This window comes from Castor canadensis, chromosome 2 (genome assembly GCF_047511655.1).
Source record: "Castor canadensis chromosome 2, mCasCan1.hap1v2, whole genome shotgun sequence".
Taxonomy (NCBI): domain Eukaryota; kingdom Metazoa; phylum Chordata; class Mammalia; order Rodentia; family Castoridae; genus Castor; species Castor canadensis.
In genome coordinates, this window is record NC_133387.1 from 20,320,820 (window position 1) to 20,392,908 (window position 72,089).

General features: G+C 40.8%; 1 protein-coding gene across 1 annotated transcript; it reads right to left on the reverse strand.

Moving 5' to 3' along the window:
• Positions 1 to 15,743: 15,743 nt before the first annotated feature.
• LOC109691828 (aldose reductase-related protein 2) lies at positions 15,744 to 27,253 on the reverse strand. Its single transcript, XM_020172043.2, has 10 exons — positions 27,115 to 27,253; positions 24,747 to 24,914; positions 22,938 to 23,054; positions 21,914 to 21,991; positions 20,281 to 20,403; positions 19,864 to 19,970; positions 19,385 to 19,466; positions 18,811 to 18,894; positions 18,112 to 18,194; positions 15,744 to 16,207 (listed from the first exon to the last, which is right to left on the reverse strand). Exons 1-10 carry the CDS (start codon positions 27,178 to 27,180, stop codon positions 16,165 to 16,167), a joined length of 951 nt encoding a protein of 316 aa, XP_020027632.2. The 5' UTR covers positions 27,181 to 27,253; the 3' UTR covers positions 15,744 to 16,164.
• Between the last annotated feature and the right edge of the window lie 44,836 nt (positions 27,254 to 72,089).

Genomic DNA, 72,089 nt, shown 5'->3' on the forward strand with positions numbered 1-72,089 from the left:
CTATCATTGGATGTGACACATGCCCATGACCTACAGAAGGAGTATTGTATCCCCCCACATTCCTGGTTCTTTTTGTGGCCGGGGCAGGCATAAAACCCATAACGTCGGGCTGACTCCGGGGCAGTAGACTTGTAGGCAGGATTGATGTCTCTGAAGCAGAACTGAAGCTCCGGCCACCAAGTTCCTATGGGGGCAGTGCGAGTAGTCTCGTTGAGGGTGGTATGAGTCTCCCCATCGGTGAGTATCCAGGTTTGCTTATAGGGCTGGTGAGGGTTGGTTTCTGCGAGGCTCCCGCTCTGGGCATTGAGCAAGATCAGAGCGATCAGCCACCCCATCCGTGGCTGCTCCTGAAGGCTCTGCATGTTCCCGGGGCCACAAAAGCTTTAGCTTTAATGGGTTGTCTGGGTGCCGCCGTACAGTCCACTCCTTGACCCCTTCTTGTTTTTGATGATTGGCTCGACGCACGTGGGAGTGGTGGATCCAAGGTCCGATGCCATCAACCTTGAGGGCGGTAGGGGTAGTAAACAGTACAACATAAGGTCCTTTCCATCTAGGCTCTAGGGTTTTGGACTGATGCCTTTTAACCCATACCATGTCACCCGGGACTATGCCATGTTCCGGAGCCAGGTCCCTCTTAACAGCGTGGTATGCTTGAATTAAGGGCCAAATCCGTTGTTGCACTTTAGCTAAAGCCTGCAACATGGTCAGGTAATTTGGGGCCAGATCACCTAGTTCTGGGCTTAAGGTCCTCTGAATGATGGGGGGTGGAGCCCCATACAGGATCTCAAAGGGAGTTAGCCCATGGACATAGGGGGAGTTCCGGATTCGGAAGATGGCCAAGGGAAGGAGCGTCACCCAATCACCGCCAGTCTCCAGGGCCAATTTGGCTAAAGTCTCCTTTAGTGTCCTATTCATCCTTTCTACTTGCCCTGAGCTCTGGGGGTTATATTCACAATGTAGCTTCCAATTGGCCCCCATAGTCTGGGCTAGTCCCTGCAGGACCTTACTAACAAAAGCCGGACCGTTATCTGACCCAATTGCCTCGGGCACCCCATATCTGGGTATGATTTCCTCTAGCAAAGCCTTTGCCACTACCTGACTCGTCTCCTTCTTTGTAGGAAAAGCCTCCACCCAGCCTGAAAAGGTATCTATGAATACCAGCAAATATTTGTACCCAAACTTTCCCGGTTTTACCTCAGTAAAATCCACTTCCCAACTTCTTCCCGGAGCCCTCCCCCGTTCCCGAGTACCTGTATGGTGCCCCTCCCTTCGTCCTGGTTTCATGATTGTGCAGCTGGCACAATCTTCCACAATTTGGCGGACTGCTATGGTCTGGTTCGGAAATCGGAGCTGCGCAGATGTCAACAAGTCTAGTAATTTTCTCCGCCCCAAATGGGTGGACTTATGTAAGTTAGCCAACAGGAATCGTCCGAGTTTTTCAGGCAGAATTAACTTGCCTTCCAAGTCGCTTTTCCATCCGTCTTCCCCTTCTCTAAAGGGGGAGTGGGCTCTCATCCAAGTGAAATCCTCTGTGGAGTATTCTGGTCGGGGGGGTAGCGGAGGGAGCTCTGGGACCGGCACGTCTATCGCCGCAACCGTGGAAGGTTGCCCTGTCTCCATGGGAGGACTCACCATTGCTACTCTCTTTGCTTCTTGATCTGCTCTGTTGTTACCGACAGCTTCTGGCGTCTTGGCAGACTGGTGGCCTGGGACATACATCACTGCCACTGCCTTCGGTTTTTCCACTGCCATTAATAGACGCTGGACTTCGGCTAGGTTCTTTAGATGTTTTCCTTCTGCTGTGCGGAATCCTCTTTCGTGATAGATGGCCCCGTGGACATGGATGGTACCGAAAGCATAGTGGCTATCGGTGTAGATATTGACTCGCTTTCCTTTTGCCCTCTCCAGGGCCTCTGCCAAGGCAATTAATTCCGCTTTTTGGGCTGATGTTCCGGGTGGGAGGGCGCTGCTCCATACCGTATTTCCTTCTTGGTCGACTACAGCTGCCCCTGCCCTTCGGGCTCCATCTTGGAAAAAACTGCTTCCATCCGTGTACCAGTTTAATTTGCAGCCGGACAGGGGGGTATCCTTTAGGTCAGCCCGTACTTGTGTAACTTCGGAGAGGAATTCTTTGCAGTTATGGACAGGTGTCTGCAGTTCCGGGTTAGGCAACAAGGTGGCAGGGTTCAGGATTACGGGATCTGTGAATGTGATCCGAGGGGAATCCAACAAGAGCCCCTGGTAATGGGTGAGCCTGGCATTCGTCATCCATTTCCCAGGGGGTTGTTTAAGGATTCCCTCCACCGGGTGAGGGGCCGTTACCCAGAGGGCCTGTCCAAAGGTTAGTTTATCGGCTTCTCTCACCAGCACAGCAATGGCCGCTATGATGCGGAGGCAGGGGGGCCATCCTGCCGCTACTGCGTCTAATTTCTTGGAAAAGTATGCCACTGGTCTCTTCCAGGGACCTAGCTGTTGGGTCAAGACTCCTTTGGCTACCCCCTTTTTCTCATCTACAAACAGAGTGAATGGTCTTGTAGGATCTGGCAAGGCTAAGGCAGGGGCCTGCAAAAGAGCGTCTTTTAGCTGATCAAAGGCCTGTTGTTCTCTCTCTCTCCCCAACTCCAATCTGGAGCTTCTTTGGTGGCCTCATATAGGGGTCTGGCTATTTCCGCAAATCCTGGAATCCAGAGTCTACAGAACCCCGCGGAGCCCAGGAATTCTCTCACCCCCCTAGTGGATGTCGGGGATGGGATAGCCAGAATAGTCTGTTTCATGGCATCAGTCAGCCACCTTGCCCCATCTGCAATCCGATAACCCAAATACGTCACTGACCTTTTACAGATGTGAGTTTTCTTGGCACTTGCCCGATACCCCAGCTCACCTAATTCCGTTAGCAGGTGTTCAGTAGCCTTGATGCACTCCTCTCGGGTTTCTGCCGCTAACAGTAAGTCATCAACATACTGTAATAGAGTGACTCGTGGGTGGCTCCGACGAAAAGGTTCCAGGTCCTGGCTCAGGGCCTCATTAAACAGGGTGGGAGAGTTTTTAAATCCTTGCGGCAGTCTGGTCCAAGTGAGCTGTCCGGATTGGCCCCCATCTTCTTGCCATTCGAAAGCAAATAGCGGCTGACTAATTTCTGACAATGGAATGCTGAAGAAAGCATCTTTCAAATCAAGGGTTGTATACCATACTTGCGAGGGGGGTAGGTGGCTGAGCAAGGTATAGGGATTCGGAACGGTGGGATGAATGTCCTCCGTCCGCTCGTTTACCTTTCGTAGGTCTTGCACAGGCCTATAGTCCCCGCTTCCCGGCTTTCGGAAGGGGAACAGAGGAGTATTCCAGGCAGACTGACAAGGTCGCAGTACTCCTTCCTTTATTAGCCTGTGGATATGAGGGGCTATGCCTCTTCGGGCCTCCTCAGGCATAGGATACTGTTTCACCCGAATGGGGAGAGCAGAAGCCTTCAATTGTATAACTACGGGCGGGAGGTGTTTGGCGAGGCCGGTTCCCGCAGTCTCCGCCCAGGCCATGGGAAATCTTTTTACCCAATGAGTCATGTCCCCTCCTGGTTCCTGTTGACTCTCAAACAGACGATGCTCGTCAGCCAATGATAGGGACAAGACATGAATCGGGCTCCCTTCTCGATCAGTCACAATTATTCCATCTGGTTCAAAATGGATATGGGCCCCTATTTTGGTGAGTAGGTCCCGTCCGAGCAGGGGAGCGGGGCTCTCAGGGATGACCAAGAAGGAGTGTGTGACCTGGTGTTTTCCTAAGTTCACCTTTCTTTTGGTAGTCCATGTACATAACTGCGTACCGGTGGCCCCCTGAACAACACTTGTTCGTGCCTTGTTCAAAGGTCCATGTGCCTTGTTTAAAACCGAATATTGGGCGCCGGTATCCACCATGAACCCCATCGGCTTCCCCTCCACATGCATTGTTACCCAGGACTCGGGGAGGGGGTCTGAGCCCCGTCTCCTTCAGTCCTCTTCTCCGGCTAGTAGGACTCTGGCCTGCTCTACTGCTCGTTCCCTTTCCCTGTTTTCCCCCGGTCTCCTTCCAAACCCTCTTCTTCCCTTTAACTTAGGACATTCTCTCTTCCAATGCCCCGTTTCCTTACAGTAAAAACAGTGTTCCTTATCCGGGGTCCTGGCGTGGCCCCCTCCTCTGGGTTGGTCCCGGACACCCGCTAGGAAAATACGAGCCATTTCTCTCTGTTGCTTTCAGTTTTCCTTAGCCTGGAACTCCCGGTCCTCCTTTCTCAATTTCTCCTGGGCTTCCCTGTCTTCCTTTCTCTGTCTTTCCTCCCTTTCTTCTGGAGTTTCCCTAGCGGTAAAGACCTTTTCTGCTACCTGTAGCATTTCCCTTATAGTCATCTCCCCTAAGTTTTCCTGTTTATTGAGTTTTCTCCTAATGTCTGGGGCTGCCTGATTAATGAATGAGAGTACCACAGCAGACCGGTGGAGGTCCGCCTCAGGGTCAATCGGGGTGTACTGACGGTATGCCTCATGGAGGCGCTCTAAGAAACCGGCTGGGCTTTCGTTTTCCCCTTGAATGACTGCTTTTACTTTTGCAAAATTGGTGGGCCTTCTAGCGGCCGCTCAGAGACCGGCCATAAGAGTCTGGCGGTAGATCCGAAGACGCTCCCTACCTTCTGCGGTCCCGAAATCCCAATCAGGGCGGCGTAGGGGAAAAGCCTCGTCTATGGCCAGTTGGAGAGTTGTGGGTCTCCCATTATCCCCCAAGACGTTCTTCCTCGCTTCGTTGAGGATGCGCTCTCGTTCCTCCGTCGTAAAAAGAGTATTGAGCAGCTGATGACAGTCATCCCAAGTGGGGCGGTGTGTATGCATGATGGACTCCAGGAGATCTATGAGACACTTGGGGTCTTCAGAAAAGGGCGGGTTCTGCGTCCTCCAGTTATATAGATCACTGGAGGAGAAGGGCCAGTACTGAAACTGTTGCCCTCCTCCCGGTCCCCCTTGGCCCACCATCTGGACTGGAAGTGTAGGGACAGTTTCCTCCCCCTGTGTTGATGAGGGGGGCCCGTCTTCCCCCTCCCTTTCCCGGATCCCTCGGGGGCGAAGTCTTCGACCCATTCCTCCTCCTGCTGCCAGTCCTGTTGAGGAGGATGAGGAAATTTCCTCCTCCGGGGCACTGGCTTGGCCAGGGGGAGTCACGTATGGAGGCGGCCGATCTTCCTCTGCCCCTGCGAGGGATGGGTAAAGGGGGGAACTCTCTGGTAAGACCGGAGATGGTGAAGGAGATGCCCTAATTTGAGGACCGGTCAAGGTGGGAAGAGGAAGTTTTTCCTCCTCCTTTATGACCAAGGCGGGCGTGACTGGGGTTTTAGCCCCGGGGGCCGAACTGGAGGGGTGGGTCAGAAAAACTGTTAACCAAGGGGGAGGGTTCCTCACCAGATCCTCCCAAACCAAAATGTAAGGAACTTGGTCTGGATGGCCTCGATTGTCTGGCTGAAAAATGACTGCTTTAACCTTAGTAATCAGGTCTAGGGAGAGGGAACCTTGAATGGGCCACCCGACTCCAAAGGTGGGCCACTCTGCAGAACAAAAGGTGTCGAACTTACCTTTCTTGATGACCAGACCCGCATTTAAGGCCCTTTCTTTAACTTCTGGAAAGTGAGAAAGGATCAGAGACTTTGGGGTTGTTTGTCCCTGTCCCATTGTGGAAGGAGACTCAAACACCAAGAGAGATAGAACAAAAAGGGTAAAGGCAACAATAATTCCACACACACACAACACTCTCCAGCACTCGCTCGGACCGGTCCTTCTCTCACACTGGTGCGCACCCCATTCAACCTCCTCACCGTCCAACTGGGATATCGGGCCGAAAGGCGTCCACTTGACGGGTGGTCGGTCGACTAGCTCAATTAGTTCTTCACCTGGCGCCAGGGTTCCTAAAATGCTCGAGCCCAAATGAGAGGAAAGCCTCTCCCAATAGGACCCTGTGGTCCTCCTTGCAAGATTCCCAGAATGAATCTCCCTGGGGATTGGCCGAATCCCCGCCGCGGCCCAAATGGAACACTCAAGTTCCTCCAAATGAGGGTCTGGGATCCCCTCCCAACGCCTAGGACTTGGGATCGCCCCTGCTTTCTCGCAGGCAGGTTCTGTCTCTCGAGAAAATGAAATCTCGGTGGAACCTCCAAATGTTAGGACCCGGAATCCTATTCCCCCGAGAGACAGAGAGCCAGGCGTGAATGCAATCAACAAAGCAGAGTTTATTGGACTGGCTAGCCAGGGTCGAGCTCCCACACGGACACGCAGGACCGGTTAGGAAAGCAAGACCCTGAGCCTCTTAGGGGGAAATCTTATATAGACTGCAGTGGCGTGCATATTTTTGTTATCAACATTAGACAAGCAGGCAGAGCACATCCTGCACGTACTTCACATCTTGCTCGTACCTCACATCTTGCTCGTATCTCACATCTTGCTCGTATCTCACATCTTGCATTCCTCACATTCTATATGCCCTAACTGAGCCCTGCCGCATTGCTTATCTTATCTACATGGGATGTTTGGTACTGGTTTCTCCAACAAGGGGGTTGGGGCCCGCTGAGACCTCATATTCCTTTCAATACCACTCTACCCATTCTGTAGTCCCTTATCCTGTCACAGGAATCTTCAAGCAACCAGCATCCTAATGACATTTTAAGGGCCAACCTGTGCTTGTTCTTTGTGGCAGCTTGGTTTACATCTCAGAAAAGTGAGATTTGAGAGGAGGCTTGAAATGGAAACTTCAGTGCCAAATTAGCAAAACAAAACAGCTGAGAATGAGCTTTCCAGATACTCAAAAGGGCAGTCACCTGGGCTGTCAGGTCCTTAAACATGTTCTGCTACCATGGCCTAAGGGATGTCACCAAAGACAAATGGTATGTTCTTGCTCTTGTCAAAGAAAGCATTCAGGTGCAGACGCACAGGGACTTTTAACAGAGTCAGGTATACTTGAAGCAGAGCAAATGCAGAGCAGAAGTGTATCCCACGAAGAGACTGGGAGCAAGCAGCTTAATCAGACAGTGGAGTTCACTGAGCTCTGGCACATTCATGACCTGCAGATTAGACACGGTAACTCTATGTATGTAATTGTGGAAAAGTCTAAGAAATGGAAAGGCTTTTTCAAGAATTGGTGAATGGGAAGTGATTTACATAATAATAACTGATTTGATGAGATGCGCATGAAGCCTCTGGCTAACCACCAAGTTTGGGCAAGTCCCTGTGGTGGTCTGTTGCTGGGGACCATTGGCTACTGTACCAAGAAATTGCCTTAGCTATGGTCAACCATTACACCAGGGAAATGGTAGGATGAGATTTTTGACAAAAACGTACCTGGATACAGTGCCACACCTCCTCTCTGGCTCATGTTATCGTTTCCTATCTGCCTGCTGTCCTGTGTCAATTGGGGTTTATTTTAGAAATCTGCCTAAATTTCCACACCACCATTAGGACAAAGGAGAGCTAGGCACCCTAGGAAATCTGTATGGCCACAACTGGGCCTGGCTCTGAAAAGCCAAATGGCTGTACCAGATGGATAAAGACCAGTAAACTTCTCCAGTAATACAATGCAATTAGGGCTCTGTCATAGGGGCAGGAAATGTCAACTGAAGTAATAAATTTTAAAAGGCACTGATTCAACTATAGTACAGAAGGAACAAATGCAAAGTCATGGTGCCTAACGCTATAAAAACATGCAGACAGCTGGGCACCGAAGTCTCACGTCTGTAATCCTAGCTACTCAGGAGGCAGCGATCAGGAGGATCACAGTTCAAAGCCAACCCAGGCACATAGTTTGAGAGACCCTATCCCCCAAAAAAATCCCATCACAAAAAATGGAAGTGGCTCAAGGTGTAGACCCTGAGTTCAAGCCCCAGTACAAAAAAAAAAAAATAGACACAACTAAACATATGTCACCTTGGATATAACACTATAGAGTCCAGGGAGCCGGAAGAATGAACACATACATAAACTGGCTACTGAGGAAAATGGGGCCTAAATATGGTTTTCAGGTGATGTCAAAGATATACTACTTTATCCACTTGGATAAGAAATGAATGCAAAAGTAAGTTTTGATTAAAAACATCCATAAAAATATTCTCACAAATACTGAGCATTCAACCCTGGGAGTAGTAATGTATCAGATACTACTTGAATAGTGTCCCCCAAAAGTCTATATCTGGGGCTGGAGGAGTGGCTCAAGTGGTAAAGCACCTGCCTGGAAAGTGTAAGACCCTGAGTTCAAGCCCTAGTACCATAAAAAAAGTCTATATTTGCCCAGAACCATAAAATATGACTGCATTTGAAAAGGTCTTTGAGAATATAGTTGGTTATATTAAAATAAGGGCATGCTGGGTTAGGGTGGGTCATGAATTACAGCTTCAAGGCAAGGAACCTCAAGGATTTTTAGCAACCCCCAGAAGTTAGGAAGAAGCAAGGAAGAACTCCTCTACAGAGCCATAAAAGAGAGCATGGAGGCTTATAGAGAGCATAAAGTCTTACTTAACAAACTGCAAAGTTTGTCTGTACTTTGGATGTATTGCAGTTTAGAATCAATGAGCTACCAGACTTCTGGACTATAGATAAACAGCTGTCCCCAACACCAGGACACCATCTATATGGACAGGACTGATAAGGCATGCAGCCTAATATGGCGTCCAATATGGCTACACTCATGCTAAGACATGATGATGTCTAGAACATCTTGCCAAGGACACCCACCTTAACCAATCAGCAGAGGACTAAATGACATTAGAGGGGAACACCTGAAGGAGAAAAACATGTAACAAGGGTACCTGCTGAGCACCCAGCAGAGTACCCTCTCCAACATCCTCTGACGCTCACGAGCAAGGGGATCCTCGCTCCTGCATGTGCCTCTCCTTGGCAGAGGATCTCTCTCTCTCAAGTAAGAGAGGTATTGCCATGTAGGAGCTCTTCCTCCAGAAGAGACTTAGCTCCTGGCATTCTCAGCCCAAACAAACTGACTGCTTGGTGGGGTTCCCCTGTGGAGCACAAAGCTGTACCTGCCACAGTGCCTGAGGCAACCGACCATGTGCCATAACTCCCTTCTGGACCTTGAAAGTGTGCGTTTGAAGGATGAATAAATGTTGTTGCATTGACCCAAGTGTCTGAGTGATCTCTGAGGGACTTTATCGTGGTTTCATTGCCTGTACCCAAGTCTGCCTTGGGTGCCCAATCCCACTGTTGGGATACTCACCCAGGTTCAGGACATAGCTAACTCCCCCTTGCAGGAAGAACGAAGGAGTCCTGTTCAAGACAGAAGCCAGGCATGGTGACTCACACCTATAATCCCACCTACTTGGGAGGCAGAGATTGGGAGGGTTGTGGTTTGAGGCCAGACCTGGCAAAAAGTTAGCTAGACCCCATCCCAACAAAAATCTGCATGTGGTGGTTCACACTTGTCATCCCAGCTATGTAGAAGGTACAAGTAGTCAGGTTGTGGACCAGGTCAGCTAGAGCAAAAATGTAAGACCCTACCTGAAAAATAACCAAAGCAAAAAGGGCTAGGCAGCTAACCCAATTGATAGAGCACCTGTCTAGCAAATGAAAGACCCTGAATTCAAATCCCAGTACCACTGAAAAAGTAAATAGATACAATGGAGCCTGGCTCTGCTGACACCTTGATTTTGAACTTTTGGCTTCCAGAACTGTGAAGAATAAATTTCTAATGTTTTAAGCCACCCAGCTTATGATAATTTATCACAGAAGCTTGAGGAAAACCAACAGAGGCACTAAGGAATAAAAACCAGAAGAATCAGAATATTTCTGTTCATAGGAAGACAGTTTGAGAATTCTCAATAATACTAATAAACAGGCATTATCTTTAATTTTCAATATTATCCCAAGGTTGAAGCATCGGTATTGTTTTTCCTAATTAAGATTGCTAATGGACCCTAGAGGCTGACTCTAGGTCATCTTTTCGCTCAATAGCTCAGTCACCTGAGCTGTTAACATCTCTGAGTCATAGACAATAAGTAGCACTGTGACCTTTCTGCTCACTGACTTTCTGACTTTCTGGAAGCTTTGCCATGCCCAGGAAGAAAGAAGATCATGAGGCTATGACCTAAAATGAAGTTCTGTTCTACTCACAGTTAGGAAGAAATTGCTAATAACGGAAAGCACCTACTTCTAGTATAGAGCAGAATAGGCAGAATTGAAGAATGAATATTAATGGTCTCTCAGATCCTATCTTAGCTCTCTAGTCTCTAGTGAGGACAGAAGTAAAAATTTGATCATCAAGACTGGTATTTTCAACATCATCCCTTACTCCAAAATGATTATCTTACATCCAGTTTAAGAACATGGTGCAGTTTTTGAAATTCATGATTAGTTGTAGAGTCCTTCATGGAATGACTTTAGATTCATGTGAGTATGCATCACGGGTTGCAACAATTAAGAGACCCAGCTTCAGTTTTCTCATCTGTAAGCTTGCAGTAGAAACTTTCCACCCATGTTCCATCCATCCCTCCAGCTATCCAGCAGATATTATTGGGACAAAGGGAAAACAGCAATTAATGAAACAGACAAAAATTCTTTTCCCTTGGAGGAAGCTCCAAGAGAAAACACACTTCTCCCATGAAGCTTACAGTCTAGTGAATAGAAACAGAATGATCCAGGAAGAAACAAATGTGTGCGTGTGTATATATGTATATATATATGTGTGTGTGTGTGTATATGTGTGTATGTATATATACGGTTAAAAAATTATGTTAAAAAATACTGTAGAGATAAAGAAAGCAGATGGAAGCAAATAGAGTGTCAAAAGACATGACTGACTTTGCATAGTATGTTAAAGTAAGTCCTCACTGAGAGGATGATAAGTAAGCAAAGGAATGAAGCTATAAGGCAGAGCATCCCAGACTGGGAGAGTAGCAAGGGCAAAAGCCTAGCTTGTGTAATTTTTAAGTAATGGATAATGTTTTATTGTGCTCTAACTACTCTCCCTAACTTCACTAGAGGCTGACCTTATGGACCAATTAAAAAATGCTGCCAGGAAACCTATAGAGTTTGACGTTACCCTATTGACAACAAATGAAGAAAAACAAATGAACTGGCTAGAATTGAAAATAAAATTAATCAATTAATCAAACTTGATTGTACCTTTAGGGTATTTGTCTTCTAAGGCTGAAAGGCCAACTGAACAAGACTAATTTCAAATAAAAGTGTTTATTTAGCTTTCCCAGTGGATACATGGGATAATTAATTGGGTTGAACCCTCATTTGATAATTTTAAAATGTTTAATGGTTCTCTGATTATAAAATGTGCTTGTTAGGGTGAAAATCTTGTAAAAGAATAACAAAAATGAATTTAAATTGTTACCCTATAAGATAGAAAGAAAACTTATTATCACCTACATCTTTCTAAATAGACTTTCCTTTTATTTCTAAATTCTATTGACTTGGTAGTGAAAATAGCTTGATTTAAATTACAGTTTTGGTTACTGTCATTTTTCATATCATTTATTGGTCCATTTTCAAATAACCACTTTTGGTTTTGGCATCTGAGATATTTCTTACTGATTTGAGTAAGTTCTTTTATCAGAAGGAAATTACCAATTCATTTTCTGTCACATCAACAGCAAATAGTTTTTTCCAAATGGTATGTTTACCACCTATTATTTTTGCACAACTTTTTTATTTTCAGAGTTTATATTTTATAGTTATGCATACTCATTACTAAAGCCAAAAATGTTTATTTCTAAAAATTTTACTGTTGAGATCCTTTTGAATTTTACTAAAAATTATTTTTGACAAGAGACACTCTAATCTGTATGCCTTTTTATTCCCTAAAATGAAGTGAAATCTCTTGATTACACAATAAGTAGCACCCAAGTGTTTAGTGATGAGAGATGCTGAATTATCAGGAGGCTATTGATGTGACTGAAGGGGGCTGGGCAGTTGGGCGTCATGGGATCTGAGTGAGACACGCATCCCTTTAGGTTCCAATTGTAGTTTGGCATTATCTGCCCAGCATTTGCTTCTTTTCACCAATGGGATAAGTCCTGTCCTTCTATTTTCTGGGACTTGCAGGACAGCCACAATGACTCCAGGATCTCCACAGTAGTTTGTGTCCATTTCTCCAGCCCATTCCCAGATGACGGGTAGTGCTTGGGACATGAGGACACACTCCTTTCCTCTCTGCTTCCCATCACCAGCTCTCTTATTTTCCATGCCCAGTTCACTTTCTCCTCTCCCCAGTTACTCTCTATATAGTGTGACTTGTCCTCAGACTTCTAGCCAGAGTAACTCCATCCTTTAGTTCTTCGTGCCAGACTACAGCACTCCTTCCCATGGTCAGATAGCGTCTTCTGGGGTCAGCAAGATGCCTGATAAGAGCAAAAACAGAGGGGCACCAGTGGCTCATGCCTGTGAGCCTAGCTACTCAGGAGGCAGAGAGCAGGAGGATTGTGGTCCAAAGCCAGCCTAGGCAAATGGTTCGCGAGACCCTATCTCGAAGACACAAAGGGCTGGTGGAGTGGCTCAAAGTGTAGGCCCTGAGTTCAAGCCCCAGTATAGCAAAACAAGAACAAAAACAGAGTTCACATAAACATGTAACTTTCCCAGGGTCCGTGTCCTGTATTTGGGCCCATAGGTGCTTCCACTGTTTTGACCTTGGCTGGCACAGCCCCAGATTTCTGGTATGACTTAGAGTCATATAAGTAAGAATTTGGTGTTGGGGGTGCTGAGGTTGTTGGACGCTTTGGGGGTTCCCAGGTGATAGCTCTTTGGGAGATATCCCTCCTTATTGTTGTCTACTGCTTTGTAATAAATGCTATTAAAACTCATCTTACTCATTCTTTGAACTGTTGCACTATCCCAGTTTGGAGATATACGACTCTTTAGATGTCCTGAGAAAATACAGACCACACTCCCTTTTCCTCCCTCCTCAGAAAACAAGTTCCCTACTTAACCACAGAGCAGAGTAGATCTAATGCACAACTGTAGTATATACCCTCAGATTTTCTCCCCATCATGGTGGCTTTTGAGTCCAAAAACAGTGAACACATTTTGGGATGAATTCACTGTATTTGTTAGAATTTTTAAACTGAAGAAGATACTGAAGACTGCAAAGTTCTCATTATTCAAGATGCAAATGCTGAAAATAAAATCAGGAATAAAAAGGAAATTATTTTTATTAGCACATTTCTCCTTTTATCTGTCTGTGGTTTTGTTGTTGCTTGTTTGGTTGGTTTTTGGCAGTACTGGGGTTTGAACTTGGGACCTAGTGCTTGCTAGGCAGCGGCTCTGTCATTTGAACCTTACCCCTAGCCCTTTTTGCTTTGGCTTTTGCTTTGAGATAGGGGCTAACCTTATACCTGGGCTGGCCTGGCCACGGTCCTCCTATTTATACTTCCTGTGTAGCTGGGATGACAGGTGCTCACCTCTGTGGCCAGCTTTCATTGTTTGAGATGGGGGCTCAGTAATTTTTTTTGCCTGGGCTGTATGGAACTGTGATTCTCCCAATTTCCACCTTCCCCATTGATTGAATTATAGGTGTGAGCTACTGTACCTAACCTGCTTTTTTTTCCTTTAAACCTCTGGTTAAATTCAAGTGAAATTAAAAGGGCATATTGTTAATTAAAGAAAGCCAAACTTTTAATCTTATAACCTAAATTTTGGGCTTTTTTGTTTGCTTGTTTGTTGTTTCTTCAGGACTAAGCCTCACTATGTAGCCCAGATTGTCCTGGAACATGCTATTTTTCCCAGACTGGCTTCAAGTTCCCTAACCTCCTGTGTTGGTCCTACAAGTGCTGGAAGTATAGGTGTGCATCAAAAACCTAAGTTTTTATCAAGAAAATCATACAATCACAGGAGAGAAAAACTATTCACAGAAATGTGCACTAAAGAAATATCACTGGGCTCTAGCTTAAAATTGCTTCCTTTATAAAATTTTTATACATTTTGTATACATCCAAACAATCCCATTGATAATTTGTGGCTGTGAACGTAAATAGTAAAGATGTGGATAGAATGTGTATGAATCAAGGGTCCACTCACAAGAACAGAAACCATGCTATGATTTTTGAACATTGGATATTTAACTGAAACACTTGGTTACACACTTGCAGAAGAGCTGGGATAACAAATGGAGGAGTGAGGCAACCAAAAAGGTAGCAGTAGCAGGAAGAGACTACAGTCCCTACAGATGGAGGACAGGGGAGGAAGTGGTGTTTCCTAATCACAGAAACTGTTTTCTGGTGTCCTCTGGCAGGAGACAGATCAACGCGGAGGCTGCCAGGCAAGAGTTAGGAACACAGATGGAATGCGACTTCTTTTGGAGACATCACTCAAGGGAGAGAGAGAGAGAGAGAGAGAAGAGTTGAAAGAAAGAGAAATAAAATATATGGTTTTTCCTTTCTCCAGCCCTCCAACCCCGCACTGAGCAAACTCAGAAGAGGCCATCTGACTCCTCCACCATCATGCAAAATGGAGGAGGGCAAGGGTGGAGAATTGGTCTGAAAGCCAATAGACCATGACCAGCAGAGGATGAGGTGATTTGGTAACTGAGGATGGAGTTTGACTCTGGGATAGAGTCAGGAGCATAGAGATGGGGGAGGTACAAAGTGGTCCTTAATGCTCTTCAATAATATTTTAGAAAAAGTGCTTGTAACAAATGTGGCAAAATGTTAGCATTTGTTAAATTTGAGTGGCTATAAGGCCAGATGCTCATTCTTTTAGTTTCTGTATATTTCTAGATAATTGCAATATTTCATAACAAGAAATACAACAGAAAAAAAGAAATTGCCATATTAATGGTAACTTTCTTGTTCAGACTCACCCTTATTTCCCACCCCATTCTCAGGGATGCCATCTATTTCTTAATAAGCACTGGTAATTTGTGGGTTTCATTGACTCTGCCATCTCTGGTGTGACTCTTTAGCATGATGGCACATTAAAGCAAGGCAGGAGCGAGGCAGACTAGAATTGGGACAGGTGACATGTGCCCAAAGCAAGAAAAAATCTACAGCTAGGACTGCAAAACTGCTAGGACAACAAAATTATTTGTTATACTAAATACTCTTTTAAGAAAGCACGCACTTGCATTTCTCCTAGGCATATCCCTCCTCATTGGTTACAATATTAGTAGAGAAACAACCTTTCTACAATTTCTCTGACCTTGATCCATACAAGTAATGCATCTAGGATCTAAGAATGCCTAGCTGAACATTTCTTTTGATCATAACAATGTGTTCACCAGTGGCTCACACCTATAATCCTAGCTACTCAGGAGGCAGAGATCAGGAGGATCACAGTTCAAAGTCAGCTCAGCCAAATAGTTCATGAGACCCTATCTCAAAAAAACCCATCACAAAAGTAGGGCTGGTGGAGTGGCTTAAGGTGTAGGCCCTGAGTTCAAACCCCAGTACCACAAAAAAAAAAAAAAAGCCCTACATTAATGGCAATAGTATTTTGCTTGTCCAGACTTGCTCTTATCTCCCATTCAATCTCCAAGGATGTCACAATAAACACTGGCACCTTCCTGAACGTCAAAGATTATTCCATCATCTGTGTTGATTTCTTTGCTCTGGTGGCATATTAAAAGCAAGGTGTGAGCAAGAAGGGTAAAGAGAAGAGGAAGGCAAGAGGGAGGGGGCCAGAAAACTTGGGAGGAACAACAAATACCTTAAGCTTTCCCGAAGCCTGCCTTTCTTTAACTTGGCTTGGACATTTACCACTTTGGTGGCCTTGAACAAGTCCTTTGGCCTCCCCATGCTTCCATTTCCTCTTCTGTAAAATGTGAGATAAGAGTTGGATTCAATGAGGTCACACATTCAAAGAGCTCTTCACACTGTGTTGGTGCACAATGAACTGTCAATACATGATCCTTGATATTGTCATATTTTATTCTTTTTATCTTTGTATTACCAGTGTTAGCAAAGTTTCTGGTTTGTTAACAAACATTTAGTCAGACAAGTAGCGAAAAAATCATTGGCTTATCTGCGTTGTACTTTCCTGTGACAATCAGCTTCTTGTTGAACACACAGGTCTAAATCCATCATTGCCTAGTTTGTGGCCTACAAAGCTGGCACACAGTATGACCTCAGATAGGCTTGGCTAAAAAATAGGACTCAGGAAGTGAGTTCCATTTCAGCGAAGGGAGGGAAGCCATGAAGTAATCTCTTTGGCACATTCAGCTTCAGTATTCAGCGTGGAAAGGATAATCCTCCAAATGAATTGTGCTGTGCCAATAAGCATGAAGAATAAAAAGTTTCAGAAAAAACAACTCTGGTATAAGAGGCGTGCCCTCCACCCCACCCCCCAAGACTTTGTGACAACACAAGAAGGGGTCTCGTGCCTTGACCTTCCCGCAAATAGATGGGAGAAAGAAGGGCAATTAAGTATTGACCAGGTTACCAGAATGAAGTTAATTCCGGTGGCTCTTAAGAAGGCTGGCGCCAAGTCATCTGCCTTCAAACATTGTCTCAATTCATTCTCACAACATTGGAATTGCTGTGAGCACTAAATGAGATAGTAATACAGCCAAAGGGCGTCAGATCCTTGACACATGCTAAGCTAACATTGAGAGGATAGCCGCTGTAATTACTATTATCTCCCCTACTTTGGAGATAAAGAAACCATCATGGTGAAGTTAAGAAGTTTACTAAAAGCCAAATACCACAAGTAAGTGGTAGAGCTGGGATTAGAAGCCAGATAGGTTTACTCCTGAGCCCACAACCCACTACTTTCTCTGATACATCCAAATCTCTATCTGACCTTCCTTCTTCTGTATCCAAAGGCATCACAAACATATCTCAAACCAAACAGCTGATTTCTTCCCCTAAATGGCAACTCCATTCTTGTGTTACTCAGGCAAAAAGAAGAGCAAACGAACAATAACTAAGCACCATCTTTGACTGCCAATTTGTTGGCAAATTCAATGGGATCTTCCTCATCACCTTTATCACCATGACCCAGTGACTCTCAGTCTCCCTGATCTCTCACGGCATAAGCCTATGAACTTCTTTTAAAACATGTCAGCTCATGCCACACCTCGCTTAGAACCTTCTGATGGCTTCACAGTTCACTCAGAGTCAAAATCAAAGTCCTCCCATGGTCTATACCACCTGCATTCTTTAAGCCCCATACCTGTCTCTGATTCCATTTCCTCTTACCTTCTCACTCACTGCTCCAACCTCTCTGAATATCTTACTCAAATGCTCTAAACACCACACCTCAGGGTCTTCACACCTGCTGCTGTCACTGCAAAAAATGTTCTAGCCCCAAATTTTCACAAGACTTGTCCCTCACTTCCTTCAGGTTTCAGCTCAACTGTCACCTTGTCAACAAAACTGCCCCATCCACCCCATATAAGCTATCATTTCCTCCAGGACCCATTACTTTCTATCACTCCACTTTGTTTTTCAAGGTCAGATGGCCTTTCCATCTGACATGTGTATTTTAAATTACATCTGTTCCCCCTCACTAGCATGTTAGCCTATGGAAGTAGGAATTTTGTGATATTGCAAGCAATTATTGAGTAATAAATGAATACTTCTGCCTCCTACGTGTTACAGGCTAATGACCACCAATCCTATCCTAAAATTCTAGCTCTACATCAAGAAGTTCAGAGAATGAGATGGTACAGTGGCTCATGCTTGTAATTCCAGCTACTTGGAAGGGGGAGATAAGAGGATCACAGCTTGAGGTCAGCCTGTGCAAAAAGCTCAGAAGACCCCATCTCAACACAACAAGTATGGCACGGTGGTGCATGCCTGTGTTGGGGGGTAGGTAGGAAGATCATGGTCAGGTGCCAGCCCCAGGCAAAAAATGTGAGCCAATATCTGAAAAGTTACTAAAGCAATAAAGGCTGAAGGAGTGGCTCAGGTGGTAGCCTGGCTAGCAAGTGCCTGGGCTGAGTTCAAACCCCAAGTACCACCCAAAAAACCAGAGAATGAGCAATAATTAAGAATGTGTCTTTCTCCATAATGATTCCCAGAGACTCCAGTTTTAATAGTTCAAAACTACCAGAAAATAGCATTTGAAAACAAAAGTCATTCCAGCTGCTTTGTAACCCTTCCAACTAATTCTCTACAACTTTATAAAACCTCTTGATGATCCTCTTAGTTAACCCCATGCTACTTACTCAGCCACGACACAGGCCCTCCAGTTTCTGTTGAAGCTGAGGATGGCAGCCATCTCCTCATCACTCAAGGTGAAGTCAAAGACCTAGGAAGGCAAGAGTTTCAAAGCATTCTTGATAAGGTGACTCGGATCTAAGACCTCCTGGGAGTGAGCTCATATTCACAGCACATGAGGGCCACAGCAGTTTTTCCATTATTTCCATGGATACAAATTATATTTGAATTAGGTTCTACACACAAAGACTGCACTATTTCGGTTCAGTGTTCAAAAAGGCAGGAGACTGGGCTTGTAGACACGAAACCTCAGGGTGAGCAAAGTCAGTGTTGCCTAAGGACACTGGTTCTTCCAGAAGGACACTTCTCAAGTCCAGTCCATAGCTTCTAGGCTGCTAGAAGGTGGGCAGGTTGGCCAAAACAGTCTGCATTTGTGTGTAGCCTATAACTTAACTATTAAAGGGTAAGCAAAGGCCTTCTTGATGATATAAACCATTACTGTGCTCCTGTCCCTCCTCCAGTCCATCCCTGGCACATGGGTCATTCGTCTCAGCACTACTGAGGCCAGCTCCCTGGCCTAAGAGTTGACAAGGTAATAAGAAAGATGGACACACAAACAAAGCAGGGATGGGATGAAAAGCCCAGTGTGAGGGCCACCCCATCCCCTGCCCCACTGAGGAATACTAGATGACCAGCCAATGTCTTACCTGAAAGTTCTCAACTATGTGTGCCGGGGTTACAGACTTGGGGATCACTACCACAGTTCTCTGGACATGAAACCGGATCAGAATCTGCACAGGAAGAAAGGACAGCATGTTTTCACTTATCTACAAGGAACCCTCCTTCTACTGAAAGGAAAAATACAGTAGCTCTGTGGCTTTAGCTACAAAGCTAATCTTGACTGAGCATTTAATAGTTGGAGACATTCTCTAGTACTCCTCTTTTCTATCTTAATCCTAGTAGCAATCCTTTGACTCCCCTGTTTAGGAATGAAGAGGGTGGTTTGGGCATCCCAAGGCTGGGACATGGTACAGTGGCATCTGAATCCAAAGCCATGCTCTTGTGGATCAGCTTGAGGGCTTGGCAGGAAACCAATGGACAGAGGCCACCTTTGATTCAGTAATACCTGGTGTGTTTCTGGACCCCAATAGACTTACAGGCAAGCACAGATGGACTTTGTTTGCCATTTCCTTCCCCTCAAAGGGATTCAGTGAAGACAGTAATAATAAAATGCAAGACTACAAGAATGGTATGCTGGATTTAAAAAAAACTATATTGTACCTGGGCTGAGGTTTTATTGTGCTTTGCAGCAATCTCCTTAATCCTGGGATCCTCCAGTAGTGAAGGGTCCTTTGGTTTGGCCCTAGAAGCAGAAAGATGGATGGTATGAATAATCACTATTGCTTCTATATGCAGATATCGTTACTCCAATGATGGTCTCAAAGGTGAACATCACAGTTTTACCTAAGAGATAAGTTTGAGACCTGAAAATTTTGTGTCTTTCCCATATACCCATTCATGGGCTCTGAAGCCTCATCAAATTGCAAAGGTTGGTCCTGCACTGGGTGTCAGACCTGGAGTATTCCCATAGAGTCAAGCATGCTGCATTTTTTAAAAACACCTTTTTCCACTGTAATTCCATTGGGATGTGTAAAACAAATTACCTTAGACACATTTTTCTATCTGGTAATACCTACTTAACCAATTGTAAAATAATATTTCTAAGAGTATCAAGAAAACTCATCCCTCAGAAACCTCACCAAGGTCTCTCTGGGGAGCCTAGAGGGCAGTAGGCTGTGACAGTGATGCCCTTAGAGTGGCAGTACTGGATCAGTTTGTCCTGGGTGAGGTATGGGTGACATTCAACCTGCAAGAGTGAAGAAGCTGTATCACTGGGGAAGTTGGCCTGTTTTTGAGCAGGTCATAGGAGTTCTACACTCATAAACACACACACACACACACACACACACACACACACACACACAAAACCCACAAAGGAAAGGCCAAACAATGCCCATTAATAGACTTGCTATACCAGACACAGAGATCTGTCTCCCACCTCCTCAAAAGCATTCTTGTCACTTACCTGTGAGATGAGACTCAATATACAGCTTTAAACTTGCTTCCAAATGTTTAAGAAGTCATAGGGCAAGACCCTTTTACTCAACAGAATTTACCTGATTGGTCACTGGTTTATATTTGAGTCCAGGCTTGTTCAAGAGCCTCTCAATCTGGAAGTGGTTAAAGTTGGAAACACCAAGAGCTTTCACCAATCCCTCATCCACCAGCTCCTCCATGACCTGTCATTGAAAGGAATACCTTTTGTGCAGTCCAGAAAGGACTACAGGAACCCCAGCTTGGCTTAGTCTTCTCTAAGATAGGAGAAATGGATAAGAAATCTACTATGCAGGTTAAGCGAAAGCATTAAAAAGAAATTTCAATCCAGGAAGTAGATGCCCATCAAGGATTGGTTTCTGCCACATTGCTTCTCCTCAGCCCAAATGCAGCTAGGAATAAAAGGGGAATATTTTCCACACTTGTTGCTCTTGCCTCACCCAAACATGTGAGTCTGGTTAGCCCGGAAAAGAGCTGAAGCCTGTGAAGAGGCATCACTTGTCTGGAATCTGGATCATTCTCTTCCACACAAACCTCAGTTTGGTTTGCAGTGGGGGAAGTTCATACAGTTAGACTGTTCACTGGCAGAGGCACCCAGCCACAGGTGGAATGGGGATGAAATGTGGCCCACTGTACACTTGTCCATCCCTAGGAATGGTATCTTTTTTTATAATTTTTAGCCTATAATGGGCATTCTCCAAACTAGCCCAAAGATACCATACCTGTGAGCAGCAGCCTCAAGTTCAAGAAGCTTCTATACTTTATTTAGTGCATGTTCTGTTCCTGCCCAGGAGTTGTCAGAATATATAAAAGTATATATAATACCTTTCCTGCTTCTGAGAGTCCTACAATTGAATTAAATTGATAGCGTTCTCCTCTGTGGACCAATTAATTGGCTGCCATGCTGAAGAAATGGCACAGCACTGAGAATCAGGGAGGGGAAAGAGGGAAGGAATTAATGTGGATCCCAGGTGAGGCTTTACAAATGGGGTTAGACTAACCTTTGAAAAATAACATGGAGAAAGAGGGAGAAATATGAGAAGGTTGGAGGTGAAGGCAAGATGCAAGGGCTTAGAGAGCGTTACAAACAGAAAGAATTCTCAACCTCAGCTGCAACTTGGAACCCATTGAAAGTTTTAAAACAGTTTGATGTTCAGGTTCCACTCTTAGAGGGCTTCCTGATTTCCTCTCTGATCTAGAATAGGAATTGTGATTTTTAAAAACCCCTCTGGTGATTTTTATTACAAAGTTGAGAACCACTAGAGTTGATAAGGAAAGACTTCAAACTAATTAATGACTTCAGAACTGATGAGACCAGAGGTCCCTGGAACTCCTGAGTGGGCAATGAGATAATATAAAGGTTCTTCTGTGTCCTGCTACAAGTTTAGTTTGGATGTATGATCCATCTTGACTTCTTTACATGTTTCCCCTCCATTCTTCTCTGGGGTGGTTCATGAGATTTTTATTGAATTGTTTGAGGGTCCACAGTTTCATTTATAAAACTTTAAAAATGTAAATAGGGTCAGATGGACCCCAAATCCATGAGTTCATGAGGAAGGAGTTAGAAGAACTGGACAAAAATAGAGATGAAATTAGACACTGGGCACATTAGCTTTTTCATAGCATAGTGGAGACTCAATTGTGATTAAAGGAAAGTTCTCTCTTCCAGCATACCCAAAAGAAGCTGGAACCTACCTCCCAGGCATCCAAGTATGTTAATTTACTGGTGAGCAAATTGCCTGCATCGTCTTTGGGGAATAAGTCCTTCCCAGGCTGTAAATGCAGAACAAAAAGTATATTAGAATCTTTACCTGGATATCTGATCCTATTAAACAAGGAGGATATTGATTTATGATAAATGCTCAAACCAGCATACCATTCTTTCAAGCTCTGGAGAATACACTTCAAGAAAATAAGTTTCAGTAAAATCTCTATGTCAGTCTGTCACAATATGTAAATCCCTATATTTCAGGAAGTACTGGAATGATTTTAAAAATCCATTGTCATTATACTCTAGAGGATACAGTTATCACCATGGACATTAACCTTGCATAGCTAAACCCCCACCCCGTAAACTTGGGAGTAAACTTTAGTTTCAAGGTCACTAAACAAGATAAGGTTGCAAAGGTTTCTAGAGAAGATATTACCCAGGTTCCATCCTGGCAACCTCTAGATGGCTGAAGTCAAGGATGGCATGCTATCATCACCTAGCTGGTAATGAGAGGAGAAGCCTAGAAATTCATGTCTCTCTGACCTTGGAATAGCCAAATACTGGGCAAAACAAAAAACTGTTTCTGCAGGGAGTACCAGCATCTTCAAGCATCACCATTCTTGGGCTTTCTCCAAGATGTCACTCTCTGGGTATGCTTTGGTTCACAGGGTGGTAGGGCCCTGAAATATGTTTTGCAGGAGTATCTCAAGAGATACTGTGGGGTAGGATCTCCTGGGCATAGAATTGAGAGGAAGGCAATATGGCAGTTGCAGCTTATTTGGGTTGCCACAAATCATAACTTCTCTCAGACATAGCTGTAAGAAAAGCTAAGCATTGACCATCCAAGCACCCACACATGGTCTCAGCCTCCCTTCCAGGCCAGTGCCTTTCTGCTCTGCATAAGAACTCCTATTTCTGTTACCACCACACCCCAGCCCTGGCACAGCTACTCATTTCTGGCATCTGTCTGCTCAGAAGCTAGAGACTGGGGCAGAAAGGAGCTCGAACCTTAAGTCCCTGTGGCCAGTGAATGAGATAGATATCCAGATAGTGCAGCTTCAGATCCTTGAGGGTCTTCTGACAAGCTTCCTTCAGTAGGTTTCTGTCAAAGAAGGTAGGCCACAACTGCAAAGTGCAAGAAAGAGGCATGAGGACTGGGGAAAGAAAAGGCTGCACCACAGTCACTCTCCTGCCTTGTGATTTGTGCCTGATCTAACCTGAGAACAGGTTGTTTAAAAGAAAGTTGGTTAATTCGTGCCACCCAGTGTGCAAGGTCAGCAGGGTTCAATAAGTCAATGAGAGCTTCTGAGTATTGAGAGGAATTGGTATTCATCATGTTACTTAGATCATGTATCATGTTTGGCTACTTACTAAATAGTTCTGTACCTGTGTTCTCCCTTTCCTTGGCTGTCTGTGCGCTGAGGGTAGGAATTATATCTAGCTTTTAAATTTCACACATTTTTGTGTGGAGGGGTGGGGAGTGCGTGTGTGGTTCTGGAGGTTGAACTAAGGCCTAGTGCATGCTAGGCAAGTGCTGTACCTAATGAGCTATTTCCCGATCCATATTTCAAGCATCTTATGCCACGAGAGCAAGTGGTTTTCTTACTGCTCCCCCATATCTCCAAACTTATCAGGCCAAATGATGAGTTACAAGTAGTTTACTCAGACATGGCCATAGTGCACAGTAGGTCTATTTGTTCCACCAGATGTATCTTCTGTGACTCTGAAACTAGTGGTTTTTAGCAAGTTGTGTATAATACAAATACAACAATTCTTAACCCCATCACACTAAACACCTACTTCCTTCTTTTTTTAATAACATTTTATAACTTACCTTTTACTGAAATGTCTAACTTACCTTTTACGTGACTACCATTGGACAGATGGAACCCACTGACAGGAAACAGAAGGCCAAGGGCACCAGAAGGCTCTATGGAGCCATCTCCACTATGTGAAATCCAACTAAAAGGAGGTGTGGGGACTGGGTGCGGGTGGTATTGTTACCCGGAAAAAAAATGGTCCTGAAAATTACCTCGGTTCAAGATGCAAAGATTTAGTAAAAGTAACAGTAAAGTTTATTAGGAGAAGCATACACTTCCAATAAACTAAAAGCGGACTGTCTCTAGAGTGAGAACAACAGGGTCAGGGAGGGAGAGAGAGAGAGACATTTCCTGTTCCCCAAATGTAGGAACAGGAAATAGGAGCAAAAATTCAAAATGGTGGTCTCCAACTCATAGTTTTATACTGGAGAGCTGGGAGAAATACACATGGTCAAAGATAATGGGTCTGAGTGGCTGAGATGACTGACAAAATAGGGAGAGGTCACCCTCCCAAAGCATGCCCATTCATACCCACAACCCACCCAATCACAGAGAAAATAGGTGTGCTATAGAACTTCCCTTTTGTTACTCTCTACCCATCCAAGTATCCTGGTAGCTTGTTAACATCTCAAAGAGGAAAGCAGAAACAGGTAGCTCCTCTTTGTCTCCCTGTTCCTATAACTTACCATCTAAAAGATAGGAGGGCACTAGCTGCTCTGGCTTTCCTTCCTCCAATGTCAGAGTCTGGCCTTTTAAACATTTATTAAAATAATATAATTTCCCTGTCTCCTCTTATGGCCAAACTGCTACCTATCAGTAGCAGCATCTTCCACATACTGGTTTGGGGTGTGCATCTGGAGATGCGGTAAGGCAGAGATGAAGGAGCTGAACTTTTCTGAACTTACAGAAAAGACTCATAGACTTCTTGGTGCTGACCACATCCAAATACTTTCACCTGTCTTGAAGTCAAATCTCCCACCAAATGGGCCATATGTACCTTGCTAACAATGAAGAGGTCCTCCCGCTTCACCACTTTCTCTTGGATCTTCTCTTGGATTGCTTCTCCCACTTCATTCTCATTGTTATAGACGTAGGCACAGTCAATGTGGCGGTATCCTGCATCAATGGCCACCTTCACAGCTTCTTTGACTTTGCTTGGGCTAGACTGAAAGGAAACACCATCAGATGCTCTTATCTTAGGACCCCTTCCAACAGGCTAGACAGGCTCAGTTTCTATAAACCAAGGTCCTGTTTTCCAGAGGATGCCTGGGAGGAAAACATTCTTTGGAAAACTTTTCAAAAGAAAAGAAAAAAGTGTATTAATTTTGTGATTACTACCCCATGTCCTATCCTAGCTAAAAGTCAATTCCCTTCTAATGCAGGTTAATCCTGAAGTGTTAGTTTAGATAGATGGAATTGCTAAGGGCCAGCCTGAAAACTAGACTCTCAAGGGACCCAGAAAAATTTTTGGACTCCAGGTAGCGATAAAGATCTGTTAAAAGGTCATTGCATGACAAATCAGACCTCTACCACAAAGCAGGTATGTGAGCCTGGGCAAATTTTATCTCTCTGATCCTTGATCACAAGATAAGAATAATAATAGCCCACCTCATGAGATCCTTCTGTTGATTACTTATAACAGTGAATGTAAAGTTTTTGGCATACACAGTAAGGCTCAGTAGAATAATCCATTATATAATTATTGTTTCTGCAAAGAAGAAATACAAAACCTTTTTTAAAATGGGATAAAGGAAAACAAAAGTAGTGAAAGAAAGAGCATTAGAAATATGACATTCTGATCTAACTTAGCCAAGCAAAAAAATGGGGGTTGGGGGACGTTGGGCATTGGTGGCTCATGCCTGTAATCCTAACTTCTCAAGAGGCAAAGATCAGGAGGATCATGGTTCAAAGCCAGTTCTGGGGAAATTCTGAGACCCTATCTCAAAAAAAATCTATCACAAAAAAGTGAAGTGATATAAGTGTAAGAGCACCTGTCTAGCAAGTATGAGGCCCTGAGTTCAAATCCCAGTACTGCCAAAAAAAATGAGCGGGAAGTCCCATAAAACATCTCTCACTATATCTTTTTCCACTGTCAAGTATCAGCATTGAAAAGCACATAAAACAAAGATATAATGTTACAACTGCCACTGGAACAAGAAATTGCTGCTGGCAATTCAAAAGCACCCTAGAGTTCCTCTCTCAAATCCTACAGCTCCCTTCACCACCACAGATCAGCACATAATCCTGCAATGGGGTATTTATCCCAATGTCTTCAAAATCTTTATATCTATGTCAAACTTTTGAAAATTATTACCTGACAAAGTTACCAAGGATGAGTAGGGTCCCTGGATTATCTGGAAGCTAATATTTGTCTCCTACATAAAAGGTTACAGTTCTGTTTTGGGACAAATCGTCCTGCTCAAACAAGAGAGGCTAAGACTGAATCAATCTGGCATTGACCTGCTCACCCAGACTGAGAAAGAATGTATTCTGAGATCCGCCCAGCGCTGAAACAAAGAGGGATAAAGAAGACAAGAGAGATGGAGGAGGAATACCCAACAAGATGAGCCATGAAGGACAGGAAAAGAAGGGATCCAGAGATGGCTCCTGCAAAAACTGAGAGTGATGCTGTCATTGAGGGAAATGGCAAAAAAATAAAATAAAATAAAAATAAGTAAAAGTCAGAGTGATGGAACAATGTCAAACTTATCCCAAAAATGTTCATAAATCCATATTAGAGGTCACTGGGGTGTGCCTCAGGGCATTTTGCCAGCTGATATTAATACAGCCAGGGTGGAATGAGCTCCCGACCCCAGCCCAAGATCAGTGTGGTCCCAGTGCTGCTCAGACTTCAAGGTGAACATCAAGCGCAGACATAGATTCAGCAGCCTGGCTGGGGTCTGAGATTCTGCATTTGCAGCCAGCTGACAGCCACACTGATGCTGCTGGTCAGAGTACCCCCGGCATGAGCAGCAGGCGTGCCAGGGCTTTCATAGTTCTCCATCTTCTCAATCACTTAGTCTTCAATAAACCCAGTACTCAGATATGTAAAACAGTGAGCCCCTCTAAGTGTCCCAGAGCCAGGGAGGTTTTTGAGGAAAAGCCTGGCATGAAAATAATTCCCCTGAAAACAATTTTGATTTGATGACCACCAGATTGAAACTTGATTCTTGCTAGGGAAGCTCTTGTCACTGCTGGGAAAGCCAGTCTTGGAGCTTTGGATCCTGAAGCACCTCTGAGAAAGAAAGTAACTTGGATCCTAGCTCTAGGGCTGAAATCTCACCTTTCCATCCCCCGCCCCACTGAATTCCGAGAGGAGAAAATGACCCTCCAGGAAGCAGGTGTCCCAAGATTTGCATTTTTACCTGCCAGGTGCCCAGACCCACAATGGGCATCTTGACTTCGGTGCTGAGCTCCACAAAGGTCGCCATGATTGGTGCAGAAATGGTTCTAAGCAAGCAGGCAGATGTCTCATGTCCTGGTTAAGAAGACGGCAAGGTTTTATGTCCTGGTTAAGAAGGTGGCTCTGGCCATAGAGGGAGGAGCTGGAGTCCAGGGCAGGCACTAGAACAGGAAGTCCCTTCCAGTCTTTTATCAGATTGGTTCCTGTGAATGAATATTAAACATAATAACCTAGTAGAAAGTCTCTGTAGTACAAAATACATGAATTACTGTGTGAGTGATACTTAAAGGTTTGTCAACTTGAGTAACATACTGCGGGAGTCTCCAAAGGTTAGTAAGTTTATTTGGGGATGGACCGTACAGTGAGGATGCACACTATAGTGAATCATGTGGGCATTCAGAGAAGCTGAGGCAAGGGCAAGTTTTCAAAGGCAAAGTGAAGAGGTTTACATAAGTTATTTTCACACAATAATCCTAGCTGCAAGGATCTGTAAAGGGTGCGGGGGCTTCAATCTAAGATTAAACAGAGAGTTGTTGGGCAGATGTCCTTGCAGAAGTATTTTTGTGTAAGGTTGTGGTGGCCTTTGTGCAAGGCCATGCTTCGGTTAGTGCATGCTAATTTGTACTTGACTCATTTCCCTAAGATTGTAAGAAAAAACAAAATTCCCTTCAAAGAACAGAAATTACCTGTTAACCACCTCGATGGGATCTTCTTAACACTAATATTCTTCATTTATTTATGTATTTAGGATTTGGGGCTTTTACCAATTATGTTTATAATGAACTCTTAACTTTTTTCCTATTAAAAAAATCTTTGTGATTATAAAATGCTATATACTAGCTGCACATGGTGCAGTAATCCCAGCCATCAGAAAGTTAATGCAAATTAATCTCCAGTTCAAGGCTAGCCTGGGCTACACAGCAAGAGCCTGCCTCTAAAAGGCCCCCACCAAATATTATATAATTACCATGAGCCAGGTGAAAAACATAAAAGATCATAAATATGATAATATAAATTGCTTTTAGTCCCTCTACCCGAGATACCATTGCCAATCCAGGCTTTTTTCTCTGTATATATGTCTGTGCATGGGTTTTTAAAACACTGCAAATATAGTTTTAAACTTACCATCACAAAAAAACCTTCCTATATATTTTTTAAAACATCAGTTTGAAACTGCTTTTGTGAAATAATGTATAAACATGTAAGTAAATGTAAAAACAATAAAATTAATTTTACAAAGAACTGCTTTTACAGTAAAATTTTTTTAATTTGGTATACTTTTATTACAGTAAAATTTTAATAGTTGTAAATTATTCTGTTTTGTGATCATTTATTATGCCATTTCTCCATTCTGATAATTTGTTCCTTTCTATTAAAATTAATATTTCAATGTATAAGGTTCTTGGGCTAGATATCCAGAATTAGTATTATATGGACAAATGAAATTTATTTTAATTCATCATGTGAGATGTGGATCCAAAGTGATGTTTCCTCAAGTGGGAAGTTTCCCACTGCCATTTATAGAATAATATATTCCCCATTGCTTCTTGGCCTTTTGGCTAAAATCAGGTGTACAGAATAACACATTTAACCTTCATTTACAATATTTCAGTAATCACTTATGAAGTATTCACACTTTTACTTTATTACTATTGTAAAAGTAATATTGCTCTTTATAAAATGGAAAAGCATACAGAAAACATAAAAGTGTGTAAGAAAATAAAAATTATCCAGATTCCCATGTTTAGAGATAATTGTGAATAACATGGAGGTATATCTAAGGGACAGCTATTAGGTTGGCAAGTCCCAGATAAGAGGAGAGCTGCACCCCAATTCCCAGGATGAGCCTGCCACAGAGATGTCAAGCCTGTGTTGGAAGCCCTGGACACCAGGACAATCACAATGACTGCAAGAGGTATCCAGACGTGTTTGTCAAGGGCAACCTCTGGGTGTCCCATGAGCCTCAGCACAGTTCAGGGAGATAAGTCCAATTATCCATGTCCACCATGGAAGCTGACTGAAAGCAGAGAGGCAGCCAACCCACCAATATCTGATAGTCAGGATTGTAAAGGTTCTAACGAGTGTGTATACAAACTGTTCATCATATGAAGGTGAGATGGAGCAAACATAGGATGCCAGGGCAAGGTATTTGATGGCAATATGGACATCTTGGATGACTGCATACAGGGATGACCACCCTAAGGTCATATGTCAGAGAAAGTGAACCTATAGAAAAAGGTCACAGCCAATTACAGGTCCCATCCCCAACCTCACTGAAATAGCCCAGGTGCCAGTAGCTTGTGCCTATAATCTTAGCTACTCAGGAGGCAGAGATGGATTGCAGTTCGAAGCCAGCCTAGGCAAATAGTTTGAGAGACCCTATCTTGTTGGAGGACTGGCTCAAGGTGTAAGCCCTGAGTTCAAGCCCCAGTACCGAAAAAAAAAAAAATCTTGAAATAAATGGCAGTCAATATGGAATAAGAGAGGGCAAATGTCAGCCATGTGAACTGAGTTGAAAAAGCTGACTCTGTGTTAAAGATCTGCAGACTGCTTGACCTTGGCTGACTAGAACATCGTGATTGTAGAGATGGAATGCTGTCACTCAAGAGGGAAAGTTATCCTGGGATCTCTATCTCCTTTTAATGGCTACTTGCCATCCACTTCTGTACCTGATCTAATGTCTTTGTGATTTCTATAGAAAATTCCTAGAATGTACCATTAACCTTGGCTTACCTCTGGCCTTCAACCCTGAAGCTGAGAGTGTGATAAGATGACATCTGAATTCTATTGGAGATCTCCCTGCTTTGACATAGCCCATATACAAGTATACAATGCTTCCCCTAATGTAGTTGGTAAACGTATGGACATGCATTTCTTTTGTTCTGGAACTATATGTCATGTGATCTCTCCCATGGTGGAACATGGCATTCAGGGTAACTTGAATCTGCATTGCCAGGCCATCTTCACTCATATTTGGCTCACAATAAAATACTTGCTTATTTCCTTGAAAGTAGAATTGTTATTTTACATAAAAGCCAGAAGCATAACAGAAAATTTTCCAAGTAGACATAGTCTGTCAGAAGCAATAGCACTTAGCCCATTTTTCTACATATCAACAGTCATTAATATTTAATTCGTTTATAAAAATGTTTTATTTCTATGATGAATTGAGAAATAGCCTGGCTCACAATTTACATGATGGGAAGAAGGATCAAAGATAAGACTTATGCAGGCCAAAAAAAAAAAATACAGAAAAGTCTTGGTTAGATAAAGAGAGGGCTGATTTCTTTGTGGAGTGTGAAAGTTGATGCTTCCAGGATGAAATCACTCCTGTCACACCCAGACAAAATTGGAGCTAGCTTTGGAGTGGTGAGGCTCATTCCTGCCTTTAAGGGCTTACTAAAGTTGCAGAAGAGACTCTCTCTCTTGTTCTACACATCAATACTTTGCAAGTTTCATATGCACAGATTTCTGTAACAACATTTATCTTTAACATTTAAGATTGCAAGAATACATAGAAGCAGCTCTAGACAAAACACTTGTCCAGCAATGGCACCTCCACCAGTGAGCTGACTCCAACTCCTGCCTTGGTTCTCCAAAACCCAATGAACATTGTAGCCTAGGAGCTTGCATAAATTTCTCCCTTTTGCCTTTGAAAGCTTTCCCTCCTTGAATACACCCATAGTTACCTATGGCACACATAGTCCCTTGCAGTGCTATGTCATTCTCAAATAAATATCATTATTCCTTAGGGAATCTCTCAGATTGCTGCTTACTTTGATAATTGTTTGTTTCTCCATCAGGCCTTGTGGCCTGAAATAGGTACCATTATTAGCACGATTTCATAGATGAGGAACTAATCCACAGTGATGTTTAGTAATTTGCTCAAGATAAATTATTGAGCTGTGTGGTTCCAGATTAATTTGCTTCTCTGTTTGTTTACACTTAGGCACTGTGCTGACTTATATGTATTCCCTAATTTAATTGTCACAATTCCATAAGATAGGGGACCCAATTTTTTAGAAGAAAAAAATTAAGAATTAAATTGGTTCAAGGTCAAGTGGCAAGTCAAGATATAAACAGAGATCTACTGTATTCCAGAGCCTTTTTGATTAGCTCACACTATTTTCTACTTCACCACCCAACTCTAGTATTTCACTTGTGTGCCACCCCCTGTAAGTACCAAAGAAGGAAACAAATACATGCTATCAGGCAGGAGATGGCAGTGGGGACTTTTGTGGCTCCTGATCCCAGTGAAAGGGGCAGACATATCCAGAAATGGCAGCACTTCCTCAAAGGTTTCATGGGATCATTGGAAGGGCTAGTTATTGCCCAGCAGATGACAGGTGATGGCCAACAGAATGTGTCTATGAGCATGCGAGGGATATTCTCTGGTGTATTAGTTATCCATTGCTGCATAACAAATTATCCCAAAACCTAAGTGGTTTAAAACAACATTTATTTTTTCTCCCTAGGGCTGCTTGAGTGTTCTCACAGCATGGCAGCTGGCTTCCCCAAGGGCAGGTTATCTGGAAAACAGGGAGCAAGGAGGATAGCACAAGCCTTTTTTGATGCCCTATTTTTGATGTTACACAACATCACTTGTCATAATCTATTCCTTAGAAGTGAATCACTATGAGCAACCCACACTTAAGGGGAGGGAAACTAGGCTGCAATTGTGGATTAATTGTAGCTGTACATTTGATTATCTTGGAGACCTTTTAAATCTCGATGCTCAGAGAACATACGTCTCCCTGCCTCCAGAGACACAACACCCAAGAATTTCAGACATAAGTGGACTGGAGTAGAGCACACTACTAATTTTTTTACTTGAGTAGATATTTTATTAAAATAACATATACCCAGATAAGTGCTTAGAACTTAAGCATTTGCTGATGAATTTCACAAAGTTAATATTCCCATGTAATCACACCTAGAAGAAGAAAGTGAACATTATGTCACAGAAGTTGCCCTCAAGCCCCTCCCAGTCACTCACCAGGTCCCCAATGGCAGCTGCTATGCTGACTTGTAATGCCATAGAGCAGTTGCTCCTGGTCTTGAACGTCATTTAAATGTTTCAATGTTGCTGCCCGTGCACAAGCCCAAAAGCAATTGGGCCAATCAACCGTGAACTAGAACCTTCAGAATTGTGAGACAAAATAACCCTTTCCTCCCTTGAAGTTGACTGTCCTATTTTTTATTATAATATTGCTAATCTTATTTAACACAGCCCATTCTTCCATTTAAAAAATTAAGTATATTTTTTGACTCTATTGGTATAAAAACTGGATTCATTATTGTGTAATCCTTATTATCATACATTCAGGTTTTACTTCGGAGTTTCAAAGAAATTATATTTTCCTGGGTCCCTAAGTGTCACGTGGACCTCAGAGACTGTGCCTACTGGGAATCATGGAAAAGTGGTCCCCAAATCTCACCCATTAACAGATGCCACATACTTGGTTTTTAAATTGTTATTGTGTGTTTGCTTGTTTGTTTATTTGTGACAGAGTCTTACCTTTCTGCCTAGATTCATCTTTGTGTGTGCGTGGCACTGGGGTTTGAGCTCAGGGCCTCTGGCTTGCTAGGCAGGTATTCCTACCCCTTGAGCCACTCCACCAGCCCTTTTTTGGGATTTTTTTTTATGAGGCAGGGGCTCACAAAGTATTTAACTAGAGCTGGCTTTGAACCACAATCCTCCTGATCTCTGCCACCTGAAGCAACTAGGATTATAGGTGTGAGCCACCAGCAACACTTGAACTACTGGGCTCAGTTGATCCTCTCAACTCAGCCTCCCAGGTGCTGAGTACAGGCACATTCCACAACACCTAGCTGGCCTCATTCTTTTCTTATATCTTCAAAAATTAATAGACTTTATTTTGAGAAGCAGTTTTAGTTCTTCAAAAAATATTGATATAATATTATTAGCCAAAAGTCCTTAATTTATTTTAGGGCTTACTCTTTGTTGTATATTATCTGTGTTTTGATAAACACTAATGACAGGTGTTTACCATTACCATATCAAACAGAATAGTTTCACTGCTGCAAACACTGTTTTGTTCCACCTATTCATCCTTCCCTCTGCTTGAGCTCCTGGAAACCACTAATCTATTTTCTGTGTGTTTCTTTTCCAGTATGTCAATATCTGAGCTATGTGTACAGCCTATCCATATTGACTTCCTTTACTTGACAGTATACATTTAGGGTTCCTTTGTGTCTTTCATGGCTTGACATCTCATTTCTTTTTTTCTTTTTTGTCAGTGCTAGGGTTTGAACTCAGGGTCCACGTGTGCTATGCTCTGCCAGTTGAACCACTCCACCAACACTGTTTTGTGTTGGGTATTTTTCAGATAGGATCTCATGAACTATTTGCCTGGGCTGGCTTCAAACTGACATTCTCCTGATTTCTGCCTCATGAGGATCTAGGATTACAGGCATGAGCTGGCAGGGCCCAGCTCTCATTTCTTTTTTACTTAACAATGTACATTTAGCATTCCTTTGTGTCTTTTTAGCTCCTTTATATTTTCACTTAATTACCGTTCAATGCTCTGGACTACTCTGTATTGAACAGAACAGAAGCTTTAAGTACCTAGCCTTGAATTATTCCTTTTTATAAAGCAACAGTTTTGACCTGAGTCACTCCATTTTGAGTACAAGCATCAAGGTAGAATGATTCTATATCTTGTTTATACAATAAACCACCACCATCTGCCAGCACACTATGAAACACAAACTGATAATTTATTTGTACCTATAAATTATCTGTATATCAAATCATATCAGAAATACCAGACATATGAGTTTATCAGTCACATCAAATATAATCCCCTCTCCTGAGACTATAAAAGAAGGTGTACCCCACAATTGAGATGCGGCAGGTACACTGGCCTGTCACTGGTTCACCCATCATGGGCCTCTTCCAGGCAAAGGACCCCTGCCTTGTCCCTGGGCTCCAGCTCCAGCAGAGTTTCTCCGGCCATCACACTCGAAACAGACTGTCATTCAGATCTGCACTCTATCAAACTCTGTGTCTAGAGCAGCTGTGTGCCTGAGGTTGGGTTCATAAAATTTCTTCAAGCCCTCTGAACCTTGAAGCCTCTTTAACCCTTTCTTAGCTGTTCTGTAATATAATTAATAGATTCATAACATAAATCATTCTGTGAAGTATAATGTGTGATCTGGGGTTAATATTAGTACTTAAGATTGGAATAAAAGAATCTGTGATTGCCACTGGGCCTGCCTAACAAATGAAATCAGTAGTACTTGATGAATTAAAGCCAACAAAATTGACATACCTTGTGAATTTGATGTTATTCAATAAATTCTGATTCCGTGTGTTCATTTATGTTTCTGATGTAGCTTGCTCATGACAAAGGGCATATTGCTTTCTTCTACATTTGGATTATTATGCACAAAGCACCATCATTTGCAAGTTCATCATGGGTCATCAAACTCAACATAGCTGAAAGTTGGAAAGCTAGCCTTTTTTTTTTTTGTATAAATAGTAACTCACCTGGAGTTGTGACATGAGGTCCTGAGAAGAGGTAAACAACAGAGCCTCAGTTCTAAAGGTAACAATTCCCATTTCAGTTTAGTGATAGTTAATTCTGACCTCATAAGGATCTCCTACGACAATTAAGTAGCCAGAAATCCAGAGGAAAGGATATAGACCATTCCATACATAGCATTGTTTTGGGGGATGGGAGTTGTTGTTTGTTTTTCATGTGCTCTCATTTGTTTGTAAGTTAACTTTGAATCTGAAAGTAGATTTTAACATCTGGGAATACAGAAATTGCCATTAATATTTTGCATATGTACATGGAAAATCTTAACACATGTCATTAATTTTTGTTAAATTACCTACTTCAAAATTAATAATACATGTTATGTATCATAATCAGGGGGACACTAGGTTACAGTGGAAATTCTCGAGACATAGGGCATCTTATTGGATGACATGACACTACAAGAATTTTTCAATTAAGAAATCCTTTGTGACTTACAGAGTAAAGAAAGGTGTATTATTCCTGATAAGACTTCTTTTTCAGAACCACTAAAACTATGGGTTAGCAAAAAGGGAGAAGATCTATTGGGTAACTCGAATTTCACTTAGCATTTCTTTGTAATGAATCAGCCAACTATAACAACAGCTGTTCATTTGGTCACGGTTTTGTGGATTGGCAATTTTGGCTGGAATTAGTTGGTAAGTTTGTCTCTGCTCCACATGGTGTGAGTTGGGCTTGTTCTCAGAATAGGGCTTCATTTGGGTGGGCTGGAATGTCAGGGAAGGCCCGGGCCCCTCTTCTCAAAGCGTCTTCTCTCATCCTCTGAGAGACTGACTTGGGGTTATTCACAAGGCAATAGAACTCTAGCAGCTCTACTCTTGGAATGTATGCAATGCTACTCCTCCCACAGTCTGTAGGTCAAAGAAAGTTGCAAGACCAAAGCAGGAGTTGAGGAATGAGAGATTCCACTTCTTGACAGAGTTATTGTAAAGAAACTGTGGCTTTTAAAAATCAATCCCACAAGGTTTAGTAAGAGCTTTGATTATACACTTTCTAGCGTCATCAGTTTACCAATCTGCTCCTGGTCTGTACTTTTAAGAAAACTTCATTTTTCATTCTTTTTTCATGTGATAAATATATCTGTGTAATAAGATTTACTATGTTAAGAATAAATAAATAGCCACTGGGCTCTCGGGGCTCATGTCTGTAATCCTAGAGATCGGAGGATCAAAGTTCGAAGCCAACCTGGGCAAATAATTCGTGACACTCTATCACGAAAAAGTCCATCACAAAAAAAGGGCTGGTGGAATAGCACAAGGTGTCGGCCATGACTTCAAACCCCAGTACCACAAAAAAAAAAAAAGAATAAAAAAAGAAAGAAATTTATTTTAAAGGAAAAGAAAGGCTAGGGTTGATAATCATTTTTTAAACCTTCTAACAGCCCCATGTCAATTTATCTAAGAGGGAAAGGAAGCAAAAAGTATGGTATCTAACAGAAACTGGGAGAGAAAGAATTTCAGTATTGAATAATATATTTATTTCTCCTTTAACCAATTAATATTGTATTAATTTTTTATAGTACTAATGCAAATCCTAGTATCAGAGCACTCTTTCATTCTTAGTGGCTAGGAGTAGAGAGACAGGGAAAAATGACAAAGCCCCAGTACAAGACTCTAAACTTCCAAGAAGACACAACAGTAAGGAGGAGGCAGTAGCTCTCCCTCAGGCTGGCTGCAGAAGAATTAGGGAACTCGAGTCTGGGAGAACTAAGATGCTGAGATGCTGGGATACTGGCATATTCTATATAAACCCTGCCACTCTGATAGCATTAACATAGGATCCAAGCAAGACTGAAAGCACCAGTCAGAGATGGCTCAGCAGGTACTGTATGAGTGGCTGGAGAAGACCAGAGTGGGACTAATAAGGCACCAGAACAACAGACAAGGCCATCAGATTTTATTCTGTTCCCTCGTTGACAAGGAACATTTGTCTTGCTGAGTCAATTCTGCAATAGCTCAATCTGTTAGAGAAGAGTTCCAGAAAGCTGGTGTTCCCTACCCCCCAACACAGCTGGTAGCAATCAAACCATCAAGTTGAATCTCAAATTAAGAAGAGCAGTTAACATAGAGATACCCTTTGGAAGGTGGCAGTCTCTTTACACATTGTTCCCACCTTGTAATAATGTAGAACCACAGAGGTCTGCTTGTTGGAGCTTTCTAGAATACTCACTGGTCCCATGGTGCAGGCACTTGCCCCCACCTCTTCCTGCCAGTCTTTAGAGGATACTATTTCACTACATACTTTTATTGAACGTGGTTTTGATGTGTTCTCTTTAGAACCAAGTTGCTTAATCATAACTCTGAAGAGTTCACAGTTTGCAAGGCCACAAGGTAAGAATATGTGTTGTTGACATCCAATTTGCCATCTTGCTTTTCTCCCTCCAGGCTTGCACTTCCTGGATTTTCCCTTCTCAGTAACAGATGGCTCAAGTGATAACTATATAATCTTCCACTATGATCAATTTTGCTTGACAAACATTTAGTAAGCTGTTAAGCAGCTGTCATGTGCCGACCACTGTACTCAATGCTGGGATACAGTTCCTGCCTTCTAGAGGTTCATGGTGAGCAGATAGTACAGTTCCAGGCACAGGAGATGCACTGGAGATGGACAGGTTTGAGTGCCCCAAACCTGGGATGAAGGTGAAGAAAGGGCTTTGTGTCTCGGAACAGCGTGCTGATACAACAGCCAGCCTGGACAGAGAGTAGAGAGGCACCCCATGAGAGAGACCTCCGGGTGTGTGTGCACGCAGGCACAAGCCCTGGAGGTCAACAATAGCCTCCAGGAGGTGTTTGTGGTAATGTGACCTCTCCTGCACCTGGGTGCTACCGAGGCCTCAGAATGTCAATTGCATGGTTTAGATTACAGTCTCTGTATATATGACTTGAACAGAAAAATGAATTTTACTAAGATGTTCTTTGTTAAGAATCTCAAAATCAGATTTTTTTTTTCCTTCCTTCCTTCCTCTCTTTCTTTCTGTTTTTCTTTTTGGGGTTTGAGACAGGGATCTTCCTAAGTAGCCCAGGCTGACCTCAAACTCAGGATTCTCCTGCCTCAACTTTATGAGTGTTGGCATTTCAGATGTGAGTAACTATGCCTGGTCACAATTTATTCTTTCGATGCCAAACCTGGTTGTCCCTAAACGGAGCTACAACTAAAGTTCCCAGAGATTGGTAATGTTCTGAAACAGGACACTATGCCTATAACAATTGAATCTAATTTCACAAATTCCTTAGTCACTGATAGCATGGCTTATTTGGTTTGTTCTCCAGTAAATGTGTAGTCCTATGTCTCTGTACTTATTCAGTCTTACCATCAGGCCTGGAAATTGATTGAAAGCTGCCTTATCTCAACTAGCAAAAACCCTTGTTCCTTCCTATTATTGCTTATACTCTCTCTTCAACAAAATTAGAGATAAGGGCAAAATAGTTTCTGCTGGGTATCGAGGGGGTGGGAGGGAGAGGGAGGGGGTTGGGAGTAAGGGAGGGGGTGGGGGCAGGAGGGAGAAATGACCCAAACATTGCACATATGAATAAAAAAAAAAAAAGAAAGCTGCCAACAATATGGATTATTTGGTAACTGAATAGAGCACCCTCCTTTGGGAGGAATGGTTTAAATTAAAATTAACGATACGTGAATAAAGATAAGATTATTGTTGAGAGAAAGTCAATGTATAGGTGTAACATCTAACTGAATTGTAGTGGCTGGGCAGGGATTAGACAAGAGAATAACTTATATAAATGTCCCTTGAGAGGAAGACCCCGGAGCTGAAATCTTCTCTTTTAAAGAAGTAAGCCTATTAAGGACTTAAGTTTGAAAACAATCCTAGGCATATTTCCCTCAGCAAATCCTGAGAACACTAACACATGATCATCCAAATGAGCCTTCAGGTATCTGAATCACAATTAAGGTCTAACCTTAAGGTTAATTATGATTAATGATGGTTTAAGAAAGATGTAGGGTATAACAATAGAAACTTATTCCACGCCTGCCCCATCTGCCATGATATTATGTGTGAAAAATAGCTGTGTGGGTAAGAAGTCCAAAACCAGATCACTGACAAAGAACAGACATGTATAAATGGTGAGCCTACATCCAAAGAATGAAAACCAGCAATTCACCATGCATGGCTATGACAAGCACTGCAGAGCATACAAGCCAGACTTTACTCAGGAGTTCCTGATACTCACATGTCCTTGGGAAGACAAATAGGCCAGGCGGTCAATGAAAATATTGAATTGAAGAATGCTACCTATGGAGCTGATATTCCCTGCACAGCTTAAGCGCCAGGCCTGAGTGCTAACCATTTGTTTCCTATGGTGCAATGCATATTTGATGGACAAATTCTGAACAGGCCTAGAATGCTTCATCTGATGATAAGTGACCCCTTCCGTAATCTCTGCCACCTGTGAGTACATTGTGTTACATGGCAAAGAGAGATTCCATTTGCAGACGTAATTAAGGTTGCCAATCTCATGATTTTGAGATGAGGAGATTAGCCTGGATTATTTCGGTGAGTCTACTGTAATCACAAGTATGCTTAGAAGGAGAAGAGGGGAGCAAAGGAGAGTCAGACAAATAGATGGTATCATGAGGACTGAAGCAGACAATGCTGGCTTTGAAGATGGAGGAAGAGGATAATAAGCCAAGAATGCAGGCAGGTAGTGTCTAGAAGCTGGAAAAGGCAAGGAAAGAGAACTTCCCCAGAGCCTCCAGAAAAGAATGAAGCCCTGCTGACACCTTGATTTTAACTTTTTTCTGATACAAGTTTGAGTCCAGTTTCACACATGCTAAGCATGCATTGTACGACTGTGCTGCATTCCCAGACTCACACCTTGACTCTAAACCAGGAGGTACATGTTAGACTGCTGATTTATACAACCGAATTGTAAAATTAAGTTACAATGTTTTATGCCACAAAATTTGTGATGATTAATTGCAGCAGCAATAGGAAACTAATACATATAGTAATGCAAGGGTAGATTTTTGTTGAAAGGAACAATATAATTATAAAGTAACTATGTCTGATTTATAATATAAAGTGCCTAGAACAATACTTTCTATAATATAGGAAGCATAGCTAAAATTAATGTTAATGCTTAAATTAGTATTAATTTTATTAAGGCAAATAAAATTTATGATGATATTGATGTTCATCAAATTTGGAAGAGGTTGAAATAAAAGCACCAAAGGATAATATCTCTATGGAAGAAAATGGATCCGAAGAAGACTTAGATTTAATTAATTATAAAATCATGATAGTTGTTACTCACTTAGAGGATATATTGCATAAAGTACAGATGGCCAATCCAGGCATGATGGTGCATGCCTACAACTCAAGCACTTGGGAAACTGAGGCAGAAGGATTGTGAATTTGATGCCAGCCTGAGCTACAAAGATAGTTCCAGGCCAGCCTGTTCTACTTAATGAAATCCTATCTCAAAAAACAAATAACATGGGACAAAAATACAGATACATACAGATCAGGAAGCAAAAATTTATAAAAATAACTAAAAGCATCAGAAATATTGTGTGGAATTATTATATGATTTGGCTGTCTGTTTAAATCTAAACAAACCCCTACAAACTGTCCATTTAAAATATTTGGAATCTATATATACATCTTGACATCTGATTATATAATACTAGGAGTCTAGTAGTTGCTGTCAACTATGAGTAAATTTTTTTTATTGTAAAAAGACTTTGACCATGGACCTAAGCTGGGCCGTGCTATTAGTGTTAATTCCAGCAAACCTGAAATTAGCCCAAACTCTTATACTGAAATATATTTAAGTCCATGATGACACGCATCATTTGTAACTGGTATTAGCAAGATCCCAAAGGAGTCTGGCATTTGGCTGGTTTCTTAGCAAGAATATGTCCTGGATAAGACTATAGCCTTTTACAACAAGAAGGGAATCTTCATATGATACAGGAAAGTCAAGGATGGCAATTGTGGTGGCACGTTTCTATTTCCTGTATGTGTTGAATATTTCCAAATATGCAAAGATAGTCCTAGCTGAACTTGAAAGGAAAGTGCTGGCATTTCAGGAGGGAGAAGAAGGTGTAGAATAGATTTGAAGGAGGGTGGGAAGCACAGGACAGAGAGCAGAGTTGGTCTATGGATTTGATTTGTTCCCACCACTCTATCTTTTTTGTGTTTTCAGACTCAGAACTGCATTTGGTGAGGGGTCTCAACAGTGGGAAGAAGGTATGTGGTCTCTTCTTTTACTCTCCTTGCTCTGTGGTTTCTCCTCTATCACCTTGTCCTGGCAAGGACTTCTGGAGCCCTTCCTAACAAACTGCTGGAGTATCTTCTGGAAGCTTGGAAAATATTATGTGTACAGTAAATGAGGTGAGGATGCTAGAAATTCCTTGGCAGAGGAAGGGATGAAAAGATTCGGGGAGGTGGACATGTTAGAACTGGCTTCTTGTTTATCCTGTCAGAGCTACTATGTTGTGTTTCCCAGGAAGCCCCAGAAGACCTGCTCTTCACTAAAGCAATAGGGACGGCACTCATGAGAGAGATACACTTGTCTTAAGAACTCAGTGTTGTCTGTCCCCCACACACCAGGGTTGACGGTAGGAGCTACCATGGAAAACTGGATTCCCTGGTGTCAGTATGGGTGATGGGATCTGGAATAGCACAAACTAGTGGCAGCACATGAAAGTTTCAGAGGCAAAGTAGGTTTGATGGATTTAATTGGCTGTGTTAATTGCCACAATAGGCTTGTATGAAGTGGACCCAAGTATTGGAATAGCAAAGTCAGAGTGATAAGCAGGGGCTTTGACCTTCAGGATTGTGGCAAAGACTATTAAACCATAGTATTATAGGAGTGATATATGGGCACACAATGAAGTTGTTGCTTAATTTATTCATCTAAATGAGATCTTGACTATATCAGCAACAAAAAATCATGGTCACATACTCAATTTTCAGAATTGAGACAGTTTCAGACTTAGAAAACACTGATTAAGAGATCAAGTTCCTGCAGCACAACAAGGAGTTGCAGCAGCTCTTCACAATCCTTCCTTAAAGGGCACCTTACTGTCTTTTATCCACAGTCACTATGTACTAGAGGAAATGAATGCTCAGGTATTTTTAGGGCTATGGATAAGGTATCTCACTATTTTGATGACACCATGCCAACTGGACCCGACAGCAGAAAGTGTCCACATCTCTGAATGATGTAAGACAGGGGCATCTCAGGTGATGGTAGATTAACCCCACAAAGACTCAAGGGCCTGACATATCTGTGTCCTGACACATTTTTTAGAGGTACAAAAATCTAGACCAGAGGCTAGCAAACTAAAGCCACATTCTACCCGCTGCCTGTTTTTGGTATGGCCTACAAGCTAAGCATAGCTTCACAGCTTTATTTTTTTTTAATTTTTATTTTATTCATATGTGCATACAATGTTTGGGTCATTTCTTCCCCCTTCCCCCCTTCCCCTCCCTTACGCCCCTCCCTACCTTACCCCCCCAACCCCTCGCTACCCAGCAGAAACTATTTTGCCCTTATCTCTAGTTTTGTTGAAGAGAGAGTATAAGCAATAATAGGAAGGACCAAGGGTTTTTGCTGGTTGAGATAAGGACAGCTATACAGGGAGTTGACTCACATTAATTTCCAGTGCATGTGTGTTACCTTCTAGGTTAATTCTTCTTGAACTAACCTTTTCTCTAGTTTCTGGTCCCCTTCTCCTATTGGCCTCAGTTGCTTTAAAGTATCTGCTTTAGTTACTCTGCATTGAGGGCAACAAATGCTAGCTAGTTTTTGAGGTGTCTTACCTATCCTCAGCCCTCCCTTGTGTGCTCTCGCTTTTATCATGTGCTCAAAGTCCAATTCCCTTGTTGTGTTTGCCCTTGATCTAATGTCCGCATATGAGGGAGAACATACGATTTTTGGTCTTTTGGGCCAAATTCCATCCATTTACCTGCAAATGATAACATTTCATTCTTCTTCATGGCTGCATAAAATTCCATTGTGTATAGATACCACATTTTCTTAATCCATTCGTCAGTGGTGGGGCATCTTGGCTGTTTCCATAACTTGGCTATTGTGAATAGTGCCGCAATAAACATGGGTGTGCAGGTGCCTCTGGAGTAACCTGTGTCACAGTCTTTTGGGTATATCCCCAAGAGTGGTATTGCTGGATCATATGGTAGTTCAATATTTAGATTTTTAAGAAGCCTCCAAATTTTTTTCCAGAGTGGTTGTACTAGTCTACATTCCCACCAACAGTGTAAGAGGGCTCCTTTTTCCCCACATCCTCGCCAACACCTGTTGTTGGTAGTGTTGCTAATGATGGCTATTCTAACAGGGGTGAGGTGGAATCTTAGTGTGGTTTTGATTTGCATTTCCTTTATTGCTAGAGATGGTGAGCATTTTTTCATGTGTTTTTTGGCCATTTGAGTTTCTTCTTTTGAGAAAGTTCTGTTTAGTTCACTGGCCCACTTCTTTATTGGTTCATTAATTTTGGGAGAATTTAGTTTTTTAAGTTCCCTGTATATTCTAGTTATCAGTCCTTTGTCTGATGTGTAGCTGGCAAATATTTTCTTCCACTCTGTGGGTGGTCTCTTCAGTTTGGAGACCATTTCTTTTGTTGAGCAGAAGCTTTTTAGTTTTATGAGATCCCATTTATCTATGCTATCTCTTAGTTGCTGTGCTGCTGGGGTTTCGTTGGGAAAGTTCTTACCTATATCTATTAGTTACAGAGTATTTCCTACTCTTTCCTGTACCAACTTTAGAGTTTGGGGTCTGATATTAAGATCCTTGATCCATTTTGAGTTAATCTTGGTATAGGGTGATATACATGGATCTAGTTTCAGTTTTTTGCAGACTGCTAACCAGTTTTCCCAGCAGTTTTTGTTGAAGAGGCTGATTTTTCTCCATCGTATATTTTTAGCGCCTTTGTCAAAGACAAGTTGGTTATAGTTGTATGGTTTCATATCTGGGTCCTCTATTCTGTTCCACGGGTCTTCATGTCTGTTTTTGTGCCAGTACCATGCTGTTTTTATTGTTATTGCTTTGTAATATAGTTTGAAGTCAGGTATTGTGATACCTCCAGCATTGCTCTTTTGACTGAGTATTGCCTTGGCTATTCGTGGCCTCTTGTGTTTCCATATACATTTAACAGTAGAGTTTTCAACCTCTTTAACGAATGTCATTGGAATTTTGATGGGAATTGCATTAAACATGTGGATTACTTTTGGGCATATAGACATTTTTACTATGTTGATTCTACCAATCCATGAGCATGGGAGATCTCTCCACTTTCTATAGTCTTCTTCAATCTCTTTCTTCAGAAGTTTATAGTTTTCCTTGTAGAGGTCGTTCACATCTTTTGTTAGGTTTACACCTAGGTATTTGATTTTTTTCTTTTTTGAGGCTATTGTAAATGGAATTGTTTTCATATATTCTTTCTCAACTTGTTTGTTATTAGTGTATAGAAATGCTAGTGATTTTTCAATGTTGATTTTCTATCTTCCTACCTTGCTGTAGCTATTGATGGTGTCTAGAAGCTTCTGAGTAGAGTTTTTTGGGTCTTTAAGGTGTAGGATCATGTCATCTGCAAAAGGGATATTTTGACAGTTTCTTTACCTATTTGTATTCCTTTTATTCCTTCTTCTTGCCTAATTGCTCTGGCTAGGAATTCCAGTACTATGTTGAATAGGGGTGGAGATAGTGGGCATCCTTGTCTAGTTCCTGATTTTAGAGGGAATGGTTTCAGTTTTTCTCTGTTAAGTATAATGCTGGCTGTAGGTTTGTCATATATAGCTTTTATAAAGTTGAGGTACTTTCCTTCTATTCCTAGTTTTCTTAGAGCTTTTCTCATGAAATGGTGTTGGATCTTATCAAAGGCTTTTTCTGCATCTATTGAGATATCAAGTAGTTTTTGTCTTTGCTTCTGTTAATGTGGTTTATTACGTGTATTGATTTTCGTATGTTGAACCAGCCCTGCATTCCTGGGATGAAACCTACTTGGTTGTAGTGAGTGATCTTTTTGATGTGTTGTTGAATTCGGTTTGCCATTATTTTATTGAGGATTTTTGCGTCAATGTTCATTAAGGAGATTAGGCTGTAGTTCCCCTTTTTGGAGGTGTCTTTGCCTGGTTTTGGGATAAGTGTAATACTGCTTCTTAAAATGTGTTAGGTAGTTTTCCTTCTCTTTCTATTTCGTGGAACAGTTTAAGGAGGGTTGATATCAGTTCTTTAAAGGTCTGATAGAATTCAGCAGAGAATCCATCAGGCCCTGAACTTTTCTTTCTGGGGAGACTCTTGATTGCTGCTTCAATTTCATTTTGTGTTATAGATCTATTCAGGTGATTAATTTCCTTTTGGTTCAGTTTTAGATGATCATATGTATCTAGAAATCTGTCCATTTCTTTAAGATTTTCGAATTTATTTGAATATAGGTTCTTGAAGTAGTTTCTGATGATTTCCTGGACTTCCTTGTTGTTTGTTGTTATCTCCCCTTTTGCATTCCTGATTCTACTAATTTGGGTTTTTTCTCTCCTCATTTTAGTCAGGTTTGCCAGTGGTCTGTCGATCTTGTTTATTTTTTCAAAAACCAACTTTTTGTTTCATTAATTCTTTGTGTTTTTTGTTTGTTTGTTTGTTTCTATTTCAGTGATTTCAGCTCTTATTTTTATTATTTCTCTCTTCTATTTGTTTTGGGATTTGCTTGTTGTTGTTTTTCTTGGAGTTTGAGATACATCATTAGGTTATTGATTTGGGATCTTTCAGTCTTTTTAATATATGCACTCATGGCTATAAACTTTCCTCTCAGGACTGACTTTGCTGTGTCCCATAGGTTCTGGTAGGTTGTGTTTTCATTTTCATTGACTTCAAGGACTGTTTAATTTCCTCTTTTATTTCATCAATGATCCATTGTTCATTAAGCAATGAGTTATTCAGTTTCCAGTTATTTGCATGTTTTTTGTCTTTATTTTTGTTATTGAGTTATAGTTTTATTGCATTGTGATCAGATAGAATGCATGGTATAATTTCTGTTTTCTTATATTGGCTGAGGCTTGCTTTGTGCCCTAGGATATGATTTATTTTGGAGAAGGTTCCATGGGCTGATAATTGTTATTTCCTTTTGGTCTATTTCCCCTTTCATTAGTATGGAATGTCCTTCTTTATCTAGTTTGATCAATGTAGGTTTGAAGTCTACTTTGTCAGAGATAAGTATTGGTACTCCTGCCTGTTTTCAGGGGCCATTGGCTTGGTAAATCTTCTTCCAGCCATTCATGTTAAGCCTGTGCTTATTTCTGTCAGTGAGATGTGTCTCCTGTAAGCAACAAATTGTTGGATCTTCTTTTTTAATCCATTTCATCAAATGGTGCCTTTTGATGGGGGAATTAAGTCCATTAAGTGTTAGTACTGATAGGTATGTGGTGATTCCTGTCATTTAGTTGTCTTAGTTGTTTGAAGGTTTGATTGTGTGTACCTAAATTGAGTTTACTCTACTTTCTTGCTTTTTCTTTTCCTGTAGTTTGGTGCTGCCTGCCCTTTCATGGCTATGTTGGGTTTCACTTTCTGTGTGCAGAATCCCTTTAAGAATCTTTTGTAGTGGTGGCTTTGTGGTCATATATTGTTTTAGTTTCTGCTTATCACAGAAGACTTTTATTGCTCCACCTATTTTAAATGATAGTTTTCTGGGTAGAGTATCCTGGGGTTGAAGTTATTTTCATTCAGTGCCTGGAAGATTTCACCCCGTGCTCTTCTTGCTTTTAATGTTTCTGTTGAGAAGTCTGCTGTGATTTTGATGAGTTTACCTTTGTATGTTACTTGTTTTTTCTCTCTTACAGCCTTCAATATTCTTTCTCAGGTCTCTGTACTTGTTGTTTTAATGATAACATGCCATGGGGTAGTTCTATTTTGGTCTGGTCTGTTTGGTGTTCTGGAGGCCTCTGGCATCTGTATCGGAATAGATTTCTCTAGATTTGGGAAATTTTCTGTAGTTATTTTGTTGAATATATTATGCATTCCCTTTGCTTGCACCTCTTCTGCTTCTTCAATGCCCATGATTCTCAGGTTTGGTCTTTGATGGAGTCAGTGAGTTCTTGCATTTTCTTTTCACAGGTCTAAAGTTGTTTAACTAATAGTTCTTCAGTTTTTCCTTTAATTACCATTTCATCTTCAAGTTCTGAGATTCTGTCTTCTGCTTGTTCTATTCTGCTGGATTGGCCTTCCATTTTGTTTTGCAATTCTGTTTCATTTTTTTCTGAGGTTTTCCATATCCTGAGTTCCTTCCTCTTTAATGGGGTCTATTTTTATCCTGAGTTCATTTATGTCTTTATTAATCGTGTTCTTTGTTTCACTTTGGTGTTTATACAGTTCTTCTCTGGTTTCTTTTATTTCTTCTTGTGCTTTTTCAAATTCTCTATTTTTGTTGTCTTGGAATTTCTTGAGTGTCTCCTGTATATTTTGGTTGACCATATCCAGTATCATCTCTATAAAATTCTCATTGAGTACCTGTAGTATTTCTTATTTTAGATTGTTCTTGTGGGCACATTGGGTTCTTTGGCATAGTTTATCTTCATTTTGTTGGAGTCTGGATCTGAGTATCTGTTTTCTTCATTTCCCTCTGGTTACTGTACTAATTTTTTGCTGTGGGGAAACTGGTTTCCCTGTTTTTTCTGTCTTCCCATCATTGCCCTTGGTATTGTTATTGTGCCTGTACTGTGTGCAATTCAGTATTTTCTAGCTTGTAATAATAAAATGGTGATATTTAGAATGGAAGGGTGAAAGGAGAGGGAAAGCAAAGAAGGTAAAGAAAAAGGGAAAAACAAATAGACAAGTAAAAACAAAACAAAACAAACAAAAAGTTTCAAAGATATAAACAGGGAGAGATGTTGTCTAATCAACAGTAAGCTAAACAGGCATTAGAGAGACAGAAAGAGGATTGAAAAAATAAATAAATAAATAAATAAATAAAAGAAAAAAAATCTCCAAGTTCAAATGCAATAAAGTTTCAGTCTTAATAATTTTGGTGTTTGTCACTTAGCCTCCAATGCTGGAGATGGTGTCTCAGAAGTAGTTCTGTCTTTCTCATCAAAGGGAAAAACAAAAACAAAAACAAAAAAAACCACCACAAAGTGTCCCAAGTTCAAATGCAATACAGTTTCAGTAAGTTTTTCAGCATGCAGGTGTAGTTTGGTTGTTGTCTCATCTAAGGAAGAGAGAAAACAGAGTCTGCCCACTGCTGTCAGCCTGCTGTTGCTGAAGGCTTTATTTATGCAGATCTCAGAAGTGAGCTCAACAATTACCTAGCCCTGTAGGCTTTGCTTACTCAGAGTTCTCCTGTGCATGAGCCTCTGCTACACGCTTTCCCCTTTTCCAAGCACACTGGGGTAGGTGACACTGCACCAGCTTTCTCAGGCCTGCCTGTTTGTTTACAGTTCACATGGGAAGTGGGTCTTCCCCTCTCTCCTGTGGTGTTTTCCTCCCACCACCACTTTTACAGGCTTTCCAGCTCCTGGTTGCTGGGTGGGTGCCGCCACTCCTGCCTTCTCTGGACAGCCTTGTTTATTTACAGTTTCATGGGGATTGTCCCTCCCCCCCTTAGGGGCTCAGGGTGCCCTGCCCACTTTGCTACATGTCTTTTTTGTTGTTGTTGCTTATTATTCAGGTTTTTTTTCTTTTTTCCCTGGGTGGGGGGTTGGTCTGACCAGGGGGCTATGCTGATCTGGCCCAGATTTGTCTGTGGGAGTACCACATGCCACTTCACTCACCTTGTGGTCTGTGTCTTCCCCAGTGGTCTGGGCACTGGCATCTGGCTGCATGGGCAGCTTCAGTTTTAAATGGTAGGAAAAAACTTCAAAAGAACAATATTTTGTGATGTGAAAATTCATTTTAAATTAAGATTTAGTTATAAATGATGTCTTATTGGCATGTTCATCTGTTTACATTTTTTCTCTAGCTGCACTTGAGATTCAACAGCAGCGTTTAAGAGTTGCAACAGACACCATATGTGAAACTTTGATCACATGTGTCATAAGAGTGTTCATTTGGAAACATTTAGTTTTATTTCATATTACTAGTGCATGTCCTTCATGTACAAACAAGAAAAGTAGACTTCCAGTGTAACACTTTTAAGTTACTTTTTTTCTTTTTTTTGCAGCACTATCTATCACTCCAGGTTTCATGCTTGCTAAGCAGATGCTCCTACCACTTGTGCCACTCCACCAGTCCTTTTTTTTTTTTTTTTGGTGATAGGTTTTTATGAGATAGGGTCTTGGGAACTATTTCCCTGGGGCTGGCTTTGAACTGCAATCCTTCTGATCTCTGCCTCCTGAGTAGCTAGGATCAACTTCATGAACCACCAATGCCTGGTTTTTAATTTACCTTAGCATTTGGTCTACTTGTTATTGAATTATATGGAAAATGTGCTTATTATGCATTGACATTATAACTGTGCTAAAACAACACAATGTATTTGGATGTTTCCAGACTACATACTTAAGACACTAGTTCCAAATCACAAGAATGCAACAGGCAGAAAATTAGGATACTGAAAAATGGCATAACTCACTGAAGTAGAATTTTCTTCCTAAGAATTACAAATGTAAATGAGGCTGCAAGTAAGGTAAGTGACCAGTTTTTAACAAGTTAGGAAAGCCACTTACCAATAATAAGTTAATTATATTATTTGCAGGAGATGAAGAAGTATAACCAGAGGAAATAAATTTATTTAATAATATCAGCCTTTTTGTAAGAACAGTTGTTTAAAGACTGGAGGACAGTGGAAGCAACATCTGTAGCTAGTTAAAAATGAGGCTATGGTTCTGAATGTCTTTCCTTGTCTCTTGGTGAGTTTACTGGTGCTACTGATGCTTTTCTGGTTTTGTTGTTGTTATTATTGTTTTGTTTTGTCTACTTAAGGTGCCAATACTGAATTTGAAGTGACAATGAATAAACTTTGTGGAAAAACTTCAAATGAACAATATTTTTATAGTTGAGAAAATATCTAACTGAAGTGGAATCTGCTAAGATGTGATACAACTCATGACAATAAAAATTTGTTTGAAGCAAACATCAGCACAGTTGGACAGATTTATAAAGCTTATGAAAAAATAAGATGTTAAACATGTGATTATTCACATCAGCAGATATGATGCAGAAAATATTTGAATGCATCATGCATTATTCAACCAGTAGTGTCAGAAATAAATTTTGTTACTCCAAGGACTTAACCATCTTCATTTCTGCTCACTTTTGCCAGAAATAGAAGCTTCATGACCTGAATTTTCTTTTGAAACAATAGTTTGATGATTTAAGTACTTGCAAAACTTAATTATGATTATTTGGTTTTTAGCTCAATGCTGAAGTTGAAATTTTTGTAGTTTGAGTAATTACTCTGAACAACTATTGTTCAACATTGAATGATTTTGGAAATTTTCACTAAATTTTGCTAATTTTTAAGTATTATATGGCATAAATAGTACTTACCTTTTAGAGTTATATCCTGATATATTTATAGGTGAAAAGATATGGTATTTGGAATTTGCTTTGAAATAACTAGAGAAAAGAGTGGAAAAAAAGAGCTTACAGAGCTAAATGATATGTTCATTATATTCAATACAACATTATCTCCAATTTTGCATATCTTGAAATTTATATAATAAAAATTTTTGGAAAATTGTTATAGGTGATAAAAAACAGAATCACCTTACAGATAGATTGTTCTGTGAAGCTGTGTTATGAATCTAAAGATAACCATAATATCAGTCAAGTATCCAAAGTAGAAGTGAATCCTTTAGGCAGCTGGGAGCCTTGGGGACCAATGCAACTTTGGCTCTAGTGTTAATGAGTCACATGAGAATTAAATCAGAGGATCCACAGTAATGAAGCAGATGGTTTGGGGAGAGCTCCCAGTTGACAGAAATACAGAGTCCACCTGAAAGGAGTGAAAAATCTCAAGAAATCATCTTGCCTTTGAGGAGCAGGCCAAGGACCTTTGTGATCAAAAACAGGTAGAGTAGCTCAAGTGCCTACCTAGCAAGTGTGAGGCCCTGAGTTCAAACCCCAGTACTGACCAAAAAGATAAAAAATAAAACAAGTTACCCAGAAAGTAGATGTGCAGGAATTTGATATTTCCTAAGAGAAGCATAAGAAAACAGAATAACCACCAATAACTTTTTTTGGGGGGTTTTTTTTTTTTTTTTGGTGGTACTGGGGCTTGATCTCACCAATAACTTTTATACTCTGAAAGGAGGAAAGAGGCATACTAGGCTTTGGAGAGTATAGAAACTTGCCTGAGATGAAGAAGTCAGATTGCCTAACCAAGGGCTCATCTTTCATTGGTCACAGAATTAAGAATTTATTTTCACAGAGACAGAAAAAGTGTTCATAAACCCCAAATTTGCATTTGGTTTCAGGGACTCTCAAAGCCCTGGGTTTTATGAGCCCCATATTGAAAACTCCTAAATGGAAATCTTGCTTATGGAAAGTACACAGGAAGAATAAATGTCTGGGAAGTGGAATGGGGCATTGCCAAGTGTGCTGTGTCCCTTTCAGACAATAAGCAGACAGTCACATGCAGAACGATTTCCTGCTCTGGGATCGTATTCATGAAACTGTTAAATACCAGATACAGAGAGATTTATTTGCCTAGTGACTACTGGGGACTGTCATTGAAAGTTTGAAAATAGCTTTCTGGCTTAAGCAAACCAAATGTTTGAAAACTTATCTCATCTAAATGTTAGGCCAGCCAGTTCACATGTTGCAATCTAGCCTCCATTTCCCCTTTAGTGAATTTTCAACATTCAAGTCAATCAATTCAACCCCCATTTCATTTTGTAGATAACATACTGGAAAATGTAGCAGGTAAAAAGAGCACTGGAATATGGACACTAACAAAGGGGCTCACCTGTGAGAAAAGAATGGTCCTTACAGCTAGCTGGTCCTGAATTCTTTGGCCTTCAACATTAAAGTCCTTCTTCATTCTTTTTCATCTATATACTACCACAGCCACTCCTTTGGTATTATTCTCAATTTATACTGTTCTGTGCTCAGTTTCTCTAACTTTGAAATTCTTTTAGACACAAACTCTTACTACTCTGTATTTCTTGCACATAATGCCTTTTTTCTTTACTCTTATGATAAACTCCAGATCCTTTGAATGCTTAAAACCAAATTTTCCAGCTCTTAGTTTCCCTTGTCTCATTCAGAGGCTAGACATCAGAGTCATGTGAAGTGAACAAGGACCAGAAGGTGCAGTAGAACTCTAAGCTGTTCAGGTGCTTGCGTATCAAGTCAGACAAGGTAACTGATATTTGTAACAGGAGCAGCAAGTTGCAGGGGCAAGACAATAGCAGAATTTAAAAAGGGATTAAAGAGCTGTATTTGGTACATGGGGCTATAGTCAAAGCACTTCTGAAGATGAGGCAGGTGAATGAAATGAATGGTGTGGGCCTATGGATTTAACATCAGCACAGGCAACATAGTGAGACCTCTGTCTTAAAAAATAAAAAGCCAGGAGTCTTTGCTCCCATTTCCTGCATGGAGGCAGGAAATGTTTTTCTCTCCCCGCTCCCTTGTCTATACTTTATCCTGTTATAATAAAATAAATCCTTGCTAAACCTTTCACCTTGTGAGAAAACATAAAAAATAAAAATAAAAAGCCAAACCAAAGCAAATTTCCTATAAATCCACAAAGCCTTGACAAAATAGGGCAATTAATCATCTGAGGACAAGAACTTGCGCCACATATGAGTGCAGTGGGAAGAAGAGAGATTCATTGTAACAATTTATACCTATCCATGAACATAGTCTTCCCTATGCTTTGAAACATTTCCTGCCCATTGATATGAAGTATTTCTATTTAAGGATCACTTACTTGATGCCAGCAAGTCTCCTTCAAGTCAACTTCTCTGACTCTGTCCTAGGCAGGCAGGTGCTCCTGCAGAAAGTTATAAAATGTGCTCATTGACTTAACTCTAAATTCATGACATGAAATCTCAGAAGTGATCTCCAGGCTACTCAATGTTCCTTCTCTTCATCCTTAGTTCATTCCTTGGAGCATTTCTCATAGAGCAGTTCTGAGTCTTCCTCACTCTATGAAAACCCTCTTAATTTAGCTCCCCCAACCACAACAATGACCTTATATCCTCCCCTCCTCTGGAGGGTCATGACCATCTGTCCTGTCCTCTGTAGCCCCTCTATTACGGAACACAGAAACCACTCATTCTTACATGATAAATTTACACAATTGGATGGGAAAGACATCAGAAATTCCACCACCTCAATGGGAAGTAATAAAAAACGGATATCCTACATCTCACCTCTGAATCAACTCACTACTCTGAAAGATAAGTTACAAATGTTAATAACTGAAGTGATTCCTGGATCTTTGGAAGAATTATAGTAGCAGCTTTTACAAATCTCATCTCTAAAGACAATGCTTTCAGACTGTTCACTAATTTACAAACTATCATAAAATATACTCTAGTCCTTCTAGTCTTTCAAATTTGAACTGACTGTACCCTATCCAATACCTTGTGATTTACTTATTCATTCTTTCATTTAATGAATACTTACAAGCTGGGCACTGATGGCTTATGCCTATAATCGTAGCTACTCAGGAGTCAGAGATCAGGAGGCTCATGGTTCAAAGCCAGCCCTGGGCAAATAGTTCTTGAGATGCTATCTCACAAAACCTGATCACAAAAAAGGGCTGGTAGAGTGGCTAAAGGTGTATGCCCTGAGTTCAAACCCCAATACTGCCAAATAAAAAATGCAGCTTTTAGAGCCAAGATTCATAGCTACGACACATACTGTCAAATACAGACATGTGATAATGAGGACATTTACAGCAGGTAACAATCATTGAAAAAGAAGAATCATGCATATATAATTTGTCAGAACTTCTTCCAGTGCTGTGGAGAGAAACTCACTCATTCACTGGCCAGCGGGCATAGACCTGTGTGCTAAACTGTTATGGTCAGTTAAGACAGTAGGTGACTCAGGCTTACTTTTTAAAAATTATACTCACTTCTGATATCCAAATAGTGCTCAAAAGCTTTCTACCTACTGAAAACATAATGGATGTGTAGCAGACATGCATATGTTTTATATATATATATATATATATGCCTACATATGCATTATGGATATATCTCTCTGAACATTGATGTAAATTAGAATTCTATTATATTTATCAGTTTTTCATGAACTACTGGATCCACATGGTCATTCCTGAGTAACAAAAATTAATTTTTAATAATGAATTTTTAAATTTATACTACTTTACACAGAACCCTACCAATGTGCTACTTTATTATCTGACCCATGCGAGCCTATTCTCTCATAGCTACCAGTATTAACTTAGGGACACATCCATTTTGAACCATATTATTGAATTTACTTAAATTAATTGAGCTACCAATTTAATATTGATAAGTTAGCTAATAAATTAGATTTCTAACCAATTAAATCAATAAAACTAAATTTAATTGGTTCAATTTCAGCTGCATATATTGACTGGAGATATTTATCAATCGAGTTTAACATAGGAATATATAAATACTTGGAGGTCTTTCATGAGGACTGGGATAAGACCTGTGCTGTCACTGCCTACAGGATTGAAATGTACAGTGGAAAATAGAGAAAGACACATGAGAAAGACCTTTCTAAACACAAGATTTTTCAAAGTTAGTTGGGAACTTAATTCCTGGTCACTAGGGGATGCTGGAATGGTAACCAGATAGTGATGCTGAAGATCTGGAGGAATTTCATTGCCTCTAAGCCCCACCAATCTGAGCGTTTCTGATTCTAGGCTGATTTTGCACAGACCTTATCTTTTCAAGGAGTAAGTTGATTCAGAGATGGGATCTAGAATATCCATTTTAATTCCAATTGAAGGGAGTGGAATTTCTGTGTCTTCCCCACCGTTCTATATAAATGTAACACATAGAACTGAGTGACTCCTCTGCTCTGTTAGCAATAAAGAGGATCTTCAGAGGAGGACAAGACAGATGGTCCCAGTCCTCCAGAGAGAGGAAGATGGAAGGTCATCTGCTGTGTTTGGGTGAGCTGAAATATGGGAAAGGTTTTTCAGGGAGTGGGGAGCGCTCAGAACTGCTTCTATGAGGACTGTCCCCAAATCAGCCACATCTGTTCTACTGTAGCCCAAAGACCACAACTATTCATTGATGTTGGAGTTATGTGTTGCCTTGGCTGCCATTGCAGGTTCGCCTTGTGCACAGAAGCAGGCAGGTCTCCAGGGAGACAAACCAAACCTCATCAGAGCAGGTATAGCTTGCAACTATGAATGTGCTAGTTTTTGTCCAGTAAATCCATAGTAGATGATGTTGACTGGTTGATAATTAAAAAGAAGTAAGTTTTATTTTTTTTTATTTTTTTTTTTTTTTCATTTTTCTTTTATTATTCATATGTGCATACAAGGCTTGGTTCATTTCTCCCCCCTGCCCCCACCCCCTCCCTTACCACCCACTCCACCCCCTCCTGCTCCCCCCCTCAATACCCAGCAGAAACTATTTTGCCCTTATCTCTAATTTTGTTGTAGAGAGAGTATAAGCAATAATAGGAAGGAACAAGGGGTTTTGCTGGTTGAGATAAGGATAGCTATACAGGGCATTGACTCACATTGATTTCCTGTGTGTGGGTGTTACCTTCTAGGTTAATTCTTTTTGATCTAACCTTTTCTCTAGTTCCTGGTCCCCTTTTCCTATTGGCCTCAGTTGCTTTAAGGTATCTGCTTTACTTTCTCTGCGTTAAGGGCAACAAATGCTAGCTAGTTTTTTAGGTGTCTTACCTATCCTCACCCCTCCCTTGTGTGCTCTCGCTTTTATCATGTGCTCATAGTCCAATCCCCTTGTTGTGTTTGCCCTTGATCTAATGTCCACATATGAGGGAGAACATACGATTTTTGGTCTTTTGAGCCAGGCTAACCTCACTCAGAATGATGTTCTCCAATTCCATCCATTTACCAGCGAATGATAACATTTCGTTCTTCTTCATGGCTGCATAAAATTCCATTGTGTATAGATACCACATTTTCATAATCCATTCGTCAGTGCTGGGACATCTTGGCTGTTTCCATAACTTGGCTATTGTGAATAGTGCCGCAATAAACATGGATGTGCAGGTGCCTCTGGAGTAACAGTCTTTTGGGTATATCCCCAAGAGTGGTATTGCTGGATCAAATGGTAGATCGATGTCCATCTTTTTAAGTAGCCTCCAAATTTTTTTCCAGAGTGGTTGTACTAGTCTACATTCCCACCAACAGTGTAAAAGGGTTCCTTTTTCCCCGCATCCTCGCCAACACCTGTTGTTGGTGGTGTTGCTGATGATGGCTATTCTAACAGGGGTGAGGTGGAATCTTAGTGTGGTTTTAATTTGCATTTCCTTTATTGCTAGAGATGGTGAGCATTTTTTCATGTGTTTTCTGGCCATTTGAATTTCTTCTTTTGAGAAAGTTCTGTTTAGTTCACTTGCCCATTTCTTTATTGGTTCATTAGTTTTGGGAGAATTTAGTTTTTTAAGTTCCCTGTATATTCTGGTTATCAGTCCTTTGTCTGATGTATAATTGGCAAATATTTTCTCCCACTCTGTGGGTGTTCTCTTCAGTTTAGAGACCATTTCTTTTGATGAACAGAAGCTTTTTAGTTTTATGAGGTCCCATTTATCTATGCTATCTCTTAGTTGCTGTGCTGCTGGGGTTTCATTGAGAAAGTTTTTACCTATACCTACTAACTCCAGAGTATTTCCTACTCTTTCTTGTATCAACTTAAGAGTTTGGGGTCTGATATTAAGATCCTTGATCCATTTTGAGTTAATCTTGGTATAGGGTGATATACATGGATCTAGTTTCAGTTTTTTGCAGACTGCTAACCAGTTTTCCCAGCAGTTTTTGTTGAAGAGGCTGCTATTTCTCCATCGTATATTTTTAGCTCCTTTGTCAAAGATAAGTTGCTCATAGTTGTGTGGCTTCATATCTGGATCCTCTATTCTGTTCCACTGGTCTTCATGTCTGTTTTTGTGCCAGTACCATGCTGTTTTTATTGTTATTGCTTTGTAATATAGTTTGAAGTCAGGTATTGTGATACCTCCTGCATTGTTCTTTTGACTGAGTATTGCCTTGGCTATTCGTGGCCTCTTGTGTTTCCATATAAATTTCGCAGTAGATTTTTCAATCTCTTTAATGAATGTCATTGGAATTTTGATGGGAATTGCATTAAACATGTAGATTACTTTGGGGAGTATCGACATTTTTACTATGTTGATTCTACCAATCCATGAGCATGGGAGATCTCTCCACTTTCTATAGTCTTCCTCAATCTCTTTCTTCAGAAGTGTATAGTTTTCCTTGTAGAGGTCTTTCACATCTTTTGTTAGGTTTACACCTAGGTATTTGATTTTTTTTGAGGCTATTGTAAATGGAATTGTTTTCATACATTCTTTTTCCGTTTGCTCATTGTTAGTGTATAGAAATGCTAATGATTTTTCTATGTTGATTTTATATCCTGCTACTTTGCTATAGCTATTGATGATGTCTAGAAGCTTCTGAGTAGAGTTTTTTGGGTCTTTAAGGTATAGGATCATGTCGTCTGCAAATAGGGATATTTTGACAGTTTCTTTACCTATTTGTATTCCTTTTATTCCTTCTTCTTGCCTAATTGCTCTGGCTAGGAATTCCAGTACTATGTTGAATAGGAGTGGAGATAGTGGGCATCCTTGTCTGGTTCCTGATTTTAGAGGGAACGGTTTTAATTTTTCTCCGTTAAGTATAATGCTGGCTGTAGGTTTGTCATATATAGCTTTTATAATGTTGAGGAACTTTCCTTCTATTCCTAGTTTTCTTAGAGCTTTTATCATGAAATGATGTTGGATCTTATCAAAGGCTTTTTCTGCGTCTATTGAGATGATCAAGTGGTTTTTGTCTTTGCTTCTGTTAATGTGGTTTATTACGTTTATTGATTTTCGTATGTTGAACCACCCCTGCATCCCTGGGATGAAGCCTACCTGGTCGTGGTGGATAATCTTTTTGATGTGTTGCTGAATTCGGTTTGCCATTATTTTGTTGAGGATTTTTGCATCAATGTTCATTAAGGAGATTGGCCTATAGTTCTCCTTTTTGGAGGTGTCTTTGCCTGGTTTTGGGATAAGTGTAATAGTGGCTTCATAAAATGTGTTAGGCAGTTTTCCTTCCCTTTCTATTTCATGGAACAGTTTAAGGAGGGTTGGTATCAGTTCTTCTTTAAAGGTCTGATAGAATTCAGCAGAGAATCCATCAGGTCCTGGACTTTTCTTTTTGGGGAGACTCTTGATTGCTGCTTCAATTTCATTTTGTGTTATAGGTCTATTCAGGTGATTAATTTCCTCTTGGTTCAGTTTTGGATGATCATATGTATCTAGAAATCTGTCCATTTCTTTTAGATTTTCAAATTTATTTGAATATAGGTTCTCAAAGTAGTCTCTGATGATTTCCTGGATTTCCATGGTGTTTGTTGTTATCTCCCCTTTTGCATTCCTGATTCTACTAATTTGGGTTTTTTCTCTCCTCATTTTAGTCAGGTTTGCCAGGGGTCTATCGATCTTGTTTATTTTTTCAAAGAACCAACTTTTTGTTTCATTAATTCTTTGTATGGTTTTTTTGGTTTCTATTTCGTTGATTTCAGCTCTTATTTTTATTATTTCTCTCCTTCTATTTGTTTTGGGATTTGCTTGTTCTTGTTTTTCTAGGAGTTTGAGATGTATCATTAGGTCATTGATTTGGGATCTTTCAATCTTTTTAATATATGCACTCATGGCTATAAACTTTCCTCTCAAGACTGCCTTAGCTGTGTCCCATAGGTTCCGGTAGGTTGTGTTTTCATTTTCATTGACTTCTAGGAACTTTTTAATTTCCTCTTTTATTGCATCGATGATCCATTCTTCATTAAGTAATGAGTTATTTAGTTTCCAGCTGTTTGCATGTTTTTTGTCTTTACTTTTGTTGTTGAGTTCTACTTTTACTGCATTGTGGTCAGATAGTATGCACGGTATTATTTCTATTTTCTTATATTTGCTGAGGCTTGCTTTGTGCCCTAGGATATGATCTATTTTGGAGAAGGTTCCATGGGCTGCTGAGAAGAATGTATATTGTGTAGAGGTTGGATGAAATGTTCTATAGACATCTACTAGGTCCACTTGATCTATTGCATATTTTAGATCTTGGATTTCTTTATTGAGTTTTTGTTTGGATGACCTATCTATTGATGATAATGGAGTGTTAAAGTCTCCCACAACCACTGTGTTGGCGTTTATATATGCTTTTAGGTCTTTTAGGGTATGTTTGATGAAATTGGGTGCGTTGACATTGGGTGCGTACAGATTGATGATTATTATTTCCTTTTGGTCTATTTCCCCTTTTATTAGTATGGAATGTCCTTCTTTGTCTCGTTTGATCAATGTAGGTTTGAAGTCTACTTTGTCAGAGATAAGTATTGCTACTCCTGCTTGTTTTCGGGGGCCATTAGCTTGGTAAATCTTCTTCCAGCCTTTCATCCTAAGCATATGCTTATTTCTGTCGGTGAGATGAGTCTCCTGTGAGCAACAAATTGTTGGATCTTCTTTTTTAATCCATTTTGTCAAACGGTGTCTTTTGATGGGTGAATTAAGTCCATTGACATTAAGTGTTAGTACTGATAGGTATGTGGTGATTCCTGCCATTTAGTTATCTTAGTTGTTTGAAGGTTTGATTGTGTGTACCTAACTTGATGTTACTCTCTACTGTCTTGCTTTTTCTTATCCTGTGGTTTGGTGCTGCCTGCCTTTTCATGGTTAAGTTGGGTGTCACTTTCTGTGTGCAGGATCCCTTGCAGAATCTTTTGTAATGGTGGCTTTGTGGTCACATATTGTTTTAGTTTCTGCTTATCATGGAAGACTTTTATTGCTCCATCTATTTTGAATGATAGCTTTGCTGGGTAGAGTATCCTGGGGTTGAAGTTATTTTCATTCAGTGCCCGGAAGATCTCACCCCACGCTCTTCTTGCTTTTAATGTTTCTGTTGAGAAGTCTGCTGTGATTTTGATGGGTTTACCTTTGTATGTTACTTGTTTTTTCTCTCTTGCAGCCTTCAATATTCTTTCCTTAGTTTCTGAACTTGTTGTTTTAATGATGATATGTCGTGGAGTAGTTCTATTTTGATCTGGTCTGTTTGGTGTCCTGGAGGCCTCTTGCATTTGTATGGGAATATCTTTCTCTAGATTTGGGAAATTTTCCATTATTATTTTGTTGAATATATTACGCATTCCCTTCGCTTGCACCTCTTCTCCTTCTTCGATGCCCATGATTCTCAAGTTTGGTCTTTTGATGGAGTCGGTGAGTTCTTGCATTTTCTTTTCACAGGTCTTGAGTTGTTTAATTAATAGTTCTTCGGTTTTTCCTTTAATTACCATTTCATCTTCAAGTTCTGAGATTCTGTCTTCTGTTTGTTCTATTCTGCTGGATTGGCTTTCCGTTTTGTTTTGCAGTTCTGTTTCGTTCTTTTTTCTGAGGTTTTCCATATCCTGGCTGTTTTCTTCTTTATTGTTGTCTATTTTTGTCCTGAGTTCATTTATCCATTTATTCATTGTGTTCTCTCTTTCACTTTGGTGTTTATACAGTGCTTCTATGGTTTCCTTTATTTCTTCTTTTGCTTTTTCAAATTCTCTATTTTTATTGTCTTGGAATTTCTTGAGTGTCTCCTGTACATTTTGGTTGACCCTATCCAGTATCATCTCTATAAAATTCTCATTGAGTACTTGTAGTATGTCTTCTTTTAAATTATTCTTGTAGGCTTCATTGGGTCCTTTGGCATAGTTTATCTTCATTTTGTTGGAGTCTGGCTCTGAGTTTCTGTTCTCTTCATTCCCCTCTGGTTCCTGTACTAATTTTTTGCTGTGGGGAAACTGGTTTCCTTGTTTTTTCTGTCTTCCTGTCATTGTCCTTGGTGTTGTTACTGTCCCTGTACTGTGTGTAATTAAGTATCTTCTAGCTTGTAATAATAACAATGGTAATATTGAGAACGGAAGAGTGAGCTGAGATGGAAAGCAAGAAGTTAAAGAAAAGGGGAAAACAAATATACAGACAAGAGGGAGAAAGCAGAACAAGGTATCAGACAAGAGAGTTTCAAAGGTATAAACAGGGAGTGTTAGTGTACTAATCGACAGTAAGCTGAACAGACAATAGAGAGACAGAGAGAGGATTGAAAATCAAAGATAAAAAAAATAAAAAATAAGTATATGAAAGTAATATCTATTTATAAAAATGAATTAAAATAAAATGGAAAATAGGAAATTAAAAAAAAAAAAAAAAAACCAAAAAACTTCCAAGTTTATATGCAATGCAATTTCAGTCTTAATAATTTGGATGTCCGTCTTAATCTCCAGTCCTGGAGTTGGTGCCTCAGATGTTGTTCTGTAGTTGTCTCATCAAAGGGGATGCATAAAGTAGAACAAAACTACACTCACACACACACAGAAGAAAAAATTTAAAAAAAAAGCCCCACCAAGTGTCCCCAGTTCAAATGCAATAGTTTCAGTAAGTTTTTCGGCTTGCAGGTGTAATTCGGTTGTTCTCTCATCAAAGGTAGGGAGAAAAAGAAAAAAAAAGCGTCTGGAGGCAGTTCTGAGAGTGGTATCTGCAACTGTGGCTTGCCTGCCTGCTGCTCTCAGCCTGTAGCTGGCGGCGTTATTTATGCAGATCTCTGGGGTGAGCTTAGCACTCACCTGGTCCCACAGGCTTTGTTTGCTCAGAGTTCTCCTGTGCGGGGGAGGGGGGCCTCTGCTACAGGCTTTTCCCTTTCCAAGCACTGGGAAAGGCGACACTGCCCCGCGTTGTCAGGCCTGCGTGTTTATTTACAGTTCACGTGGGAAGTGGGTCTTCCCTCCTCTCACAAGCGTCCCTGCTCCTGGTTGCTGGGCGCGCCCCGCTCTCGCCAGAGCCTCTCCGGCCCGCCAGGCTCGTTTATTTACAGTCCCGGGAAGGAGTCCCTTCCCCCAATCTTCAGCGCTCAGGGCGCCCCACCCTCTTTCCAGCGTGTCTTAACTGTTCTTATTGCTTAGTACTCAGTTTCTCTTTTTTTCCCGGGTGGAGGTCAGTCTGTCCAGGGGGCTATGCTGCTCTGGCCCAGGCTTGTCTGTGGGGGAACCGCGGTACCGCGAAGCTCACCTGGTCCGCGTCTTCCCGAGCCGTATGGGCGCCGGCCACTGGCGGCCCCGGGGGCCTCCTCGGTTCTCCGTTTAACGTGAAGTGGAGATTCTCTGCGCTGGCTGGAGATGTGGAGGAGTCAAAGTTATGCCTTTTCTCGGTGATTATGCCTGCAAAGTGTGTCTCCAGCGTCTCTCCAAGATTTCACTATAGGAGGCTCGCTTTCTGCTTCAAGAAGTAAGTTTTAAATCCTTGCCTGTGTGCTTGGCTTCAAGTTTACTGTTAAAATGGAATTAAGTTACAAACTTTTAGAGAGTGACAATTTCAGCAGAATTATCTTTGCTATAGGATATTAACTGTTCATAATACATGAAGCAAAGCTGAAAGACAGAGAAGATGCACCCTTAGGATTTAAATCTGAATATAAGAAATGAATGGAAAGATTTCTTTTCCTGAGATCACTTTCCCTCTGAGAGCTCAAGCAAAAATAAGAAAAGGGTTTAAGAACTCCAGAGCCCTTAGGACCAGCTCCACCTTCTTACCACAAAATGAAAGGTAGAAGATCTGAAAGAGCCACTTTTTCTGGAGTTACATAATCTGGGAAAAAGTAAGAGAAGGAAAGAAGGAAATTATTTTGGTGGATGTGGAAATTTAATGCTTCAGGAAGAGTCAAAGTTTTTAACTTTACCAACTTTTTTTTTTTTTTTTGTGCTACTGGGGTTTAAACTCAGGACCTACACCTTGAGCCACGCCACCAGCCCTTTTTTTTTTTAATGGGTTTTTTTCCGAGATAAGGTCTTGAGAACTATTAGGCCTGGGCTGGCTTTGGTCCTGGATCCTCCTGATCCCTGCCTTCTGAGTAGCTGGGGTTACAGACGTGAGCCACTGGCACCCAGCTCTTTTTCTGTACTTTTAATAAAATACTTGGTATGTGATTTATGCTGAAGATTACTTGTGCATGATGTGGGTGTCACTTTTTTTTCCCCACAACTGAAACCAGAAAAAGAGAAAAAGTGAGCTAGTCCTGTGAATATTTTGATTCTCATTAGCCCAACTAAGACTCCACAGCCCTGCTTGATAGGAGAACGCAGACAATGTGTCTTGGACAGACAGGAAGAACAGCCCCAAATCCAAAGAAAGAATGAGGACAGTGCATATAAAAATCATGGTGTTGGGAACTCAGCCAAGCTCCCATTGGTAAAGATTGGATTTGGAGATGGTAGTGGTACCACAGGGAACCAGTCCATTCATTTGTTAATAGAGCTTATTCAAAACATGGAAATTCATAACTGTCTGACATATATGTAGAGATTAAAGTTTATAATGTTATCAAGGCAATAAAACCTAATCCCAGGTGATTTTTATTTTTATAGAAACTGAAAGGTAACCCCTGTGCATTATTGAGTGTTGCATTGTACAGAAATAAGTAAGAACGGTAAATAAAAACTCACTATTGTATAAAATTTTAAGTATAAAAAGTTATTTTGAATTCTGTTAGTGCTATATAAGGCAGGAAGACCACTGTCTATAGTCACAGGGAGTGCCCTGGCAAAGCTCTTGGCCTTCCTGTGTACCGTTTTTCCCCTCTTGCTGGGTATTGAGTATAGGACCTTGCACATGTAACACTGAACTATATTGCTAGCACCTCTGTATACTTTTGAAAACATTAGTTACCTTCTAAACACAGTATAGATACAGTATTGTTTTTCTGTCCTTCCGAGTTTCAGCATTACTTTTGTAGTATACTAATTGTCTCAGAATTACTCACAACAATTTTCTAACTCAGTTTAATTTATTCACATTTTTTTCTAGTTAGCATTTTTTCCTTTTTTACAAAGCGATTTCATAAAGAAGGAAGATATTGTTGATTTTTAAAAATATGCAGCACATTACAAAATGAATTTTTAAAAAGAATATTATTTATTTCCCAAATCATTTCTTTTTTCTTTTTCTTTTTGTGACACTGGGGTTTAAAGTCAAGGCTTCACACTTGCTAGGCAGGTGCTCTTAGCACTTGAGCCATTCCACCAGCCTAAATCATTTCTTTTCAATTCAGCTAGAAATGTAGTTGGTTTTCTTATTTTTTTTAACTAGCTAATTCCTTTTTTTGCCCTTTTAAGATCATTGCAGAAAAAATATTTCTGAACAGTTATAGGGATACTACAAAGAACTTTTTTTACTGAGTAATTTGATATAAATTTGCCGACATGATACCAAATTCCCTCAGATCATTTGTGTGTAATTCTTCCAAAGACTATATCAATCATTGCATTGCAGCCATTGAAATAAGGAAGTTAATCTTAATATATTACCGTCATTTCATTTCAAACCCTGTTCAAGTTTGGTCAGTTGCTTCAATAATGTCCTTCAGAGCCAAAGGATCCAGTTTAGGATGAAATGTTGCATTAATTTATCATGTATTTTTAACATTTCTCACTCTGTATCAATTCTACACTCCTGGGGGTGTAGCTCAGGGGTAGAATATTTGACTGCAATTCCACACTCCTTGTTTGACTTTCATGATTTTGAATATTTTAAAGATTACAAACCACTAATTTCTTTGAATTGTTCTCATTATGAATTTGTCTGTTGCCTGGTGTTTCAACTTGTTATTCATCTTTAACAGAGATATTATTTATCTGAAACTGGCTTCATCCTATTGCAGTCTATCAAGCAATACACAATTTCAATTGTCCTGTTATTGACAATGCTAAGTTGATTATGATAGGCAGAATTTTAAGACCCTATACCTTGACACATATGGTTATCTCCATGATCATTCTGTTATACGGTAAAAGGATGACTATCCCAGTGAGCCTAACCTAAACTAATCAGCCCTTTAAAGCAGAGTGAGTTCTCTTGCTAGTAAAACAAGAAAAGTCAAAGAGATTTTAAGAGTGGCAGGGACTCACCTCCAGGGAGATGAAGACTTTGGAGAAAGAACTGTAATTGGCTTCTAGGATTGGAGGGTGTCCACTAACTGACAGCCAGCAAGGAATCAAGGCCCAGGGCCCTGCAGCTGCAAGGAACTAAACTCTTCCAAAACCCTAAATGAGATCGGAATGTGGTTCCTTTCCTGCAGCTTCCAGTGAGAATCCAGCTTGGCTGGAACCTTAATTCCTGCCCTGGGGAGATCCTAAGAACTGGGAGAACCCAGTTGAGCCCACCTGGACTTCTGATTTAGAATATTTTTAGATCATAAATGATTTTTTCCCATGCTGTACAGTGTATGATAATTCATCATGCAGCAATAGGAAACTAGCACGAGTAGTCTCTGTCTGACACATGCACTGTAGAGTAACACTTTCCATGTGGCAGTGAACAAGCATTTTGTGAAGAGGCATTTGGGACTCAGCAAATACTCTGTTCCTCATCAGATGTTTACCTACTAGTTTAAACATCATTTGATGTTTTTCTTTGGTTTGTTTGCTTGTTGAGACTGGGCTGTAGCCCGATCTGTCCTTGAACTCACTACGTAGCCCAGGCTGATCTTATCTCCTACCTTACCCTCCTGAGAACTGGGATTAATTGCTAATATGATAGCCAAAATGGTGATTTTCTAATTCTATCAACTTTCCTACATTTATTAGCTGACTAAATACTTGAGGAAAAGCTTTTCATTCTCCTCATTTATTTATTCCTTGCAATGTGGTCTCATAAATTCCTTTTTTATTCATTGGGTTATTATCCACGATTGTTAGTATTAATTAAGAGTTTTTATTTAAATTCCTGAGATATACATATCTACCATCAGCTGCTTTTGGAAAGAAAAAAAATATGGTTTGCCCTACCTTCTCTTTCTATGTCACTTTCAGTATAGATGGTTCTCCCATAAACAGAAGTATACAAGTAAGGGATCAGGTGATTAAGTCAGATCCATCTAATGAATTTCTATCTTAAAGTCAGTTGGTTTAGAACATTACAAACCTTCTTAATGTACAATGTAATAAAGCCATGCAAGTACAATCTTATATTTATAAATTCTGCCTACACTCAAGAGAAGGGGATTTTATAAGAATGAGGGCCGTTGGATTTTATCTTAGAATTCTGTTTACTACATCTACCATGGGGCAAGGGATGGCTATGAATCCTAGGAAGACTATCATGTCCACCACAGGGCCTGGATCTGAAAAAGAAAATGGCTATACTAGATTGATAAGGGTCTAGTATACTCTTCCAGTTATATCAAGGAACTGGGGTCCTTTCATAGGTGCAAAAAATGTCAATTGTGGGACTAAATTGCAAGAGGCATGGATCCCCATCACAGTACAGAGGGCACAAGTGCAATGCAAAGGCATGGTGCAGGAAGCTATAAACACATGTAGACATGGTTAAACAAATATCACCTTGGATACAATATCACAGAGTTCCAGAGGCAGGAAAAATGAATACATAAATGAACAAACTGGCTTTTAAGAAAAGTAAGACCTAGATATGTTTTCAGATGATGTCAAGTGATGCTATTTTAGCTACTCAGGTAGCAAATGAATATAAAAGTAAGTTCTGATCAAAATATCCACAAATATATTCTCACAAATACTGGGCATAGTAATGTGTCAAATATTACTTGAATAGTGTCTCCAAAAAATCCATGTCTACTCAGAACCTCAGAAGATAATCTTATTTGAAGAAAGTTTCTTCAAAGATGTAGTTAGTTAAATGAAGATATGAGGATGCTGGTATAGGGTGAGTCATGAATTCAGTGACTGGTGTCCTTAAAAGCACATTACAGAGAGGCAGAGGGAGATATGAGAACAGGTACAAGGCAAGAACCCCAAAGATTTCTAGTAGCCCCCAGAAGTTAAGAAGAGGGAGAGAAGGATTCTTCATGAGAGCCTTAAAAACAGAGAATGACCCTGTTGTCTCCTTGTTTTGGAATTCTAGCCTCTAGAAATGTGAGGAATGAATTGCTGATGTTTTAAGACACTTGGTGTGTGGTAATTTTCTATAGCATCTCTAGGAAAACTAATAGAGATAATAAAAATTGAAATAATCTGAGTATCTTTGTTCCTGGGAAGAGAGCAAGGATATAAACTCTGCCTATCAATAAACATAGAGAAGTCATTATCTATCATTAATCTTCAGTATTTTCCCAAAGTTGAAGCCCTAGGGTAAACTTTATCTAAGACAGTTAAAGGCCTCTAGGAGACTGACTCTAGGCCATCTTTGCCCCAGATTCGGTTACCTGAGCTATCATCATCTCTGGTTTATTGACAGTGCTGTGGCCATTTTCTGTCCAGTTTCTCTGGCTTTCTGAAAGCTGTGCCCTGGAAGAAAAGAGATTCTGGGACTATGGCCCATAATCAAGCTCCATTCTACTCACACTTAGAAGGAATTGCTAATGGAGGAATGCACCTATTTCTTGTATGGCATAGAATAAACAGAATTGAAGAGAGAATATATTAGTGGTCCTTCAATTCCTATCTAATTTTTCACTATTAGATTCTAAAAAGGATAGAAGTAAAAATTTGCCGATTAAGGTTGATATTTTCTATGTTATTCATTATTCCAAAATAATTATCTCATTCTAGTTTAAGAGTATGGTACATTCTTTGAAATGGATGATTACGTATAGATTCCTTCAAGGAATTTCTTCAGATTTAGGTGAGTACACATGGGGTATAACAATTAAGATGTCCAGAGGCTGATGGAATTGCTCAAGTGGGAGAGCCTGCCTAGCAAGCATGAGGCCCTGAGTTCTGCCTAGAAAATGTGAGGCCCTGGGTTCAAGCCCCAGTACTGCCAAAAAAATAATCAATTTTTTGGGGGGAAGGTGGCCCAAACAATGTATACACATGTGAGTAAATATAAAATTGATAACATTTTTAAAACTTAATAAAAAAAAATAAAAATTACACAGTCAAAACAATAACAAAAAAAGATGTCTAGCTTCTGTTTTCTCATCTGTAAGCTTGGGATAAAAACACTTTCTTTCCATGTTCCCTCCATCCCCATGTATCCAGCAGATATTATTGGGGCACAGGGAAAACAGCAACTATTGAACAAACAAATCATCTGAAGTTTCCCTGATGGGAAAGGGGGAAATCCATTCTCCCATGGAGCTTAGTCTAGTGAGTAGAAACAGAACAATCCAGGAAGGAAACAGAGCAAATGTATAATATGTTAAACAAATGTTTTGGATGAAAAAGAAAGCTGAGAGGTGCAAGATGGAGTATCAGAAGACATGGTTGACTTTGCATAGAGTGATAAAATAAGGCCTCACTGAGAGAATGATAAATAAGCAAAGGAATGAAGACTATGGGGCAGAATCACCCTGATAGTGGCCAAGCATCCAAGGCTGAGAGAATAGCAAGGGCAAAGAAAGCCTATAGCTTGTGTAATTTTTTTAATAGTAGACAGTGTCTTGTTGGTCTCTGCCAACTCTGCCTAACTTACCTAAGGCTGACCTTTGGAAGCAACACAACTTCTCTCAGGAATGACTATAAAGTTTGGAGTTTGACAACAAATGAGGAAAAACAAATGAACTGGGAAGAGTTACAGATAAAATGTAATCAATTATCACTGGATTGTGCCTTCAGAATATTTGTTTTCTAAGTATGAAAGACAAACTGAATGAAAATAATTTCAAAAAAGTGTTTATTTGATATAGCTTTACAATGAATTTATGAAATAAATGGGTTGAATTTAAATGGGTTTAAAAATTTGATATTTTTAAAATATTTAATACTTCTCTGATCATAAAAGAACATTTCCTACAGTAGAAAATTTTAAAAGCGTAACAAAAATGAAGTTTATTTGTTAACACCAAGGATAAACAGAAAGTATGAGAATATAAAGAATGGTTTTTTTTTTTTTTTAACATTGGTGTTTAATTGAAATAACTGCTTGCACAGGTGACAGAGAAGCTTGGATATCAGAGACAAGAGACAGCTTAGGGATCTGCAGCAGCAGGAAGACGCCTATGGGATGGAGGACATAGGAGGAAATGGTGTTTCCTAATTCCAGAAGCTGGACCATCTATTAGGAGACAGAATCAAGACAGAGGCTGCTAGGAAAGAGCAAAGTCCACAGAGTTAGTGTGACTTCTGCTGGATAAGCGAGAGAAGAAAGAAAGAAGGAAGAGGAAGGAAGGGGAAAGAGGAAGTAAGGAAGGAAGGGAAGGAAGGAAGGAAGGAAAGGGAGGAAGGGAGCAAGGGAGGGAGGGAGGGAGGAAGGAAGACTCCAGGATCTTCAAACTCCTAACAGTCACCACTGCACAAACTCACAGTAAGCCATCTGACCAGGAGGCTCTGAAATGTAGACACTATCATTCAGAATGGAGAAAGGGAAGGGCAGAAAATTGAGCTGAGGGCAGGTAGATCATGACCAGAAATGATGGGGTACTTAGCAATCTGAGGATGGACATTGACTCTGGAAAGGAAGCAGGGTAATGGGGGTGAAGAGAGGTACAAAATGGTCCTCCACTATATACTGGGAACCACTTAGTTCTTGAATGATTTTAAAAAAGAGTTTGGAGCAATAATGGTACGATGTTATCATTAATTAAATTTAAGCATCTTTAAGGTCCGATAAGAGATTTGTTATTCTCTATACACTTTTAGGTAATTGGAATATCTCGTAAAAGGAAATATTACAGGACTGGCAGAGTGGCTTATGTGGCAGAGCATCTACTTACAGCAATAGTATTTTTCTCATATAGGCTTGCCCTTATTTCACACCCCACTTCCCATTGTGGATTTCACAGACTATGTTACTGCCAGTGTTGAGACTTTACTATGATGGTATATTAAAGGAAAGGTACAAGCAAGAAGGAGAAAGAGGAGAGAAAGACCAGAGGGAAGAGGCTGGGACAAGACTTGGGAGGAACAGGACAACAAATTACTTTAAACTCTTGCAGAGCCTGCCTTTCATTAACTTGGCTCACTTACTACCTGAGTCACCTTGAACAAGTCCCTTGGCATCCCAAAGTTTCCATTTCCACTTCTGTAAAATGAGACGTTTTACATAAGTCTCAATACATGTTGATTGGTTTTATTATTTTTATATTTTTCATCCTTGTATCTTAAGTATTAATAGAGTTTCTGGTATTTAACAAGCATTTGGTCAGATCAAATAAGTGAATTGTCATTTGTGAATATGAGTTATAATTCTCTATGGTAATCTGCTGCTGGTTGACCCGGGATCTAAATGCAACCAGTCAAGATTCTGGCCTACAACAAGGCCAGACACAGTATGACTTCAGATAAGCTTGGTTAAAGTGGGACTCAGGAGAGCATGTTCCACTTCAGTGGAGAAAGAGCATCCATCAGGTAATCAAAAGCGATTCAGTTTCAATATTCAGCATGGAAGAGATACTCCTCCAAATGAGAAGCTCTGCAACAACAGCAAGCATAAAGAAGAAAATTGTTATGCTTTGGATATAAAGTATCCCAGAAAAGGCTCATGTGTTGAACACTTGATCTCCTGCTGACAGAGCCAATCATTGAAAGGTAATTGGATCGTGAGAACTCTGACTTAGTCAATGGATTCATGTGCTGCTGGCTTCAGAATTTGATGGCATAATGGCAGGTCATGGCAACAAGAAAGTGAGGCATGGTTGGAGGAAGCAGACCAGTGTGGCATGAGTTTGAAGGGTCTTTTCCCTGGCCTGTTCCTGTCTTCCAGACTCTGCTAACTAGATGCCATCAGGTGTCAGCCTCCTCTGTCACATTCTCCTCCATGATGTTCTACCTCACCTCAAGCTTCAAAGCAATGGAGCCAATCAACCATGAAAGGAAGTCTTTGAAATCATGAGCCAAAATGAATCTTTCCTCCCTTAACTTGTTTCCATGGGCATTTTGTCACATCAACCAAAAGTGACTAATACAGATAGTGTTTCACAAAAGCAACAATGTGGTCTAAGAGGCTTCTATGGTATATTCTAACAGCTTTGTGATCTCTCAGAATCTTTTCCTATCCTAGACCTTGTGAGACCATAAGAAAGAGGTTCACAAGAAACCAGGACAGGCAAGTAGTGACCAGATCACCAGAATGAAGCTATAATGATGGTTCCTAAGGAGCCTCACACAAGCCAACTGCCCTACAAATTTTATCTCAATTCATTGGCACCATACTGTGAGGTGTTGGAACTGCAAACTTGGTGGTTTCTATGAGTACTAAATGAAATAGTAATGTAGGCAAATAGCTGAGAATTCCTGACACATCCTAAGCTAAGATTAAGTGGATGTCTACTGCAATACTATTAGAACTCCTACTTCGTGGGGAAAAAAGAAATTTGGTGAAATTAGGAAATTTACCCAAGGCCACATAGCTAATACAAGAGTAGTAGAGCCACAATTAGAAGCCAAGTAGGTTTACTCTTGAGCCCACCACTGCCCCCACTGATATAACCAACATTCTATCTGACCTTCTCCTAGATCTTTATCCAGAGTTCAGACAAGTAGCAATTAAGAATGTGTTTTTCTTCATAATGATTCCTTGGACTCAAACGTTCAGAACTTCCAGAAAAGAGTATTTAAATGCAATCCCAGATCCCTTCAAATTCTCCCAGCTAACCCTCTACCAATTTAGAGAAATACCTGGTGATCCCCTAAATTAACCCCCTACCACTTAGTGAGTCAAGGCACAGATCCTCCAGTTTCTGTTGAAGCTGAGGATGGTGGCCATCTCTGCATCACTCAAGGTGAAGTCAAAGACCTGGAAAAGTGAGAGTTTCAAAGCATCCTCGGAAGGCAATTCTCAGTGGGATTTCACAGACCCCAGGCACATCTCCCATTATTTCTTCTGGATTCAAATTGTTCTCTAAATTAGCTCCTCCAACAAGACTATGCTATTGAAAGGGTTTCAAAAGGCAGGAGACTGGGCTTGTAGGTAAGAAACCTTGTAGTGTGCAGGGTCTGTGTTCCCTCAGGGCCTCGAGTTCTTTCAGAAGGACCCTTCTGCAAGTTCAGTCCATACCCCCTATGCTGCTAGAAGGGAGACCTGTTGGCCTGGACATTCTACCCTTTTGTGTAGTTCATGACCTAACTACTCAAGAGCAACCAAGGTGTACAAGGGACAGCTTTGTTCTGTCCTGACAGGGCTTCCCTAGTCACTCTCCAAAGCTCATCCTTGGCCCAGGCTCATTGATCTACTTCTATTGAGTCTAGCTCTCTGTCTTATGAATTAACAAAGTTGGGGGAAGGCAATAGGACACACTAACAATTCAGGAGTGGGATGAGAAGTTCCAGTGAGGAATACCAGATGACCAGCCACTATCTCACCTGCAAGTT

Coding starts and splice junctions, on each gene's coding strand:
- LOC109691828 (XM_020172043.2), bottom strand. CDS start 27,180: ATGGCGACCTTTGTGGAGCTCAGCACCGAAGTCAAGATGCCCATTGTG. Junction 23,055..24,746: donor ACCTCTTCATTGTTAGCAAG/GTACATATGGCC, acceptor TGCACTTTGCAG/TTGTGGCCTACCTTCTTTGA. Junction 19,971..20,280: donor ATAAACCAGTGACCAATCAG/GTAAATTCTGTT, acceptor TCACTCTTGCAG/GTTGAATGTCACCCATACCT.